Source organism: Quercus lobata, chromosome 9 (assembly GCF_001633185.2).
Source record: "Quercus lobata isolate SW786 chromosome 9, ValleyOak3.0 Primary Assembly, whole genome shotgun sequence".
NCBI classification, from domain to species: Eukaryota; Viridiplantae; Streptophyta; class Magnoliopsida; order Fagales; family Fagaceae; genus Quercus; species Quercus lobata.
Window position 1 is genome coordinate 54,843,869 of NC_044912.1, and position 72,089 is coordinate 54,915,957.

At 37.8% G+C, this 72,089-nt stretch overlaps 3 protein-coding genes across 3 annotated transcripts; 1 reads left to right on the top strand and 2 right to left on the bottom strand.

Moving 5' to 3' along the window:
• Positions 1 to 22,278: 22,278 nt before the first annotated feature.
• Positions 22,279 to 30,929, bottom strand: LOC115962039 (GDSL esterase/lipase EXL3-like). Its single transcript, XM_031080904.1, has 6 exons — positions 30,358 to 30,929; positions 26,818 to 27,035; positions 23,774 to 23,904; positions 23,306 to 23,539; positions 22,692 to 22,947; positions 22,279 to 22,575 (listed from the first exon to the last, which is right to left on the bottom strand). Exons 1-6 carry the CDS (start codon positions 30,927 to 30,929, stop codon positions 22,379 to 22,381), a joined length of 1,608 nt encoding a protein of 535 aa, XP_030936764.1. The 3' UTR covers positions 22,279 to 22,378.
• A 732-nt stretch (positions 30,930 to 31,661) lies between these two features.
• On the bottom strand, positions 31,662 to 32,240 carry LOC115962040. The gene has a single exon (XM_031080905.1). The coding sequence runs from the start codon at positions 32,238 to 32,240 to the stop codon at positions 31,662 to 31,664; it is 579 nt and encodes a 192-aa protein (XP_030936765.1).
• Positions 32,241 to 41,055: 8,815 nt separating this feature from the next.
• On the top strand, positions 41,056 to 45,989 carry LOC115960170 (GDSL esterase/lipase EXL3-like). Its single transcript, XM_031078926.1, has 5 exons — positions 41,056 to 41,412; positions 44,363 to 44,493; positions 44,735 to 44,968; positions 45,321 to 45,576; positions 45,693 to 45,989. Exons 1-5 carry the CDS (start codon positions 41,133 to 41,135, stop codon positions 45,887 to 45,889), a joined length of 1,098 nt encoding a protein of 365 aa, XP_030934786.1. The 5' UTR covers positions 41,056 to 41,132; the 3' UTR covers positions 45,890 to 45,989.
• The last annotated feature ends 26,100 nt before the right edge of the window (positions 45,990 to 72,089 follow it).

The window sequence follows — 72,089 nt, forward strand, 5'->3', positions numbered from 1 at the left end:
GGACCACAGGCTAGGGGGAAATTAACCACAATTCAGTTTTATCTAATTGTTAAACAGAACCCGAGTCTTGTCTGGCTCCTCAAATCACAGGCTAGGGGGAAATTAACTATTATGCGGTCCTATCTAAGTGTTAAACAGATCCCAAATCCTGTCTGGCTCCTCAAACCACAGGTTAGGGGGAAATTAACTACTACGCAGTTTTATCTAAGTGTTAAACAAAACCCAAATCTTGTCTGGCCCCTTGGACCACAGGCTAGGGGGAAATTAACCACGATTCAGTTTTATCTAAGTGTTAAACAGAACCCAAGTCCTGTCTGGCTCCTCAAACCACAGGCTAGGGGAAAATTAACTACTACGCAGTTTTATTTAAGTGTTAAACAGAACCCAAGTCCTGTGTAGCCCCCTGGACCACAGGCTTGGGGGAAATTAACCTCGATGCAGTTTTATCTAAGTGTTAAACAAAACCCAAATCCTCTCTGGCTCCTCGGACCACAGGCTAGGGGGAAATTAACTACTACGCAGTTTTATCTAAATGTTAAACAGAACCCAAATCTTGTCTGGCTCCTCAAACCATAGGCTAGGGGGAAATTAACTACTACATAGTTTTATCTAAGTGTTAAACAAAACCCAAATCTTGTCTGGCCCTTCGGACAACAAGCTAGGTGGAAATTAACCACGATTCAGTTTTATCTAAGTGTTAAACAGAACCCAAGTCCTGTCTGGCTCCTCGAGCCACAGGCTAGGGGAAAATTAACTATTTCGCAGTTTTATCTAACTGTTAAACAAAACCCAAGTCCTGTGTGGCCCCCTGGACCACAGGCTTGGGGGAAATTAACCCCGATGCAGTTTTATCTAAGTGTTAAACAGAACCCAAATCCTGTCTGGCTCCTCGGACCACAGGCTAAGGGCAAATTAACTACTACGCAGTTTTATCTAAGTATTAAACAGAACCCAAATCCTGTCTGGCACCTCAAACCACAGGCTAGGGGGAAATTAACTACTACGCAGTTTTATCTAAGTGTTAAACAGAACCCAAATCCTGTCTGGCCTCTCGGACCACAGGCTAGGGGGAAATTAACCACAATGCAGTTTTATCTAAGTGTTAAATAGAACCCAAGTCCTGTCTGGCTCCTCGTTCTACAGGTTTGGGGGAAATTAACTACTACGCAGTTTTATCTAAGTGTTAAACAGAACCCAAATCCTGTCTGGCTCCTCAAACCACAGGTTAGGGGGAAATTAACTACTATGCAGTTTTATCTAAGTGTTAAACAAAACCTAAATCTTGTCTGGCCTCTCGGACCACAGGCTAGGGGGAAATTAACCACAATTCAGTTTTATCTAATTGTTAAACAGAACCCAAGTCCTGTCTGGCTCCTCAAATCACAGGCTAGGGGGAAATTAACTATTATGCGGTCCTATCTAAGTGTTAAACAGAACCCAAATCTTGTCTGGCTCCTCAAACGACAGGCTAGGGGGAAATTAACTACTACGCAGTTTTATCTAAGTGTTAAACAAAACCCAAATCTTGTCTGGCCCCTCAGACCACAGGCTAGGGGGAAATTAACCACGATTCAATTTTATCTAAGTGTTAAATAGAACCCATGTCCTGTCTGGCTCCTCGGACTACAGGTTTGGGGGAAATTAACTACTACGCAGTTTTATCTAAGTGTTAAACAGATCCCAAATCCTGTCTGGCTCCTCAAACCACAGGTTAGGGGGAAATTAACTACTACGCAGTTTTATCTAAGTGTTAAACAAAACCCAAATCTTGTCTGGCCCCTTGGACCACAGGCTAGGGGGAAATTAACCACGATTCAGTTTTATCTAAGTGTTAAACAGAACCCAAGTCCTGTCTGGCTCCTCAAACCACAGGCTAGGGGAAAATTAACTACTACGCAGTTTTATTTAAGTGTTAAACAGAACCCAAATCCTGTCTGGCTCCTCAGACCACAGGCTAATGGGAAATTAATTACTACACAGTTTTATCTAAGTATTAAATAGAACCCAAATCCTGTCTAGCTCCTCAAACCACAGGCTAGGGGGAAATTAAATACTATGCAGTTTTATCTAAGTGTTAAACAGAACCCAAATCCTATCTGGCCCCTCAGACCACAAGCTAGGGGGAAATTAACCACAATGCAGTTTTATCTAAGTGTTAAATAGAACCCAAGTCCTGTCTGGCTTGTCGGACTACAGGTTTGGGGGAAATTAACTACTACGCAGTTTTATCTAAGTGTTAAACAGAACCCAAGTCCTGTGTGGCCCCTCGGACCACAGGCTTGGGGGAAATTAACCACGATGCAGTTCTATCTAAGTGTTGGACAGAACCCGAGCCCTGTGTGGCCCCTCGGACCACAGGCTTGTGAGAAATTAATCTCGATGCAGATTTATCTAAGTGCTTACCCGTTTCCATCAAGCCCATATCAATCATTGCTTCTGACAAGCCAATCAAAGCGCTGATATTTTAGCTAGGATGAAGAGTGATTTTCTTATTTATTATAGTCCTCTTGTGGACATTTTAGATGTTTTTTAGGGTGACCTCAATGGGATGTATTTTAACAGGATATGTCTTGAACCTTGTTATGGTGCTTAGTTTTTTTTTTTTTTTTTTTTTTTTTTTTTTTTTTTTTTAATATTATCGCCTCATCATAAAAAAAAAAGAAAAAAACCATTATTATCTCTCTCTGTTTTTGCCATTATGTACTGTCATTCTTTTTTATTGCAAGTTATGTTTTGGGGGAAAATATGGTAAAGCTTTTTTTTTTTTTTTTTAAGAAGGAAAGATATAGGAAAGCTACTGTCTGAATGTGTGGTAAAAAAGAAAGTAGCTTTTTATGTGTTGTATAGCACTTCAAAAATGTGGCGGAAGGTGAATTGATGTTTGTGTATTTGTTTATAATATATTATTATGTTATATGTAAAAATGGTATGGTTGAGTTTGTAACTTAAATTATATATATGTAATAATATAGTGTTGCTAAAGGCCTTGTAGCTGAATTGGCACCTTCCCATGTACAAAGTGCTTGGGGGTCTAGGGGAGAAAGGGTTCGAGCTGCAGGGTTAGCAACTTGTTGTAATTATTTCTCAAAAAAAGAAGAGAAAGAAAGTAATAATATAGTGTTGTATATATTGAGTGATGTATTTATATTTTGTATTATTATCTTGCTTCAAACTTTATTTGGTTTTGTTTGGTTGACATCTCTTGATGTGTCCATGACATCTGGAGCGCGAATCTTTCTTCTCCCATTCTAACTATTAAAATTATCAACAAAAAAAAAAAAAAAAATTGAATGACTTGTTTATAATTGATAAATGAGTGGTTTTTAATTTTTATGACATAAATTACTTGTTCGGGATCTTCCATTAAAAATTAAAAAAAAAAAATTTAAAGAATTTTGTTACAATATAAACATTATTTTCTTAGTTATTACAATTTACTACTTATTCGTTCAGGTACGTTAAGATTCAAGATAGTGATCATAATATCTTATATTAATGGGTAAAAGATGGTTGGCTTATAACGAGAACGCCATATGATCTGATTCAATTCCACCTTCATCGGTGGCCTAAGCAAATTAATTCATGTCGAACAAATTGTTATGACATGAAATGACGAGTTGGTTGGACATGTGATGTGAGTTAATTAGACCATTGTTTTGGAAGTATTTAATTCTCAACTGTCTGATAGCAAAAATTTGTTTAAATTTTAAATTTTGTTTTCTAACCATTTGACACAATTCAATCTTTGAGATTGCCCTAAATAGGAATCCAGCTACCAACTTTAGGAAGAACTCTATTATGTTTCCGGTGCATGTTACTTCTCCCCTCACATGAGGGTGGACCTCACAAGTGTGAGGTCAAAGTAACATGCACCAGAAACATAATATAACTTCTCTAACTTTAGAGTTTAGAGTGAACATATAAAGCATTGCAGTTTGTATGGAAGCAATATTGAAGACCAACAAGTCATTTCATTTCCTTCTATTCTTTCATTTTAAATTCGAAATTATTGAAAGAATCCCAAGAAGAGAATTCTAGAGCAATGCTTCAATTAAAAATGGAACATTTTTCTTTATCAACCAAGTTCTTCTTTCTTTCTTTTGTTTTTGCTGTTTTGTGTAGATCAGAAGCGGTTATTCAGATACCAAATAATGAGACAGTTCCAGCAGTCATTATGTTTGGAGACTCCATCGTTGATACGAGCAACAACAATGGTCTTACATCAGCGATGAAGTGTGATTTTCCTCCTTATGGGAGAGATTTTAATGGAGGAATGCCAACGGGAAGATTTTCAAATGGAAAGGTTCCCTCAGACTTCTTAGGTTGTTTGAAAACTCTCTCTCTCTCTCTCACCATTCATGGTCTTGAAGTATATGTTGTCTTGCTTTCTAATTTGAATCCATAACTTAAATATTACATTCTTGCCCACCTATAAGTACAAATAATAACTTACTATTTAGAATTTGTTGTGAAAATATTGTGAATATAACATTTCTCATATATTTAATGGCAATAAAAAAATATTATATATATATAAAATGAGAGAAAGACAACAACAACCTAAGAAGATGACTTGATAATTTATGCTTTTCCGTTCATATATTAGACACGCACCCATTGAGTCCCACAATCTTATTTTTCCTACCCTATAACTCATTTTGGACGTGGATTTCGGAAGTTAACATGTACTTTCCTCACTTTTTGGAGTTAAAGATGCATTAATTATCATTTCATTGATTCCATGTGAAATCTCAAAGAGTTTATAGAGAATCTTAGATTTAGTAATTAGTGAAAAAGTTTATATGTATATATTAAGTGGAAAGAGAAGATTTAAACCCTAATATTTCTATTGAAACCAAAAAAAAACCTACAAAAATGGTTTGACATAGAATAGTCACAAAGCTAAATATGAAGTTTCAAAGTATACTTTTAAATCTTTATCTCGTCAAACCATGTCACCATGACCTAAAAAATGGTAGTGAAATAGCTTTAGAAAAGAGAGAAAAAAAAGTGTTAGTAACACTGTGCGTGTGTCAAGAGTCAAGACCATGAATATTGACGTGTGTATGTGTTCTAGAAAAGAGAAAGAAAAAAGTGTTAGCAAGCAGCAAGACAACATATACTTCAAGACCATGAATGGTGTGTGTGTGTGTGTGTGTGAGAGAGAGAGAGAGAGAGAGAGAGAGAGAGAGAGAGAGTTTTCAAACAACCTAAGAAGTCTGAGGGAACCTTTCCATTTGAAAATCTTCCCGTTGGCATTCCTCCATTAAAATCTCTCCCATAAGGAGGAAAATCACACTTCATCGCTGATGTAAGACCATTGTTGTTGCCCGTATCAACGATGGAGTCTCCAAACATAATGACTGCTGGAACTGTCTCATTCTTTGGTATCTAAATAACCGCTTCTGATCTACACAAAACAGCAAAAACAAAAGAAAGAAAGAAGAACTTGGTTGATAAAGAAAAATGTTCCATTTTTAATTGAAGCATTGCTCTAGAATTCTCTTCTTGGGATTCTTTCAATAATTTCGAATTTAAAATGAAAGAATAGAAGGAAATGAAATGACTTGTTGGTCTTCAACATTGCTTCCATACAAACTGCAATGCTTTATATGTACACTCTAAACTCTAAAGTTAGAGAAGTTATATTATGTTTCTGGTGCATGTTACTTTGACCTCACACTTGTGAGGTCCACCCTCATGTGAGGGGAGAAGTAACATGCACCGGAAACATAATAGAGTTCTTCCTAAAGTTGGTAGTTGGATTCCTATTTAGGGCAATCTCAAAGATTGAATTGTGTCAAATGGTTAGAAAACAAAATTGAAAATTTAACCAAATTTTTGCTATCAGACAGTTGAGAATTAAATACTTCCAAAACAATGGTCTAATTAACTCACATCACATGTCCAACCAACTCGTCATTTCATGTCATAACAATTTGTTCGACATGAGTTAATTTGCTTAGGCCACCGATGAAGGTGGAATTGAATCAGATCATATGGTGTTCTCGTTATAAGCCAACCATCTTTTACCCATTAATATAAGATATTATGATCACTATCTTGAATCTTAACGTACCTGAACAAATAAGTAGTAAATTGTAATAACTAAGAAAATAATGTTTATATTGTAACGAAATTCTTTAAATTCTTTTTTTAAATTTTTAATGGAAGATCCTGAACAAGTAATTTATGTCATAAAAATTAAAAGCCAGTCATTTATCAATTATAAACAAGTCATTCAAAATTTTTTTTTTTTTTTTGATAATTTTAATAGTTAGAATGGGAGAAGAAAGATTCGCGCTCCAGATGTCATGGACACATCAAGAGATGCCAACCAAACAAACCAAATAAAGTTTGAAGCAAGATAATAATACAAAATATAAATACATCACTCAATATATACAACACTATATTATTACTTTCTTTCTCTTCTTTTTTTGAAAAATAATTACAACATGCTGCTAACCCCACAGCTTGAACCCTTTTTCCCCTAAACCCCCAAGCACTTTGTACATGGGAAGGTGCCAATTCAGCTACAAGGCCTTTAGCAACACTATATTATTACATATATATAATTTAAGTTACAAACTCAACCGTACCATTTTTACATATAACATAATAATATATTATAAACAAATACACAAACATCAATTCACCTTCCGCCACATTTTTGAAGTGCTATACAACACATAAAAAGCTACTTTCTTTTTTACCACACATTCAGACAGTAGCTTTACTATATCTTTCCTTCATAAAAAAAAAAAAAAAAAAAAAAAAAAAAAAAAAAAAAAAGCTTTACCATATCTTCCCCCAAAACATAACTTGCAATAAAAAAGAATGACAGTACATAATGGCAAAAACAAAGAGAGATAATAATGGTTTTTTTTTATTTTTTTTTTTTTATTTTTAAGAAGAGGTGATAATATTAAAAAAAAAAAAAAAAAAAAAAAAACAAGGTTCAAACAAGGTTATCTTGACATATCATCCCATAAAATACATCACCCTAAACCTATCTAAAATGTCCACAAGGGGTTATGAAATATAGAAAATCGGTCTTCATCCTAAAGCTCATCCTAGCTAAACTATTAGCGCTTTGATTGGCTTGTCAGAAGCAATGATTGATATGGGCTTGATGGAAACGGGTAAGCACTTAGATAAATCTGCATCGAGATTAATTTCTCCCAAGCCTGTGGTCCGAGGGGCCACACAGGGCTTGGGTTCTGTCCAACACTTAGATAGAACTGCATTGTGGTTAATTTCCCCTAAGCCTGTGGTCCGAGGGGCCACACAGGACTTGGGTTCTGTTTAACACTTAGATAAAACTGCATAGTAGTTAATTTCCCCTAAACCTGTAGTCCGAAGAGCCAGACAGGGCTTGGGTTTTATTTAACACTTAGATAAAACTGCATTGTGGTTAATTTCCCCCTAGCCTGTGGTCCGAGGGGCCAGACAGGATTTGGGTTCTGCTTAACACTTAGATAAAACTGCAAAGTAGTTAATTTCCCCCTACCCTGTGGTTTGAGGAGCCAGACAGGATTTGGGTTCTGTTTAATACTTAGATAAAACTACGTAGTAATTAATTTCCCCTTAGCCTGTGGTCCGAGGAGTCAGACAAGATTTGGTTCTTTTTAACACTTAGATAAAACTGCATCGGGGTTAATTTCCCCCAAGCCTGTGGTCTAGGGGTCCATACAGGACTTGGGTTCTGTTTAACACTTAAATAAAACTGCGTAGTAGTTAATTTTCCCCTAGCCTGTGGTTTGAGGAGTCAGACAGGATTTGGATTCTGTTTAATACTTAGATAAAACTACTTAGTAGTTAATTTCCCCTTAGCCTGTGGTCCGATGAGCCAGACAGGATTTGGGCTCTGTATAACACTTAGATAGGACCGCGTAATAGTTAATTTCCCCCAAGCCTGTGGTTTGGGGAGCCAGACAGGACTTGGGTTCTGTTTAACACTTAGATAAAGCTGAATCGTGGTTCATTTCCCCCTAGCCTGTGGTCCGAGGGGCCAGACAGGATTTGGGTTCTGTTTAATACTTAGATAAAACTGCGTAGTAATTAATTTCCCCTTAGCCTGTGGTCCGAGGAGTCAGACAAGATTTGGGTCTTTTTAACACTTAGATAAAACTGCATCGGGGTTAATTTCCCCCAAGCCTGTGTTCCAGGGGTCCATACAGGACTTGGGTTCTGTTTAACACTTAAATAAAACTGCGTAGTAGTTAATTTTCCCCTAGCCTGTGGTTTGAGGAGCCAGACAGGATTTGGATTCTGTTTAATACTTAGATAAAACTACTTAGTAGTTAATTTCCCCTTAGCCTGTGGTCCGATGAGCCAGACAGGATTTGGGCTCTGTATAACACTTAGATAGGGCCGCGTAATAGTTAATTTCCCCCTAGCCTGTGGTTTGAGGAGCCAGACAGGACTTGGGTTCTGTTTAACACTTAGATAAAGCTGAATCGTGGTTCATTTCCCCCTAGCCTGTGGTCCGAGGGGCCAGACAAGATTTGGGTTTTGTTTAACCCTTAGATAAAACTGCGTAGTTGTTAATTTCCCCTTAACCTGTGGTTTGAGCAGCCAGATAGGATTTGGGTTCTGTTTAACACTTAGATAAAACTGCGTAGTAGTTAATTTCCCCTAAACCTGTAGTCCGAGGAGCCAGACAGGACTTGGGTTCTATTTAACACTTAGATAAAACTGAATCGTGGTTAATTTCCCCCTAGCCTGTGGTCCGAGGGGCCAGACAAGATTTGGGCTTTGTTTAACACTTAGATAAAACTGCGTAGTAGTTAATTTCCCCCTAGCCCGTGGTTTGAGGAGCTAGACAGGATTTGGGTTCTGTTTAACATTTGGATAGGACCGCGTAATAGTGAATTTCCCCCTAGCCTGTGGTTTGAGGAGCCAGACAGGACTTGGGTTCTGTTTAACACTTAGATAAAACTGAATCGTGGTTAATTTCCCCTTAGCCTGTGGTCCGAGGGGCCAGACAAGATTTGGGTATTGTTTAACACTTAGATAAAACTGCGTAGTAGTTAATTTCCCCCTAACTTGTGGTTTGAGGAGCCAGATAGGATTTGGGTTTTGTTTAACACTTAGATAAAACTGCATAGTAGTTAATTTCCCCAAAACCTGTAGTTCGAGGAGCCAGACAGGACTTGGGTTTTATTTAACACTTAGATAAAACTACATTGTGGTTAATTTCCCCCTAGCCTGTGGTCCGAGGGGCCAGACAGGATTTGGGTTCTGTTTAACACTTAGATAAAACTGCGTAGTAGTTAATTTCCCCTTAGCCTGTGCTTTGAGGAGCCAGACAGGATTTGGGTTCTGTTTAATACTTAGACAAAACTGCGTAGTAGTTAATTTCCCCTTAGCCTATGGTCCGAGGAGCCGGACAGGATTTGGGTTCTGTTTAACACTTAGATAAAACTGAATCGTGGTTAATTTCCCCCTAGCCTGTGGTCCGAGGGGCCAGACAAGATTTGGGTATTGTTTAACACTTAGATAAAACTGCGTAGTAGTTAATTTCCCCCTAACTTGTGGTTTGAGGAGCCAGATAGGATTTGGGTTTTGTTTAACACTTAGATAAAACTGCATAGTAGTTAATTTCCCCAAAACCTGTAGTTCGAGGAGCCAGACAGGACTTGGGTTTTATTTAACACTTAGATAAAACTACATTGTGGTTAATTTCCCCCTAGCCTGTGGTCCGAGGGGCCAGACAGGATTTGGGTTCTGTTTAACACTTAGATAAAACTGCGTAGTAGTTAATTTCCCCCTAGCCTGTGCTTTGAGGAGCCAGACAGGATTTGGGTTCTGTTTAATACTTAGACAAAACTGCGTAGTAGTTAATTTCCCCTTAGCCTGTGGTCCGAGGAGCCGGACAGGATTTGGGTTCTGTTTAACACTTAGATAAAACTGAATCGTGGTTAATTTCCCCCTAGCCTGTGGTCCGGGGGGCCAGACAAGATTTGGGCTATGTTTAACACTTAGATAAAACGGCGTAGTAGTTAATTTCCCCCTAGCCTGTGGTTTGAGGAGCCAGACAGGATTGGGTTCTGTTTAACATTTAGATAGGACCGCGTAATAGTTAATTTCCCCCTAGCCTGTGGTTTGAGGAGCCAGACAGGACTTGGGTTCTGTTTAACACTTAGATAAAACTGAATCGTGGTTAATTTCCCCTTAACTTGTGGTCCGAGGGGCCAGACAAGATTTGGGTATTGTTTAACACTTAGATAAAACTGCATAGTAGTTAATTTCCCCCAAACCTGTAGTTCGAGGAGCCAGACAGGACTTGGGTTCTACTTAACACTTAGATAAAACTGTATTGTGTTTAATTTCCCCCTAGCTTGTGGTCCGAGGGGCCAGACAGGATTTGGGTTCTGTTTAACACTTAGATAAAATTGCCTAGTAGTTAATTTCCCCCTAGCCTGTGCTTTGAGGAGCCAGACAGGATTTGGGTTCTGTTTAACACTTAGATAAAACTGCATCGGTGTTAATTTCCCCCAAGCCTGTGGTCCAGGGGGCCACACAGGACTTGGGTTCTGTTTAACACTTAGATAAAACTGCGTAGTAGTTAATTTTCCCCTAGCCTGTGGTTTGAGGAGCCAGATAGGATTTGGGTTATGTTTAACACTTAGATAGGACCGCGGAGTAGTTAATTTCCCCCTAGCCTATGGTTTGAGGAGCCATACAGGATTTGGGTTTTATTTAACACTTAGATAAAACTGCATAGTAGTTAATTTCCTCCTAGCCTGTGGTCCAAGGAGCCAGACAGGATTTTGGTTCTGTTTAACACTTAGATAGGACCGCGTAATTTTTAATTTCCCCCTAGCATGTGGTTTGAGGAGCCAGACAGGACTTGGGTTCTGTTTAACACTTAGATAAAACTGAATCGTGGTTAATTTCCCCCTAGCCTGTGGTCCGAGGGGCCAGACAAGATTTGGGTTTTGTTTAACACTTAGATAAAACTGTGTAATAGTTAATTTCCTCCTAGCCTATGGTTTGAGGAACCAGACAGGATTTGGATTCTGTTTAACGTTTAGATAAAACTGTGTAGTAGTTAATTTCCCCCTAACCTGTGGTCCGAGGAACCATACAGGATTTGGGTTCTGTTTAACACTTAAATAAAACTGCATCGAGGTTAATTTCCCCCAAGCCTGTGGTCCAGGGGGCCACACAGGACTTGGGTTCTGTTTAACACTTAGATAAAATTGTGTAGTAGTTAATTTCCCCTAGCCTGTGGTCCGAGGAGCCAGACAGGATTTAGGTTCTATTTAACACTTAGATAGGACCGTGTAGTAGTTAATTTCCCCCTGGCCTGTGGTTTGAGGAGCCATACAGGACTTGGGTTCTGTTTAACACTTAGATAAAACTGCGTAGTTGTTAATTTCCCCCTAACTTGTGGTCCGAGGAGCCAGACAGGATTTAGGTTCTGTTCAACGCTTAGATAAAACTGCACAGTGATATGGCGCCAAGAATTAAAAGCTTTCATTAATAATAGTACATTTTCAGGTTATTTACATTCCAAGGGCTTGGTACTACATGTTCGTCCAAATCTTCTAAAAAGTAGGCCCTTATGCCAGCCACCGAGGTGATACGATATGGACCTTTCCAATTTGGTCCGAGTTTTCCCCACGTGGGATTTCTTGCAGTGCCCAGGACCTTCCTCAATACCAGATCCCCAAGTTCTAGGGGTCTTAGCTTCACCCTCGCATCATAACCTTGCTTGAGCTTAGTGCTAGTCTTTAGTGTTTGGAAATTTGTCTCTAGAGGAATGACGACCTCAGCTCCATAGGTCATTGAAAAGGGGGTCTCCCCTGTGGACCTACCTGGCGTGGTGCGGTACGTCCACAAAACATGGGGCAATTCCTCTACCGACCTTCCTTTCGCATCATCTAATCTCTTCTTCAACCCATTTACTATGACTTTGTTGACGGCTTCGGCTTGCCCATTCCCCTGTGGGTAAGCCGGTGTGGAGTATCTATTCGCAATTCCCAACTCGCTGCAATACCTTTTGAAGGCTTTACTATCAAACTGAAGACCGTTGTCCGAGATTAGGGTGTGAGGGACTCCAAACCTGGTGACGATGTTCTTCTAAATAAATTTCTTAGCGTCAACGTCTCTAATGTTTGTTAGCGGCTCAGCTTCGACCCATTTTGTGAAATAATCCGTGCCGACAAGGAGAAACCTTTTGCTCCCCACTGCTCTGGGAAATGGTCCTAGGATGTCCAGGCCCCACTGCGCGAATGGCCAAGGGCAGGATAGCAGATTAAGGGTCCCGCCTGGTTGATGTATATTCGGGGCGAACCTTTGGCATTGATCGCATTTCTTCACATATTCCTGCGCCTCTTTCTGCATACTCGGCCACCAATAACCTTGCGTTATGGCCCTATGGGACAAGGACCTACCCCCCATATGGCTCCCACAAATTCCTTCGTGCAATTCCTCCAGGATAGCCTCAGTGGCATCTGGATGCACGTATAGCAAGTACGGTCCTGAAAATGAGCGCTTATACAGTTTGGAGTCCTTGGATAGCTAGAATCGAGAAGCCTTTCTTCTAATCTTGTCGGCCTCGTTCTTATCTTCAGGTAAGATGTCATTCTTTAAAAACAGTACTAGAGGATCCATCCAGCTTGGCCTTGACCTGACGCTGTGAACATGCTCCAACTCGGTTCTCACCATCAATGGCCTGTATAGATCTTCTACGAGAATGACCTGAGGGAGGGGTTGCTTTCGTGGATAAGCTTTCTTTCCTTCTAACGAAGGCAAGCCATTAGTCAAGAGGTTAGTTACCAGTTCTTCGTTCATAGGTACTCCCTTGCTCCACCTTTTCGGCCTAGTCACTCTCTTGCCTTATAGCTAGGAGTGTTTAATAAGAGTTGTGAGTGACTCTAAAAAGAGAACAAGCTGTCAAGAGTGAAGTCAACATAGTCAGTATCAACATCTAAAGTCAGCAATCACTCTCTGTCCAAAGTTAGGAGTTCCGTTACTAGTCATTAACTCAAAGAGTCGGGAAGGACAGTGTAACCATCCCTCGTTAAGAGGGAAACTTCTTCTAATGCTATTTAACTGGGCAATTTCATTACTTTAATTCAACGGTAAAATCTATCTTAAAGCGGAAAGATAGATCGCTTCACTTAAGCTCGGGCAAGGTAAGCAAAAGCGCGCGCTAAAGACGAATAGCCAAGCAAAGGGAGGTAGGGAAGGAACAGATTCGATACTAAAGAGCAATAGGGCACTCCTAAACGAAGAAGGCAGTGAGCTCGGTTCAGGAACTTGCCTGCATGAATTAATCTTTCGAGAAAGAACGGTGCTTTGTAAACCGTCTAACAAGTGTCTTGTGAAGTTAGCGACTATAGTTTCGTTTTCGGGATTGGATTACTTCCCTACGTTAGAGGGAGTTATGAGTGAGTAGCTACTATGGTAAAAGCCCCATATGCTATCAGATTCATAGAGTCTTTATTGCAGGAAAGTAGAATAGGTATATATATGGATTTGTAATTGGGAGTTCCTCTTTCAAGACAAGACAGAGTGCAGTTAGCGACTCAGTCCACAGATTCGGCTTAGTAACAGATTAACAGAGTCGGGTTAGCAGTCCTCGCTCCACAGATTTGGCTTAGTTCAAATATCCCTAGTTTGATAGCGGAGTTAAGTGGAGAAGTAGCTAGGAGAATCAAGACAAGCAATCCAATCAGGAACAAGGTAGCTAGGGTCTAATGCCATCATTTAGTGGTATAAACCTGTAGACAGGAAGAGCTTCCTATTGTTTACCCCCCTTTAGATAATGCATCCAATGGAAGAAGGCATAGACAATATTTTGTAAAAAAAATCTACGGGGACCCCATAAGGCATGGGTTTAATATCCTTTCAAAAGTAAGAATAGGTCGAGGAGCAGAAACTCTCCTTTTCAAGGTAAGAGAAGAGATCAACTTAGAGCAACGCAAGCTTGCGAAGCAACCGAGGCAAGAGCGTGAAGCAGCTTTTCCCGAACCAAAGGATCCAGGTTCTCTGGAAACAAAGTATCCCGATCCCTCAGCATCAAGCGATGTCTCAGTATCATCTGCATCCAAACCAGAATTTTACTCTGAAGAGGGACAACTCACTTTTCAAAAATCACCCAACAAGTCGAATCCATATCATCAGAATAGAGGGCATAGGACTCTTTGCCCTACTATAAACTAGGATCAGAAAAGGTTGGCTTATAACATAAACTCAAAGACGCCAGAAAAGCACACTTAGCGCGGTTCATCAGATTGTTCAGAGGCTCCTTCCTGTCTCGCCTACCGCCTGCTTCAACATATCAGTTGTCGTTAGAAACTTCTTTCTCTTAACGAGAAGCAAATGGCTTTTGTGTTTGTGGTCCTTAAAAGGCTTTCTAAACGCGCGTTAAAAGCTATTTTTTTCACCTGTATTGAGTAAGTTTGTCGCTTCTTTCGGAATGCACTAAAAAGCTCAACGCCCTCGTATCTGGGTCGAGGGTCATTTTTCTGTATAAGCAAGGCTCGGGATATGGGGATATGGATTCACCTTATGGGTAATAGGCTGCTGAAACAGCAACACAGGCAACCAAGCAAGACTTATGAAGTGCGTTCAGGCTCACTTTACACTAAAAAAATGGGAACCCTAGTTCAAAATATGAAATAAGTTTGCAACAAGAGAGTCAGCAAAGGGATCAATAGTCTTCCTTCAGTAAAGGCCCATCTAGGGTGTGTCTTCGCCCACCTCTTTACATATGCGATTGTTCGCTCGACCTGGCTGCCCAGTTACGAAATATATAGCAATAAAAAAAGCTAGAAATAGAATTCAACTTAGTTGCTTAGTCTCTAGGAATTCCTAAGCGTTATCGAAGAAAGAAGCCTACTTGAAGAAGGCTGCTAAGAGGAGTAAGCCTACATCGAGCAAGTTGACTCACTTTATGTTATGTAAAGAGTTCACTTTGCTATTACGGCCCAGTTCTTCCACGAGTGAAGGCCGTCAAATTGGTCTCAAAGAAACTCAAGGAAATCCAACCCCTTCCTCTCTCCTCCTTCTATCCAAAGAAACTTTCCCAGCTGTAGTAGCTGTTCTCTTCCTCCCTTCCATCAATTGAGCTTTCTCCCACTTAATTCAATAGGGCCTTAGTAGATCGGTTTTCATTCGGACAACTTGATCGCTTCTTCCTTTGCTGGAAATACCATCTTTGCTGCTCTCGGCTTCTGAATTCGTACCTTTCAATAGCCTCACAGTCTAGAAGCCCTAATGTTGTAAGACACGTGACTGCATTCCTAAATTCTATCTCTGGTTCCTTCACTGCTTCCCAAACTAACCTGCTTACACTGCACTGCTTCTTCCAACAATACTGGAAGTGGAGCTGCCCTATATGGTCAAGCCAAGCAAAAAGGGAGTTCCCTGTTTGTATCCTCTAGTCTCAAGAGTTTCTTTCATCTTCGATAGCCTGGAGATGGTGCATTAGCCTTCGTTGACCCTGAAGTTACATAAAAGATGATTATATTCGCTCCGTGCCTACACCTTCTTCCTTTATCCTTTAGCTGCTAATAGTTAATCAAGGAGTTATGTATGCTTTCGGGCAAAAAGAAAGATTTCTTATTTTCGTGCTTGTGCAAACAAGGGTTAATTTCCTTAATGAGTTACAGGAGTCTACTAAAAGAGTACTCCCTCGTGCCCAATACCCATTCCATTGGTCACTTCACTCACTTGAGAGAAGGTTAACAAGGTCTTAGTGAGCAGAGGAGAATCAGAGCTAGAGGGGGCCCGAGCGATATCCTCATTAAATGCTCTTTCAAATGGGAGTGAGTGACCGAATGACCCAATGTGTCTTGCCTCAAGGACTTATATGAAAGACTCCTTCTATTACTGACAGCCCTTTAAGACAGACTTGTATATACGAGAAAGAAGGAAGATTGTTGTCTTGCTCTTACTCTTCCTAGGACTCTAAGCAGAAGTCCTTGATCTACTATTAGCAGCTAAAGGAAGTATGCTTTAGTCCTATTGAGATAGTAGAGTTGGACTAATTAATATGGCTTAAAGGTATCTCTTTAGTTCCCCATCTTGCCATTCCTGACTTTAGGAAGGAAATTTTTATCATATATATAATATGAAATAAAAAAAAGAAAGAAGAGAAAAAACTGGGAGTTTGCGCCTGCTTGCTTGCTTACCAAGCCATCCTAGCAAACTCTTTCGGCTACATTAGTCAAAAATAGAAAAGTAGAGCCCGAGGAGAAGAACTACTTTCGCCCGGGGGAATGGTAATACTACATACATTCTTATTCTCAAGACACTATTCCTTTCACACTGCTTGAATCTCGTTCAATCCATAAACACATGCAATCTCACATCTTCAACTAAGACCACTCGACCAATTTCATCTATCCTGCGCGGTTCCACCCCTTAGCGGGAGCTGCTCTATTTGTCTCAAAAGAGAATCACGTTCTTGCTGAAGTTCATGAATCCGGTCTTGTAATCGCGGTCCGTCGATTTATAGGGTGAGAGAGATTCCGCGTCTTTATCCCAGGAAGGGATTGGGCGAGGTTTTGTTGCACCCCTAGATGTCTGCTCTTAACAAGACACCCAAGAAACCATTAGTTAACCTGCCCCAGACAAAGGCCTGAGTTGTTATTAACTTGAGACCACACACGATCTCACCCACAGGCCTCATCTCATGGTGAGGCCTAGGAGGGCACTTGGTAGATGCCAAGGCCTTACTATTCAAGGGATTGTCAACCCCTTGGATAATAAGTGTGGAAGTCTATGGTAAATCATCAACGACAACCACCAGAGGTGCCACAAAGGTAATCAAAACCCCTTAATGCTGACAACAAATCAACCACTAAGAGAATCTAATGCTAACTGGAGTTCTGTTCCATCCTTTGATAGAGTCACGCACCTATTTGAGTGAAATCGTTTGGGTGAAGCTTGTGAGCTGAACACCTATAAAAATTCAGCTTGTCGAGACAAATAATTGAATGAAGCTTGGAATGAATTAATTAATAAATGAAATTAAGACAATACGACAGAGCAAAATCTAGCAACTTTTTAATCTTTCTTGCCAAGCAGCATCATTCGGGTCCTCTAGTAAAGGGGGTAAGGTAGCGTCTATTAGCACAGGAAGTCGCTATCCAACCGCAGGTTGGTTTCAACGCACTTAGTCGTCCCGTAAGAAGCTGCTGCTTGGCTAACCCGCTCGCTGCTGCAGTGCTTAGTGCCAGTCATGTATCCTGTATGGGCTCAGTGTTCCCCCTCCTTTTTGGAGGGAGGTGCCCTCTAATCCCACTCGGGGTTTATTCCCTTCGCTTGCAGCCCACTTGAACAATCAACAGGTAGATTTCTCGTAGAATGAAGATCCAGCTTGACTCTAAGGACGAGGCAACTCAAAATGGGTGTTAGCGACTCCGATTTTTATGATCATATACGATTGACCAGGCCTTCGCTGCAGGCGGGTGCAAATTGTCGGGTATCATGTACGGCTGCCCACGAGAGCCTTGACAAAATCAAAGTATGTTTGATAAGGCGTTGGTTTAGTCGGTCGAGGTTGCTCTTCGCGAAAAAGAACGTAAGGTACGGACATTTAGCGTAGATAAGGAGTGCAGCGATCGGCAGTGAGGTGAGGCGAACGACAAAAAGCTAGTGAGTGGGTAAGACAAGGTGTAGCGCGGTCTGGTTAGCGCATCTGTTTAGGTTCGAATCCTTTCACCTTGGTGTGGCGAATTGTAAGAAAAATTTGGATTAGTTTCCTATGGAAGAGTTATTTAAAGTTGTGGAACCTTTTATTCAGGCAAGTTCTGATTTAAATAGTTCTTATTCCGGGTCCAAGATTATTTCCTCAACGGAGATGGTTCAAACATATGAAATCGGGCATTCTTCAGATGTCACAGCTTCTTAGGTATATAAAAAAAGTCCAGGCAAGGGTATCGTGCTATCTTCCGACAGCACATTTCAGATCACAGGATACAGCTGAAAAACGCTAGGAGCTAGTGCCAGTCTAGCTGCTCTAACAAGCCAGCAAGCTAGTGGCATTAGCGCCTTACCCTTAAGTGAGTAAGAGCTTCTTCCTTCGCTCCACTCGCCTTACAGTACTTTCAGAATTCGAAGGATGAAACCTTCAGAAAGATCAGGATGTCAGGCCATAACATGCTAAAGAGATATAGATATTTATTTCATATCTATGATGATACCTTTCTTATCATGATCTTATCATCTTATTGGGTCAACAAACAAATGTCGTAGTATATAAGTAGATGATCGACTCCCGCGAGTTCGAGTTCGGTCATACAGCATTCCTGCACTTCACCGGCCTTCTCCAACAAGCGTATGGAAAAGCAAGGAAGGAGAGTCTCACATGCCAACGTGAAACTTGGTAGTACGCCAAAGCGGATCTGTCATTGAGTAAATGGCTCAGTAAAGTAGGTACTGGATTGGTAGCTTCGTTTTTGCTGATTCGTGGGGGGTCATGGAAGATTTGGGTTCGAGTCCCAAGCCCCCCTTGTGATAGATGCATGGAATACCCGGCATCGCTTGATTTCTCATTAGTATCTAGCAAATACTCATGTTTTCTATTTTTTTTACTCTTCTTCATTCCTTATTTATATGGGCCTTAATCTTCATTTTCAAATATGTCTATCATAGAATGACAAATGAGCAGAGAAAAAAAAAAAAGACTTCTTCAGTTTCTTTATTTCATTATTTATTTTATAATAATGTTAAATCTCAAGGAGCTACGACATATCATTATTACTTGGGCTTTTTCATGGTTGGTCTTTACTTTGTTTTCCAAATCTCCCTTCATTTGGTCAGTTGGTTCAGAAGAATCATCGTTTTCTTCTACTATCAGAGCCCCGGCCAGATCGCCACGGGAGCGGGATATTGACGATGTGTTTTCGTTGGGAGGAAAGCACGACGCCCAAGCATCATCATCTCATCTGGCTCACGAGCAGACGGATGTCAGGCTTCCCGTGGCTGGTGAACCGGCCCCCTCCAACTCTTAACCCGCCCCCACGCACTCAACCGAACCCGAGGCCGCGCCGCCTCCCCTAAGGGTCTCACCTTATCCCTACGCCTTTGATCAGGTCATATAGGAGGAGGACATTGTTTGCTCCATACAAAGGCGCCTCTTGGGGGGCGAAAGAACTCCCTCCTACGAAGTATTACAGCGGTCCCTCTATCTCTATGAGGCACAGGGTTGCTTTGAGCTTAAGGTGGAGATTCTGAACAAGCTTTCAGAAGTTTAAAAAAGAAAATGTGGAAAAAGATTTCTATTTCTCTTTTGAATTACTCATATATATATCCTATGAATTTCATTTTGCATTGGAAACTATTCTAGGAGAAGTTCCAATCCGTTCCATTTGGATATTGATCGGTCTTGGTTTGACATGGTTTATGCGTTACTAGTTCCCGGAAGAGTTAATATCTCCATTGGCTAAACCCCTTCTTACCCTGCCTTTTGACTCGTATTTTGTTTGTACATAATCAACGGAGGCTTTCCCGACATATGTTGCAACGTCTTCAATAGCATGCTCTTACTTCGTCTTTCCCTTAATAAGTCATCAAATTTGGTGCTTTTTGATCCCCAGTTGCCATGGAGAACAAAGGACAAAATACAATAGATTCCTCTATTTAAGTGGTTCTCGCTTCTCCTTGTTCTTGTTCCTAACCCCTTCCCGGGTAGTTCCTAATGTTTGGTACTTTCTATACTTTGTGGGTGCAACATCAACAAATTCACTCATGATCAAGTTACAACCTAAGATCTATGACTATATTATGTTAACTGTTCGTATTTCGTTCATTCCATCGGTATGCTCCCAGGTACCTGTAATTGTGATCTGTTTGCCAGAACTAAGGGGTCTTTCTGTAGAAACCTTCAGAACAATTGTCATTTTTTGATGGTTTTTCCGCTTTTCACTGTTGCTCTTTCCACACCTCCAGAGATTTGGTGCCAAATCGTCGCCTGTTTCCTTATTTCTTCGATAATCGAGTTGGCTATCTTTGTGGCATCGATTGTACAAGTTCGTGAAGAGGGCTGGACGAGTGGGATGAGGGAAAGCGTCTCGATCAATAAAAAAGAAGATTAGCCCCCTTGGCAAAGTCATTATCAATGAATTCCCGAGCAATTCTCAACCAACATATGCGATTCATTCCCATAAAGATTATAACACACAGAAGACTCCTTACCTTAGAAGCGGGATGAGTGATACATCTGGCGAGCACCGGTGAAGAACGCAAGCAAAGCCAGAGCTTGGGTATTGTTATATTCCATCAAGAGAGAGGAGGTAGACTAGTAAGAAGGCCGACCACATAGGGGAGCGAACCGAAAAGCTCAGCTTTTCGAAGCGGACCAATCTTCCATACCGCCCCCTTACTCGCCCAAGCCCAGATGACGTGTAGGGTTTTATGTTTTGCTTCAAGTATTAAAGAAAAAACCCTAGCCACGTTTTAGAGGTTGTTGATATGCTGTGTGTGTGAATCTCTTGTGAGATCTAGAGGTGTTTACCTTCATACATACTTAGAGTTATCAAGATCAAGATTGATGTGAAGAGCTTGGTGATCTCTTCTGTTGCTATTTCAAGAGCTTAAAGAAAACACAAGTGGGAGTACTTATAGTTGCTGTGGATCAAGGAAAAAAGTAGTTCGTGGACTCGGAGCTATCATGTGGTTGTGGTAGTAAGTTTTCAGCTCGAGGTAGCAATAGGATGTTAGTGGTCTAAGTCTTATTGTAAAACTTCAATTCTTTCATAATGGATATGTTTTACCTTAAGGATAGCTAGGTTAAATCCTCCGCAGGTTTTTTACTGGTTTGGTTTTCCTGAGTTATCATATCATTGTGTTCTTTACTTTTTCGCACTATTCACATGATATGATTTACTTGTGTTTAACCTAGATCTTATTAATGAACTTGTTAATCAACTTGGCTAAATATTAGGTTAAACAACTTGTTTTAAGGGGTCTAAAAATGTACAGGGTTAAATCATGTCAGCATGTGGCTTCTTAAAAGGTGGACAAATGCATTGAAAGCTTTTGATGAAGGCATAGTTTTTCACACCGTAGCTAATCTACAAGTTGCCTAGACCCACTTTGCTTCCAACAACCTTTATGTTTTTGGCTTCCACAAACAAAAAAAAAAATATACGTTTATTTTTTACTTCAAATCAAAACCAAGTCACAAGCTAATCTGATTAAGCGCCACTCTTTTCTTAAGAAAAAGAGAAAAAAGTATAATCTTTCTAGTTCCCTTAAAATGAAATCTTCTCCTGTTGCTCAGATCATGACTTGGAAGAGTTTAAGTTTACACATACTTTTTATAGTAGTTGTTATATCAATTCCTTGTCCTGCTTGTTAATTTCTTTGTCATCGTTTTGTTTTGTTATTAACTTGCTGCTTCCTTTTATCATCGTTATCTTGTCGTATGATTTAGCTTTAGGCCACCATGCCATAAAATCAACTACTTGCTTGATTTGGTGTAATGAATTCGATTAATAATATTGTGCCCATTGAATGATTAATTGAACATCAAATAGTCCTTACTTATTTAGTAGAGACCCGTAGACATATTGGGCGTGCATTGGTGCCTCATACTTTCCCATGGCATAATTCGGCCCCCCAACTTATCCTTGGTGGACGTAGACCATTTTCCTTATTCATTTACACATACTTTTTATTGTAGTTGTTATATCAATTCCTTGGCCTGCTTATTAATTTCTTTGTCATCGTTTTGTTTTGTTATTAACTTGCTGCTTCTTTTTATCATCGTTATCATGTCTTATGATTTAGCTTTAGGCCTCCATGCCATAAAATCAACTACTTGCTTGATTTGGTGTAATGAATTCGATTAATAATATTGTGCCCATTGAACGATTAATTGAACATCAAATAGTACTTACTTATTTAGTAGAGACCGGTAGACATATCGGGCGTGCGTTGGTGCCTCATACTTTCCCATCGCATAATTCGACCCCCCAACTTATCCTTGGTGGACGTAGACCATTTTCCTTATTCATTGAGTCAATCAAATAAAAAAGAAAGGGTTTTTATTTCTTGTTTTGTTTTCCCTAAAAAAAAAAATAATAAAATAAGTGGCGACTCCTTAACTTTTTTTATGACTCATGATTTTTCTAATAAAAAAAATACTCCCAAAATCAAACCTTTCTTTCTCTTAAAAACCCTTTCCAAGAGGTGTCACATGGCCGTGTCCACAAATTGGCACTCCCAACTCAATACCTAATCCCTTTTATTTAGGTCAAGCTCAATGAAACTTTCAGAATTAATTAATTGTTACAACTTACAATAATATTTCATAAAGAAAATAGGGCGATCCCCATTTCAATAAGAGGAAAAAGAATTTGCAAAGTCTGGTTGATAATTAATTGAGAGTTGAGGAAAATCATCAATCTCAAACGAAGTTGTAGATATATTTTGTAATGAGCTGATTGACAATTATCTTGTAAGCTTTTTCTGTAGGATGATAACTGTCAAAAAACACGTACTTAGAGTCATCGGTACAAGTGTGATGATGGTCTAATTGGTTGCAAAGTATTGCTACCTCTACAGTTCTAGTGCCACAACACCCTTTATTTGCAATCTCAAAGCCTGAATTTTACAATATACCAAATATTAGATATCCTAAATAAGATAAAATTAGAAATTTAAAATAAAAAAAAATTAAAAAAAACTATTTAAAATTATAAAGGAGAAAGGAATAGTACCATATTTCTTTGGATTTGTTACGAGATCAAGTATGGGGTTGTAGACATCAATATAGACCACCTTTGCATTAGGCAAATTGTTGTTAAGGTAACCCAACTCCCTAGAAAGTTTATCATTGAACACTTGTGATGCTTGATTGGGTTGTTTTGCACACTTAGTTTCTGAGCCTCCAACCAAAAGTCGCTGTGATGGCACACATCCTAGTGGTGGTGCACTGAAAACACCAATCCTTCGTGCCCCCAATCCATATAGTTCCTTAATTTTTTATTAAAAAAAAAATCATTTATTCCACCTTGGTACCACTATATTATACCTTACCACCAAAGAATTAAGTAATATATTATATATATAGTATTTGAATATTTAATTTCCTGGTCATGGTCCAAGATATACAGTTCGCAAGTCCTACTTAGAAGGTGTTAATTGTTAATAAGGTAAGAATAAAAGTTAACTTGCAATAATTATCATCTATATTTGATACATGTATACATATCAAATTCATGAAATATCTTTTCGATAATTTGGGCCTATGTCACTAGTGAACTTGAACATCACCAATTATAAGGGGGGGGGGGGGGGGGAGGGGAATATAAGAAAAAGAAGATGAAGTTACCTTGATGAAATTAGAAGCTGAATTGAGTAAAAGATCAGCATAAGATGGAATATCATATTCGGCTTTCCTTATTCCAGTAAGAAAATAGGTATTGGCAATGTCATTGCTGCTCGCCACCACAAACACTGCACTTTTGGCTAATATGAAGTTTGTTCTCTCTTCTCCAACAATTCCTTTCAACTTCCCTATGTATTGCTTGAAATCTTGTAATTGCTCAGATAGTGGTATGACTGACTATATGTGCTCAAAAAATGAAAAATAAGTATAAGAAAAAACAATGAATAATATAAAAAATTATTATATAATGAAAATTAAAAAAAAAAAAAACTTTTTAAAATATAACAAAAGTTTTATAGTTCAACTGACACTTTTTGGTATTTATAACGAAGATGTTTAGAGTTTAAATCTTTCATCGGCATTATAACTAGCGAACTATAAGAGAAAAAGGAGAGTCTAAAATGTGCATACCACTATTTTAGGTGTCAAAGGATCGTATCCTGTGCCACCAGATGCAAAGCTTACACCTGTCAAGAGATCTTTGGGCTGCAAACTTGGATCCCTATAAGCTGGTAGGAGGTCTTTAATTCCCAATTCTTCCACTAAAAAAGGGGGAGGGGAAGAAGAAAAATTCTATTACATATTGAATTATTTTAATGATGGAAATAAAAAGAAAAACTCTAAGGAACACAATGACCAATTTAGGATTTTGAAACTTAGGAGTTTCGACTTGTTTGGTTCAACAATTTGAAATCACATGCTTCCGAATTACAATTTTAAAATTTTGATTTAATTATTCACACTTGACCTACAAATCCCAATGAATTTTTATTTGGAAACTTTATGCTATGAGAGGCCAACCATTGATTGGATTAGAGACCCGTAATGTTAGGCATATATATGTGTGTGTGTGATCGAAAGTCTCACATATAAAAAATAAATAAAAGAGTTAAAAAATTAATATGACATAATTAAGTCAAAACACATAATCTTGAAACTTTTTATTATTATTATTGTTTTGAAAGAGTTTGATAAAAATGAGAGAAAAGAAATGCACCAAGAGCTCTAGGAGATCGTTTTTGGGTTTTGTTAACCTATATGTAATATTTTTTTTAAAAAATTTATAGGAAAAAAATAAATTTTTTTACAATATTTTATTTTTCATATAAACATAATATCAAAATTTCTATAAAATAATCCATTAACAAATGTTTTAGAAATACCCGTTAACTAAAGCCAATATTTTAAAATTCTGAACCAAAGTCTTTACCAAAAGTGTCGTCTTCCCAACACGTGAACGGACACCGATCATTCAGTACTGAAACGTATAAATTTTGTAGGGAAGCACGTACAGGACAAAGTTTGTAATTTTCTTTTCGTAAGATAAAATGCTTTTGTACAATCATACACATTAAAAACGTTTGATGGGATCATAAATTCTTTTTTTTTAGCTGAATGGATCATAAATTCTTGGCCCAACGAAATCACAGTAAATAAACCTGGTCGTGTGTGTCAGCATGAATTGAGGTTAGATATGGCCTGAAGACTAAAGTCGCTAAACCTAGCCAGACAATTGTCATCGATGTCAGAAACTTTTTTTACATTTTTTTTTTGTTTTTTTTTTGTTTTTTTTTTCTTCCTGAATACATACCAAATAAATAAATAAAATAAAAAATGAATTATAAATAAAATAAATAAAAAATGAATTCAATTCATGAATTTCAGTATTTCACCTCCCAGCATATATATAGAGAAATTATAAGATTCACATGGTGGACAAATGATATTGTCTACCATTCCACTAAAAAACTTCCACTTGTTTAAAATTGTTAGTTAGAAAATTTTTTTAAACAGAAATTAATTATTGACTCAGCAATTTTAAACAAGTGAAAGTTTTTTAGTGGAATGTGAACAAATGACGTGGTCCACCAAGGGGACTTTATAATTTCTCCAGCATTTAAGTGAAATAAAGCCAGTTGGTTCAGTTTTTTAATGTCGAAGATTTTTACATTGATTCGGCTTGGATTTTGGTAGGGATGTGGGTCTCCACATGTAATAACTTTTTTAAAAAAAAAAAAAATTTTTCTTAGAATGAATAACTTTTAACGTTTATTTTTAGAAAAATAAACAATTAGATATTCCTTTTTTTTTAAATACAAGATAGAATTTCTACTCTAACCTAATTTAAGTATATATGTGTGTGAAATTTTCTCCTAGAGACTTGAACTCCAGCCCTTGTAACCCACACCCAACAAGCACTTATACTTGTGGAGTGACTATCGCACCAAGAGAACGCGGTGATTAGTTAAAAATTCTAGAATAGCATAAAAATATAGTTTCTTTGTTCAGCAAAAAAATATAGTTTCGTTACTTTCGTAACGAGTTAGGTCCGTTTGTGTGGAGACGGGGTATCGAGAGTCCTACCTCCATTTAAGTGTGAATTTTTTTGTATATATAGATTTTATTCTAAAAAATAATAATAATAAAAAACTGTATAGATTATGTGTTAATCGGAGTCTCACTATACAGCCTTTATATCTTGTGTTGTAATACATTTTAGGCCAATAAATCTCTTATTATAGGCCAATTTTTTTTTAGAAACAAAATTTATAGAAAGAGTTTATCTACAAGTTATATTTAGAGAAGTGTTATGTCAACAATATTTTCACAATAATTTTACAACAAATCATAAGTGGTAAGTTGTTATTGGTTCTAATTTGAATCCATAACTTAAATATTACATTTTTGCCCACATATAAGTACAAATAATAACTTACTATTTAGAATTTGTTGTGAAAATGTTGTGAATATAGCATTTCTCATATATTTAATGGCAATAAAAAAATATTATATATATATAAAAGAGAGAAAGACAACAACAACCTAAGAAGTTGACTTGATAATTTATGCTTTTCCGTTCATATATTAGACATGCACCCATTGAGTCCCACAATCTTATTTTTCCTACCCTATAACTCATTTGGACGTGGATTTCGGAAGCTAACATGTACTTTCCTCACTTTTTGGAGTTAAAGATGCATTAATTATCATTTCATTGATTCCATGTGAAATCTCAAAGAGTTTATAGAGAATCTTAGATTTAGTAATTAGTGAAAAAGTTTATATGTATATATTAAGTGGAAAGAGAAGATTTAAACCCTAATATTTCTATTGAAACCAAAAAAAAAAAAAAAAACTACAAAAATGGTTTGACATAGAATAGTCACAAAGCTAAATATGAAGTTTCAAAGTATACTTTTAAATCTTTATCTTGTCAAACCATGTCACCATGACCTAAAAAATGGTAGTGAAATAGCTTTAGAAAAGAGAGAAAAAAAAGTGTTAGTAACACTGTGCGTGTGTCAAGAGTCAAGACCATGAATATTAACGTGTGTATGTGTTCTAGAAAAGAGAAAGAAAAAAGTGTTAGCAAGCAGCAAGACAACATATACTTCATGACCATGAATGGTGTGTGTGTGTGTGTGAGAGAGAGAGAGAGAGAGTTTTCAAACAACCTAAGAAGTCTGAGGGAACCTTTCCATTTGAAAATCTTCCCGTTGGCATTCCTCCATTAAAATCTCTCCCATAAGGAGGAAAATCACACTTCATCGCTGATATAAGACCATTGTTGTTGCCCGTATCAACGATGGAGTCTCCAAACATAATGACTGCTGGAACTGTCTCATTATTTGGTATCTGAATAACCGCTTCTTGATCTACACAAAACAGCAAAAACAAAAGAAAGAAAGAAGAACTTGGTTGATAAAGAAAAATGTTCCATTTTTAATTGAAGCATTGCTCTAGAATTCTCTTCTTGGGATTCTTTCAATAATTTCGAATTTAAAATGAAAGAATAGAAGGAAATGAAATGACTTGTTGGTCTTCAATATTGCTTCCATACAAACTGCAATGCTTTATATGTACACTCTAAACTCTAAAGTTGGAGAAGTTATATTATGTTTCTGGTGCATGTTACTTCGACCTCACAAGTGTGAGGTCCACCCTCATGTGAGGGGAGAAGTAACATGCACCGGAAACATAATAGAGTTCTTCCTAAAGTTGGTAGCTGGATTCCTATTTAGGGCAATCTCAAAGATTGAATTGTGTCAAATGGTTAGAGTACAAAATTGAAAATTTAACCAAATTTTTGCTATCAGATAGTTGAGAATTAAATACTTCCAAAACAATGGTCTAATTAACTCACATCACATGTCCAACCAACTCGTCATTTCATGTCATAACAATTTGTTCGACATGAATTAATTTGCTTAGGCCATCGATGAAGGTGGAATTGAATCAGATCATATGGTGTTCTCGTTATAAGCCAACCATCTTTTACCCATTAATATAAGATATTATGATCACTATCTTGAATCTTAACGTACCTGAACGAATAAGTAGTAAGTTGTAATAACTAAGAAAATAATGTTTATAATGTAACAAAATTCTTTAAATTTTTAATGGAAGATCCCAAACATGTAATTTATGTCATAAAAATTAAAAGCCAATCATTTATAAATTATAAACAAGTCATTCAAAATTTTTTTTTTTGGTTGATAATTTTAATAGTTAGAATGGGAGAAGAAAGATTCACGCTCCAAATGTCATGGACACATCAAGAGATGCCAACCAAACAAAACCAAATAAAGTTTGAAGCAAGATAATAATACAAAATATAAATACATCACTCAATATATACAACACTATATTATTACTTTCTTTCTCTTCTTTTTTTGAGAAATAATTACAACATGCTGCTAACCCCGCAGCTCGAACCCTTTCTCCCCTAGACCCCCAAGCACTTTGAACATGGGGAGGTGCCAATTCAGCTACAAGGCCTTTGGCAACACTATATTATTACATATATATATAATTTAAGTTACAAACTCAACCGTACGATTTTTACATATAACATAATAATATATTATAAACAATTACACAAACATCAATTCACCTTCCACCACATTTTTGAAGTGCTATACAACACATAAAAAGCTACTTTCTTTTTTACCACACATTCAAACAGTAGCTTTACTATATCTTTCCTTCTTAAAAAAAAAAAAAGCTTTACCATATCTTCCCCCAAAACATACCTTGCAATAAAAAAGAATGACAGTACATAATGGCAAAAACAGAGAGAGATAATAATGGTTTTTTTTTTTAATTTTTTATGAAGAGGCAATAATATTAAAAGGAAAAAAAAAAAAAAAAAAACTAAGCACCATAACAAGGTTCAAGACATATCCTGTTAAAATACATCCCATTGAGGTCACCCTAAAAAACATCTAAAATGTCCACAAGAGGACTATCATAAATAAGAAAATCAGTCTTCATCCTAAAGCTCATCCTACCTAAACCATCAGCACGTTGATTGGCTTGTCAAAAACAATGATTGATATGGGCTTGATGGAAACGGGTAAGCACTTAGATAAATCTGCATCGAGATTAATTTCTCCCAAGCCTGTGGTCCGAGGGGCCACACAGGGCTCGGGTTCTGTCCAACACTTAGATATAACTGCATCGTGGTTAATTTCCCCCAAGCCGGTCCAAGGGGCCACACAGGACTTGGGTTCTGTTTAACACTTAGATAAAACTGCGTAGTAGTTAATTTCCCCCTAGCCTGTGGTCCGAGGAGCCAGACAGGATTCGGGTTCTGTTTAACACTTAGATAAAACTGCGTAGTAGTTAATTTCCCCCAAGCCTGTGGTCCGAGGAGCCAGACAGGACTTGGGTTCTGTTTAAAACTTAGATAAAATTGCATCGTGGTTAATTTCCCCCTAGCCTGTGGTCCGAGGGGCCAGACAAGATTTGGGTTCTGTTTAACACTTAGATAAAACTGCGTAGTAGTTAATTTCCCCTTAATCTATGGTTTGAGGAGCCAGACAGGATTTGGGTTTTGTTTAACACTTAGATAAAATTGCGTAGTAGTTAATTTCCCTTTAGCCTGTGGTCTGAGGAGCCAGACAGAATTTGAGTTCTGTTTAACACTTAGATAAAACTGCATAGTAGTTAATTTCCCCTTAGCCTATGGCCCTATGGGACAAAGACCTACCCCCCATATGGCTCCCACAAATTCCTTCGTGCAGTTCCTCTAGGATAGCCTTAGTGGCATCTGGATGCACGCATAGCAAGTACGGTCTTGAAAATGAGCGCTTATACAGTTTGGAGTCCTCGGATAGCCAGAATCAAGAAGCCTTTCTTCTAATCTTGTCAGCCTCATTCTTATCTTCGGGTAAGATGTCATTCTTTAAAAACAGTACTAGAGGATCCATCCAGCTTGGCCTTGCCCTGACGCTGTGAACATGCACCAACTCGGTTCTCACCATCGATGGCCTGTATAGATTTTCTACGTGTATGACCTGAGGGAGGGGTTGCGCCGAGGACGTGGCGAGCGTTGCAAGGGAGTCAGCGTGGGTGTTCCCGCTCCTGGATACGTGCATTAGGCTGAAATAGTTGAAATGCGCTTGCAAGCACTTGACTTGGACTAGGTACTTTTGCATTCTTTCATCCCTCGCGTCCAATTCCCCATTTACTTGTCCCACGACAAGTCTTGAGTCCAAGAAGATGCTTATAGATTTCCTGTCTAGTTTCTGGATCATAGACATTCCTTCCAACAAGGCCTCATACTTTGCCTCGTTATTTGTGGCGGAGAAGCCTAGCCTCAACGATTTTTCGATGGTAATCCCCTCGAGGAAAATCAGGACGAGCCCCACCCCTGAGCCCCTTTGGTTTGCCACGCCGTCTACGTATGCTTTCCAACAAGTGGGCTCTTGCTGAGAGACTGCACTGATCAGTTTTTCGTCTGAGTATAGTAGCCCTCCTCCTCCTCCTTCTTATGAGGGTTCGGCAAACTCAGCTACCAGATCTACGAGGACTTGGCCCTTCAGAGCGGTATGAGGTATGTACCGAATGTCGAAGGCGCCAAGAATCGTCCCCCACTTTGCTATTCTACCTGTGTAATCGGCGCTCCGGAGTATTAATTTGAACGGGAGTTGGGTTAGCACAACAACGGTATGTGCCTGGAAGTAGTGTGGGAGCTTCCGCGTGGCTTGTACGTTGCCAAGACAGCCTTTTCGAGGGGGAGGTAACGGATTTCTACTTTATGCAATGATTTGCTCACGTAGTAGATAGGCCGTTGTGTGCCGTTGTCTTCCCGGATTAGCACTAGGATGACTGCGTGAGGGGCCACAGCAATATAGGCGAATAAAACCTCGTCGGCTTCAAGACTGGACATGATTGGCGGTCGAGACAGATACTCCTTAAGCTGCTGGAAGGCTAAGGCGTATTCTTCAGTCCACACGAACCCCTTCCACTTGTTTAATAAGAGGAAGAAAGGCCTGCACCTGTTCGCCGAGCGGGAGATAAAACGGTTTAAGGCGGCAATAATGCCGGTGAGTTTTTGGACCTCTTTGGGGTTTCGAGGAAGCTGCAGGCTATGGATAGCTCTAATTTGGTCGGGGATGACTTCAATACCTCTATGGGTCACCATGTAACCTAAAAATTTCCCTGACCCCACTCCGAATGAACACTTGGACGCATTCAGGCGCAGCCTGTACTTTCTCAGAATTTCAAAGACATCGCCAAGGTCTCTGACGTGGTTGGACACTAACTTGCTCTTCAACACCATGTCGTCTATATAGACTTCAATGCTCTTACCCATATGTAGTTCAAACATCCTGGTCATCATTCTCTAGTAGGTCGACCCGGCATTCTTCAAGCCAAAGGGCATTACCTTATAGTGGTAGTTTTCAACGGGGGTGATAAAAGCAGTTTTTTCTTGGTCGTCGGTAGCTAGGGGTATTTGATGGTAGCCTTGGAAGGCATCCAAAAAGCTCATTCGAGGGTGTCCCACGGTCGAATCCACCAATCGGTCTAACCGAGGCATAGGGAAAGGATCCTTCGGGTAGGCCTTGTTCAGGTCTGTGAAGTCCACGCAGATCCGCCATTTCCCACTCTTCTTCTTCACCACAACGGTGTTGGCCAGCCACTCGGAGTAAAATACCTCTTTGATAGCCCCTGCTTTCTTCAATTTCATCACCTCCTCTCTCACTGCATCTGCATGCTATTTCGATGGTCGTCGAGGAGGTTGCTTATTAGGTGTCACGGTCGGGCTAACATTAAGGTGGTGGCAAATGAAATTTGGATCGACCCCTGGAGCCTCATAGGCGTTCCATGCAAACACGTCCACATTCTGTCTGAGAAAGTCAATTAGGGTTTCCTTCTCTTGGTGCAACAATTCTGAGCTGACTTGAAAAAATCTTTCCGGGTTGGAGCCTACAAGAACTTGTTCCAAATCCTCACAACTCGCCCCCTCAGCGGGTCCCCCAGTACCCGAGGCTAAGGCCGGGGTTGTTAATTGCTATAATCCATTCTCGGCTGAGGTGGAGGGCTCAGTACTCGGTCGTCGGGAGATGGCGGACACAATGCATTGCCGGGCCATGGCTTGGTCCCCTATTACTTCTTTTGCCCTACCTTCCGATGGGTACTTCACCTTTTGGTGTAAGGTTGATGACACAGCCCCTAGGGCGTGAAGCCACGATCTGGCTACAATGGTGGTGTAGGGCGAGTAAGCGTTTACCACTATGAAGTCCACCTCCACTATATCCGAGCCTGTCTGTATAGGCAGCCTAATCAGGCCTTTCGGAGTGACGGTTTTCCCTTCGAAACTCAACAAAGGGGAGTCGTATGCCGTTAGGTCCTCTGGTTTCAGCTTCAGCCCCTTGTACAAGTTGAGGTACATTACTTCCACGGCGCTGCCCTGATCGACTAGCACCCTCTTCGCGTCATATCCCCCAATCCTGAGCGTGACAACTAGAGCTTCGTCGTGGGGCTGGAGGGTTCCAAGTTTATCCTCATCCGAGAATCTGATTAGGGGCGTGGCCATCCCTTTAGCCCTCTTGGATTCCCTGTCGTCAGCTTCAATGAGGAGTCGGGCCATTGACATCACTCTGCAAGGATGGGAGTCGGTTCTTCTTGGTACAGCAAGAATGAAATTTATCGTGCCAATGGGCGGCCTCAATGTGCTTTGCCTTGTTTCGACGTTCGACTGCTCCTGCAGTCCAACAAGATGATGCAAGAGGTGTCTTAACTTTCCCTCTCGGACCAGCCGGTCCAAGTGGTTTTTTAGAACCCAAATCCTGTCTAACTCCTTGGACCACAGGCTAAGGCGAAATTAACTACTATGCAGTTTTATCTAAGTGTTAAACAAAACCCAAATCTTGTTTGGCTCCTCGGACCACAGGCTAAGGGGAAATTAACTACTACGTAGTTTTATCTAAGTGTTAAACAGAACCCAAATCCTATTTGGCTCCTCAAACCACAGGCTAGGGCGAAATTAACTACTATGCAGTTTTATCTAAGTGTTAAATTGAACCCAAACCCTGTCTGGCTCCTTGGACCACAGGTTAGGGGGAAATTAACTATTACGCAGTTTTATCTAAGTGTTAAACAGAACCTAAGTCCTATGTGGCCCCTTGGACCACAGGCTTGGGGGAAATTAACCACGATGCAGTTATATCTAAGTGTTGGACAGAACCCGAGCCCTGTGTGGCCGCTCGGACCACAGGCTTGGGAGAAATTAATCTCGATGCAGATTTATCTAAGTGCTTACCTATTTCCATCAAGCCCATATCAATCATTGCTTCTGACAAGCCAATCAATGTGCTGATGGTTTAGCTAGGATGAGCTTTTGGATGAAGACTGGTTTTCTTATTTATGGTAGTCCTCCTGTGGACATTTTAGATGTTTTTTAGGGTGACCTCAATGGGATGTATTTTAACAGGATATGTCTTGTGTTAGGTTCTAAATGTTTAGAACAATTGGCAAATCGTGAACACAAACTTGTCTAGATATAGATCTTAAAATCTATAGGTATTATTAGACAATGCTCAAGATGATTTAAGTCAAGATTCAAGAACATACAAGCTGCAGGAAGAAGATTTCATAATTTGTTTGGTTCGATCGATTGAAAGTCGTATCTGCAGAATTTTTAATTAAACCCAAACAACAGTTTAAGCCCATTTAGGATTAGGGTTTCTAATCTACTTCTCCCAGTATATAAAAGAAACCCTAAGCACGTTTTTATAAGGTTTTTCAGAGAGAAAATAGTGTGTCTCTTTTGTATTTAGGGTTTTGCTCCTAAAAAGCTCTCTTATGTCTTCTATCGGTGCTATTCCTTGAAGAATCTCAAGATCCGGTATTGTAGAAGTTGCTGCCTTCTTTAGTCATCAAAGGTGTTGATGATCTAAACCTTTAAGGGTGGTCTTGGAGTCACAAACAGGAGAGTTTGTGTTGCTAAACCTTTGAGTGGGATCTCAAAGTCACAAACGGGGGTGTTTGTGTTTTGCAAAGGCCAAAGAAAGAAGAAGTCTGTGGATTCGGAGTTTGCACGTGGTCGTGTCAGTAAGTTCTACTGGTGGGTAGCAATATGAAGTCGAGCGTGGGGGCTTGTATGTATGAACTTCAATTCTTTCTAGTGGATTTGCTTTTTACCTTGAGGATAGTTAGGTTAACCTTTTATCTTTGGCTGGCCGTAGAGTGCTCATTCAGTCATCATTGGCTGCTATCCCCTTGTACATTATGTAGTGCTCTTACCTTCTGGGAAGGGTATTGAATGGACTAGATAGAGTGAATAGGAACTTCCTTTGGGGGTCTATAGATTCAGCCAAGAAGAGTCATTAGGTTGGTTTGGAGAAGGTGACAAAATCCAAGGAGGTAGGTGGTTTGGGGTTGCAAACAGCCAAGGGTAGGAATGTGGCGCTCTTATCCAAACTTAATTGGAGATTTCATAAGGAGGGGGAGGCACCTTGGGTTAATGTGTTGAAGATGAAGTATTGCAACCATTAAAGAAGAGCAACCGCTAATGCAAATAATCTCCCTTGCTCCTTAATATGGGCAGCTATGAAGAAAGGGATGGGCACTTTTAACAAGGGTTGTAGATTGTTGTTGACAAAAAATAGCACTCTGAATATTTGGCATAACAATTGGACGAATGGGGGACCTCTTAGAAAGTTGATCCAAAGGCCTATTTCTCAAGAAGCCAATCTTTTGGAAATTAAAGATATTATGCTTGATATGGGCTGGGATTGGGAGAAAACAATCTTTGAGTTACCGGATGAAGTCTTGATTTGTGCAATTCCCATGTCGACCTTAGGAGGTGGCTCAGACAAATTGGCTTGGGCCGGATCATCCAATGGGTCCTTTGATGTCAAAGGCGCATATGGTTTTGTTATGGAGTCTTCCAATGAGATTGCTTTTACAACTAGTTGGATTTGGAAGGCAGATTTGCTTCCAAAGGTTAGAATGTTCCTTTGGTTGTGTGCTCACAATAGTATTGGTTTTAAGGTTTGTTTAGGAAGAAGAGGAGTGGTTCAACATGAAGTGTGCCTTGTTTGCTGCAATGGTGTTGAAACTATCTTACATGCCTTGAGAGATTGCTCTCACCTAAAACATATTTGGAACCAGCTAGGGGTCGCGGCTTCTAATTATGATTTCTGGCACGTGAATTTGTTCGATTGGTTGTCTCTTAATGTTAGAACTAATGATAAGCTGCATGTCACGGGTGCCCCTTGGAAACTTGTTTTCCCTTTGCTCTTTGGAGCATTTGGAAGAGTAGGAATGACATCGTTTTCAATAGGAAAGGTCGGAATCAAAATTTGGATTTGGATATTGTGTATCAAGCTATGGAGTATCTTTATTGTGTGGCTACTCCAAGGATTCAAGGCTGTAGAGAGAATTAGGTGGGAGCGCCTTGTGCAAGGGTGGAAGAAATTGAACACTGATGGTTCATGCAATGAGCTTCACGGCCTAGCTGGTTGTTAGGGAGTGGTGAGGGATGAAGATGGGCAGTGGGTAGCTGGGCTCAGTAGGTGGACTGGGGCCACCAACAGCTTTGCCGCTGAGTTGTAGGGGCTGCGTGAGGGCCTCAGGCTGTGCTGCAATTTGAATATTCATTGTCTTGTAATTGAGACGGATGCCAAGGCTATTGTTGATGTGTTACGGAATGCAGATTATGTTAACAACATTATATCACCCATTTTGGATGATTGCAGGCAGCTGCTTACCCGTTTCCATCAAGTCCATATTAATCATTACTTCTGACAAGCCAATCAATATGCTGATGGTTTAGCTAGGATGAGCTTTAGGATGAAGACTGATTTTCTTATTTATGATAGTCCGCCTGTGGACATTTTAGATGTTTTTTAGGGTGACCTCAATGGGATGTATTTTAACAGGATATGTCTTGAACCTTGTTATGGTGCTTAGTTTTTTTTTATTTTTTTTATTTTTTTTAATATTATCGCCTCTTCATAAAAAAAAAATAAATAAATAAAAAAAAAAAAAACCATTATTATCTCTCTTTGTTTTTGCCATTATGTACTGTCATTCTTTTTTATTGCAAGTTATGTTTTGGGGGAAGATATGGTAAAGCTCTTTTTTTTAAAGAAGGAAATATATAGTAAAGCTACTGTCTGAATGTGTGGTAAAAAAGAAAGTAGCTTTTTATGTGTTGTATAGCACTTCAAAAATGTGGCGGAAGGTGAATTGATGTTTGTGTATTTGTTTATAATATATTATTATGTTATATGTAAAAATGGTACGGTTGAGTTTGTAACTTAAATTATATATATGTAATAATATAGTGTTGCCAAAGGCCTTGCAGCTAAATTGGCACCTCCCCATGTACAAAGTGCTTGGGGGTCCAAGGGAGAAAGGGTTCGAGCTGCGGGGTTAGCAGCATGTTATAATTATTTCTCGAAAAAAAGAAAGAAAAAATGTAATAATATAGTGTTGTATATATTGAGTGATGTATTTATATTTTGTATTATTATCTTGCTTCAAACTTTATTTGGTTTTGTTTGGTTGGCATCTCTTGATGTGTTCATGACATCTGGAGCGCGAATTTTTCTTCTCCCATTCTAACTATTAAAATTATAAACAAAAAAAAAAAAAATTTGAATGACTTGTTTATAATTTATAAATGACTGGTTTTTAATTTTTATGACAAAAATTACTTGTTTGGGATCTTCCATTAAAAATTTAAAAAAAAAAAAAAAAACTTTAAAGAATTTTGTTACATTTAGCTTGGCCCCCCCTATAAAAAGTTTCTGACTCCACCACTAAATATATGCAAATTACTAACTTTTATCCAAAAAACAGAAGAGCCTTTGAGCATGCACGTGAGCGTGTGCTCAAAGGCTAATATTTAATTTAATTGTTTCATATTGTGGTTTATATTAGTGGAGAGAAAATCCATCTAGGTTTTAGAGTTTTTTTTTTTTTTTTTTTTTTTGGGAGAGTCTAATAATAGTGCCCTGTTTCATTATTAATTACTTTGTTATGTGTTGTGTAAGGAGTTCTACACCTAAAAAAAAAAAAAGGTGATGGCTGGAATGAATAATACAAGTTAAGGTTTATATTGTACTTGATACTTATCTTTTTGGACAACAATGATATTTCATGTCCTTTTATTAGACGAGCATCCTTGGCATGCCCTTGATGTGTTTGTGAGATTACCTGAATGTCTTTTAAAAAACAGAATGAGCTTTTTACGTTTCTCAATACTACAACTTAATAGCCAAAAACACTCTTTTATTTTACCTTGATTATTTGAAAATATCTCATGTCTCATTCTTTTAATGTGTTGTGGCTTATTAGAGAAGAGCTAGGAGAAGTTTGTTGATTCTATGTTTTGAAGAAAGCTAAGGTAATAAATTCCTTAATGATTGTCTTCTGCATAATTTGCCATACTGATTGGTTATCAATCGTATAGAGTTCAAATACCACCATCTGAATTGTCATTAGGTTTTCAGTTTCTAGGTTTTGTTTTATAGTTCTTAAGTTTCTTTTATAGCAAGAGGAAAAAGGTAGCTGAATATCAAAGATATTCTTGGTATTCTGACAAATTGATTGATTTTGATAGCAACCTAGATTCCAAAATCCTATATTTTTGGGTTCACGGCATCCACATGGAAGAGGCTATTGGTAGGAGGAGTGGTTCTCCTCCTTTGCTCTCTTTTATTTCACTCTTGTTTATTTTTGGTTTACTCTCTTTTATTTCACTCTTATGCTTTTTTTGGTTTGATTGTGTTTGGTTGTGTTAAATCATTTACAATTTATATATTTATGATCAGATCACATGTTACATATATCATATATATTTGGATCTAATTCCTTTGCTCTAAAAGACTTAAAATTTATCTAAAATTTGTACAGGCTTAAAAAGTAAACTAAAAAGCAAATGCATTAATCAATCACTACAAGAAAAGAGTCAACTAGCGAGGGTAAAATGCCCTCGCAAAAATTCAAATATCGTCGCAAAAGGTTATTAGCGAGGGCATATGGCCATCGAAGGCCGTCGTATTTGCTCTTGCTGCTAAAAGAGATTTTGTGACCATACCTTCGTAAATAGATAATTTACGAGGGCAATCCACTTTCGTTAGTAAACAAATCCGCCTTCACAAATATATTACCAAATGATGAGAACAGTCGATGACTTGTTTTTAGCGAGAGGAAGTAGTCGTCATTAACAACTATTTGTGAGGACATTTATACCCTCGTAATTAGTTATTTGCAAATTTCAAATTGACAACATACTTTTTAGAGACAAATAATGGCGTCGCTAAAATTTATTTGTAAGAGCATTTAACCCCTCGCAACATATTTTTAGCGAGGGGAAGTAGTTGTTGTTAAACAACTATTTGTGAGGACCTTTATACCCTCACAATTAGTTATTTGCAAATTTCAAATTAACGATGAGACAAATAATGACATCGCTAAAATTTATTTGTGAGGGATTTTAACCCCTCGCAATTAGTTAGGAATAATAGTGATGACATTAAGCTGTCACTTAAAACGTCTTTACAAGGGGTTAAGGGGCGTCGCTATTCTATAAATTGTGAGGGACTTTGTTGTCACTATAAAGTTATTTATGACCAAATTTTTATGTCATCAGTGATAATATTTTATATAATTTTTGAAATATTTTATTATTTATAATTTATTTTATTTCATTTTTCTTTAACTATCATATTACAATAGTACAATAATTACTAAAAAATGATCCATCGAAGGATAAAAATTCATATAAGTTCAAACTTTAAAAATATAGAATATACAAAGAAATCTTGAAATTAAACCTTGTTTTAAACTTAAACAACTAGAATTATGACAAGATCTATATTAGTCTTCCTCTGAGTCACCTTCCAAGCTGTTTTCGGCCTCCTTATTATTGTTTGAGTTGTCCTCTTCATCTCTGCTAATACCATCCTTAAAAGAAAAAAAAAAAGCATTAAACATGAGTTAAAATGAAATAATTAAAGTGAATTTGTATTTGTATCAATGCTTCAATAAATAAGTACACATATTACTATATCAAATCTCTAATCATATAATAATATATCATAAACAACAATAATAACTTTTTTTTTTAAATTTAACAACGATAATAACTTAATTTGATTACTTAAACCACTATCAAAATTAAATTTAAATTAAAATAATATTACAATTTCTAATTTATGTGCAACAGCCAACAAGGCTCTCCACACAATCCAAAGCTTGAAGTCAGGAAAAATTTATATTGGCCCTTGAAGTTAACAAAAGTGAAACTTCAAGTCCAAACCTAGCCACTAGTTACAACCGGTTCACCCATTGCAAACCTTGGCCAAAACTATTAATTATTGTCAACAGTAATTTTGCCCTAAAACTAAAAGATAGGATAGGCCAAACCATCAAACAAGGATGCTTCTATGATGGTCTTGCAAGAGAAAAAAAAACACCAAGGCACTTCATGAACATCAAGGAGAGACCCTTAACAGTGCATGAAGACAAGGGTTCAAAGTTGTGGTTTTACTGGTAGAAACAAAACAAGAAGCAATCAATGTAAACATATATGGTCCAGGCAAAACATGAGCTTCAATGAAACCATACATGGAAGAAATCACAATGTTTTGTTTGGCTCTTATGAATGTTAACTGTTTTGAACCTAGAAAACAAAAACAATTATTAGTACTGCACACATAATTTTTCCTAAACGGCAACCCACATACTTACAATAAGACTCAACCCCTAAATAAAAAAGACAATATGGTTTGCATGTTCCCAGAAATGTGACTATTGTTTTGCAACAAAAAAAACAAGAAGTACTTAAAGCAATAAAGCCAATAAACACGTATGAACACGTATGGACTACTTAGATGATGATGAAGATATTTTAGACTTCTCAGATTCAAGCAATGATGATTTCCAAAAATTCCTACTTACGATGATTAGACGTTGTTGTTAATGTCTAGATATTCTGTGTAAGACGTAATGTTATTGTCAATGTTTGACAATGATGATTATGTACGTTAAACTAAAGTATGGAATGCATTAATGCATGATATGTGAGTCTCACCACCTATGGACGCATATTAACAAATAATAGATAGGGAGACCAGCATACAATTTCGTCTATAGTAACCGCTTTTATTACTTTTCCATTGTTGATTTGTTAATAAAAGCCTTCTAGAGTTATCAACATGACCGTAAATGCTACTTATCATATTCCTATAATTATGTGTTATCATTCATTTCACTAACCATCTTATAACAATCTAAGAAAAATAAGGTATGTAGTTGATTACTTCTTGCTATGCGAAAGATTCTCATTCTCTTGTCATTAAAATTTACTACAACAAACAACCAAATCACACCAATGTACTCACATAACACTCATTGAACCAAAAAAAAAAAAAAAAATCAGTACAATATCAAATGAAATTACCATTGCCATAAAATTCTGGTATGGGTTTTTTACCTGAGGTGATAGAAATTTCAGTTCAATCTGGAAGCAGCCGTGGATCTGTGGAGCAGCAGTGAAATTCAGTTTAGACTGAAAGCAACACAATCTGAATGGGAGCAGATGTAATGGTATACCTCGATAATTCGATAATTCTATAGTCGGGTATATAACTAGATTTTACAGTAATCGAGTTATGTATGGATTAAAAAAATGAAAATGCCACGTTGGCGAGCCAGCTAGCATGGCAAACATCTCGTAAAAACTCGATTATAAGATAATCAAGTTTTACACAAAACTCAATTATGGTAATGTCGAGTTTTAAAACATGGGCATTTCCCTATATAGTTTGAGAAATGGGGCAAAATACTAGAAAGTTTTGTTGAAAGGGGTAAAACCCCATTTTGGCCTATTTCAGTCATTATAAACATTATTTTCTTAGTTATTACAATTTACTACTTATTCGTTCAGGTACGTTAAGATTCAAGATAGTGATCATAATATCTTATATTAATGGGTAAAAGATGGTTGGCTTATAACGAGAACACCATATGATCTGATTCAATTCCACCTTCATCGGTGGCCTAAGCAAATTAATTCATGTCGAACAAATTGTTATGACATGAAATGACGAGTTGGTTGGACATGTGATGTGAGTTAATTAGACCATTGTTTTGGAAGTATTTAATTCTCAACTGTCTGATAGCAAAAATTTGGTTAAATTTTCAATTTTCTTTTCTAACCATTTGACACAATTCAATCTTTGAGATTGCCCTAAATAGGAATCCAGCTACCAACTTTAGGAAGAACTCTATTATGTTTCCGGTGCATGTTACTTCTGAGGGTGGACCTCACAAGTGTGAGGTCGAAGTAACATGCACCAGAAACATAATATAACTTCTCCAACTTTAGAGTTTAGAGTGTACATATAAAGCATTGCAGTTTGTATGGAAGCAATGTTGAAGACCAACAAGTCATTTCATTTCCTTCTATTCTTTCATTTTAAATTCGAAATTATTGAAAGAATCCCAAGAAGAGAATTCTAGAGCAATGCTTCAATTAAAAATGGAACATTTTTCTTTATCAACCAAGTTCTTCTTTCTTTCTTTTGTTTTTGCTGTTCTGTGTAGCTCAGAAGCGGTTATTCAGATACCAAATAATGAGACAGTTCCAGCAGTCATTATGTTTGGAGACTCCATCGTTGATACGGGCAACAACAATGGTCTTACATCAGCGATGAAGTGTGATTTTCCTCCTTATGGGAGAGATTTTAATGGAGGAATGCCAACGGGAAGATTTTCAAATGGAAAGGTTCCCTCAGACTTCTTAGGTTGTTTGAAAACTCTCTCTCTCTCTCTCTCTCTCACACACACACACACACACACACACACCATTCATGGTCATGAAGTATATGTTGTCTTGCTGCTTGCTGACACTTTTTTCTTTCTCTTTTCTAGAACACATACACACGTCAATATTCATGGTCTTGACTCTCGACACACGCACAGTGTTACTAACACTTTTTTTTCTCTCTTTTCTAAAGCTATTTCACTACCATTTTTTAGGTCATGGTGACATGGTTTGACGAGATAAAGATTTAAAAGTATACTTTGAAACTTCATATTTAGCTTTGTGACTATTCTATGTCAAACCATTTTTGTAGGTTTTTTTTTGGTTTCAATAGAAATATTAGGGTTTAAATCTTCTCTTTCCACTTAATATATACATATAAACTTTTTCACTAATTACTAAATCTAAGATTCTCTATAAACTCTTTGAGATTTCACATGGAATCAATGAAATGATAATTAATGCATCTTTAACTCCAAAAAGTGAGGAAAGTACATGTTAACTTCCGAAATCCAATTCCAAAATGAGTTATAGGGTAGGAAAAATAAGATTGTGGGACTCAATGGGTGCATGTCTAATATATGAACGGAAAAGCATAAATTATCAAGTCATCTTCTTAGGTTGTTGATGTCTTTCTCTCTTTTTATATATATATATATATATAATATTTTTTTATTGCTATTAAATATATGAGAAATGTTATATTCACAACATTTTCACAACAAATTCTAAATAGTAAGTTATTATTTGTACTTATAGTTGGGCAAAAATGTAATATTTAAGTTATGGATTCAAATTAGAACCAATAACAACTTACCACTTATGATTTGTTGTAAAATTATTGTGAAAATATTGTTGGCATAACACTTCTCTAAATATAACTTGTAGATAAACTCTTTCTATAAATTTTGTTTCTAAAAAAAAATTGGCCTATAATAAGAGATTTATTGGCCTAAAATGTATTACAACACAAGATATAAAGGCTGTATAGTGAGACTCCAATTAACACATAATATATACAGTTTTTTTTTTTTTAGAATATAATCTATATATACAAAAAAATTCACACTTAAATGGAGGTAGGACTCTCGATACCCCGTCTCCACACAAACGGACCTAACTCGTTACGAAAGTAACGAAACTATATTTTTTTGTTGAACAAAGAAACTATATTTTTATGCTATTCTAGAATTTTTAACTAATCACCGCGTTCTCTTGGTGCGATAGTCACTCCACAAGTATAAGTGCTTGTTGGGTGTGGGTTACAAGGGCTGGGGTTCAAGTCTCTAGGAGAAAATTTCACACACATATATACTTAAATTAGGTTAGAGTAGAAATTCTATCTTGTATTAAAATATATATATATATATATATATATCTAATTGTTTATTTTTCTAAAAATAAACGTTAAAAGTTATTCATTCTAAGAAAAAAAAATTTTTTTTAAAAAAAAGTTATTACATGTGGAGACCCACATCCCTACCAAAATCCAAGCCGAATCAATGTAAAAGTCTTCGACATTAAAAAATCGAACCAACTGGCTTTATTTCACTTAAATGCTGGAGAAATTATAAAGTCCCCTGGTGGACCACGTCATTTGTTCACCATTCCACTAAAAAACTTTCACTTGTTTAAAATTGCTGAGTCAATAATTAATTTCTGTTTAAAAATTTTTTCTAACTAACAATTTTAAACAAGTGGAAGTTTTTTAGTGGAATGGTAGACCATATCATTTGTCCACCATGTGAATTTTATAATTTCTCTATATGCTAGGAGGTGAAATACTGAAATTCATGAATTGAATTCATTTTTTATTTATTTTATTTATAATTCATTTTTTATTTTATTTATTTATTTGGCATGTATTCAGGAAGAAAAAAAAAAAAACAAAAACAAAAACAAAAAAACAAAAAAAAAATGTAAAAAAAGTTTCTGACATCGATGACAATTATCTGGCTAGGTTTAGTGACTTTATTCTTCAGGCCATATCTAACCTCAATTCATGCTGACACACACGACCAGGTTTATTTACTGTGATTTCGTTGGGCCAAGAATTTATGATCCATTCAGCCAAAAAAAAAAAAAAAAGAATTTATGATCCCATCAAACGTTTTTAATGTGTATTATTGTACAAAAGCATTTTATCTTACGAAAAGAAAATTACAAACTTTGTCCTGTACGTGCTTCCCTACAAAATTTATACGTTTCAGTACTAAATGATCGGTGTCCGTTCACATGTTGGGAAGACGACACTTTTGGTAAAGACTTTGGTTCAGAATTTTAAAATATTGGCTTTAGTTAACGGGTATTTCTAAAACATTTGTTAATAGATTATTTTATAGAAATTTTGATATTATGTTTATATGAAAAATAAAATATTGTAAAAAATTTTATTTTTTTCCTATAAAATTTTTTAAAAAATATTTCATATAGGTTAACAAAACCCAAAAACAATCTCCTAGAGCTCTTGGTGCATTTCTTTTCTCTCATTTTTATCAAACTCTTTCAAAACAATAATAATAATAATAAAAAGTTTCAAGATTATGTGTTTTGAGTTAATTATGTCATATTAATTTTTTAACTCTTTTATTTATTTTTTATATGTGAGACTTTCGCTCACACACACACATATATATGCCTAACATTACGGGTCTCTAATCCAATCAATGGTTGGCCTCTCATAGCATAAAGTTTCCAAATATAAAAATTCATTGGGCTTTGTAGGTCAAGTGTGAATAATTAAATCAAAATTTTAAAATTGTAATTCGGAAGCATGTGATTTCAAATTGTTAAACCAAACAAGTCGAAACTCCTAAGTTTCAAAATCCTAAATTGGTCATTGTGTTCCTTAGAGTTTTTCTTTTTATTTCCATCATTAAAATAATTCAATATGTAATAGAATTTTTCTTCTTTCCCTCCCCCTTTTTTAGTGGAAGAATTGGGAATTAAAGACCTCCTACCAGCTTATAGGGATCCAAGTTTGCAGCCCAAAGATCTCTTGACAGGTGTAAGCTTTGCATCTGGTGGCACAGGATACGATCCTTTGACACCTAAAATAGTGGTATGCACATTTTAGACTCTCCTTTTTCTCTTATAGTTCGCTAGTTATAATGCCGATGAAAGATTTAAACTCTAAACATCTTCGTTATAAATACCAAAAAGTGTCAGTTGAACTATAAAACTTTTGTTACATTTTAAAAAGTTTTTTATTTATTTATTTATAATTTTCACTATATAATAATTTTTTTATATTATTCATTGTTTTTTCTTATACTTATTTTTCATTTTTTGAGCACATATAGTCAGTCATACCACTATCTGAGCAATTACAAGATTTCAAGCAATACATAGGGAAGTTGAAAGGAATTGTTGGAGAAGAGAGAACAAACTTCATATTAGCCAAAAGTGTAGTTTTTGTGGTGGCGAGCAGTAATGACATTGCCAATACCTATTTTCTTACTGGAATAAGGAAAGCTGAATATGATATTCCATCTTATGCTGATCTTTTACTCAATTCAGCTTCTAATTTCATCAAGGTAACTTCATCTTCTTTTTCTTATATTCCCCCCCCCCCCCTCTTATAATTGGTGATGTTCAAGTTCACTAGTGACATAGGCCCAAATTATGGAAAAGATATTTCATGAATTTGATATGTATACATGTATCAAATATAGATGATAATTATTGCAAGTTAACTTTTATTCTTACCTTATTAACAATTAACACCTTCTAAGTAGGACTCACGAACTGTATATCTTGGACCATGACCAGGAAATTAAATATTCAAACACTATATATAAAATATATTACTTAATTCTTTGGTGGTAAGGTATAATATAGTGGTACCAAGGTGGAATAAATGATTTTTTTTTTAAATAAAAAATTAAGGAACTACATGGACTGGGGGCACGAAGGATTGGTGTTTTCAGTGCACCACCACTAGGATGTGTGCCATCACAGCGACTTTTGGTTGGAGGCTCAGAAACTGAGTGTGCAAAGCAGCCCAATCAAGCATCACAAGTGTTCAATGATAAACTTTCTAGGGAGTTGGGTTACCTTAACAACAATTTGCCTAATGCAAAGGTGGTCTATATTGATGTCTACAACCCCATACTTGATCTTGTAACAAATCCAAAGAAATATGGTACTATTCCTTTCTCCTTTATAATTTTAAACAGTTTTTTTTACTGTTTTTTTATTTTAAATTTCTAATTTTATCTTATTTAGGATATCTAATATTTGGTATATTATAAAATTCAGGCTTTGAGATTGCAAATAAAGGGTGTTGTGGCACTGGAACTGTAGAGGTAGCAATACTGTGCAACCAATTAGACCATCATCACACTTGTACCGATGACTCTAAGTACGTGTTTTTTGACAGTTATCATCCTACAGAAAAAGCTTACAAGATAATTGTCAATCAGCTCATTACAAAATATATCTACAACTTCATTTGAGATTGATGATTTTCCTCAACTCTCAATTAATTATCAACCAGACTTTGCAAATTCTTTTTCCTCTTATTGAAATGGGGATCGCCCTATTTTCTTTATGAAATATTATTGTAAGTTGTAACAATTAATTAGTTTTGAAAGTTTCATTGAGCTTGACCCAAATAAAAGGGATTAGGTATTGAGTTGGGAGTGCCAATTTGTGGACACGGCCACGTGACACCTCTTGGAAAGGGTTTTTAAGAAAAAGAAAGGTTTGATTTTGGGAGTATTTTTTTATTAGAAAAATCATGAGTCATAAAAAAAGTTAAGGAGTCGCCACTTATTTTATTATTATTTTTTCTTTAGGGAAAACAAAGCAAGAAATAAAAACCCTTTCTTTTTTATTTGATTGACTCAATGAATAAGGAAAATGGTCTACGTCCACCAAGGATAAGTTGGGGGGTCGAATTATGCGATGGGAAAGTATGAGGCACCAACGCATGCCCGATATGTCTACCGGTCTCTACTAAATAAGTAAGGACTATTTGATGTTCAATTAATCGTTCAATGGGCACAATATTATTAATCGAATTCATTACACCAAATCAAGCAAGTAGTTGATTTTATGGCATGGAGGCCTAAAGCTAAATCATAAGACATGATAACGATGATAAAAAGAAGCAGCAAGTTAATAACAAAACAAAACGATGACAAAGAAATTAACAAGCAAGTCAAGGAATTGATATAACAACTACTATAAAAAGTATGTGTAAATGAATAAGGAAAATGGTCTACGTCCACCAAGGATAGGTTGGGGGGTCGAATTATGCGATGGGAAAGTATGAGGCACCAACGCATGCCCGATATGTCTACCGGTCTCTACTAAATAAGTAAGGACTATTTGATGTTCAATTAATCGTTCAATGGGCACAATATTATTAATCGAATTCATTACACCAAATCAAGCAAGTAGTTGATTTTATGGCATGGAGGCCTAAAGCTAAATCATAAGACATGATAACGATGATAAAAAGAAGCAGCAAGTTAATAACAAAACAAAACGATGACAAAGAAATTAACAAGCAAGTCAAGGAATTGATATAACAACTACTATAAAAAGTATGTGTAAATGAATAAGGAAAATGGTCTACGTCCACCAAGGATAGGTTGGGGGGTCGAATTATGCGATGGGAAAGTATGAGGCACCAACGCATGCCCGATATGTCTACCGGTCTCTACTAAATAAGTAAGGACTATTTGATGTTCAATTAATCGTTCAATGGGCACAATATTATTAATCGAATTCATTACACCAAATCAAGCAAGTAGTTGATTTTATGGCATGGAGGCCTAAAGCTAAATCATAAGACATGATAACGATGATAAAAAGAAGCAGCAAGTTAATAACAAAACAAAACGATGACAAAGAAATTAACAAGCAAGTCAAGGAATTGATATAACAACTACTATAAAAAGTATGTGTAAATGAATAAGGAAAATGGTCTACGTCCACCAAGGATAAGTTGGGGGGTCGAATTATGCCATGGGAAAGTATGAAGCACCAACGCACGCCCAATATGTCTACCGGTCTCTACGAAATAAGTAAGGACTATTTGATTTTCAATTAATCATTCAATGGGCACAATATTATTAATCGAATTCATTACACCAAATCAAGCAAGTAGTTGATTTTATGGCATGGTGGCCTAAAGCTAAATCATAAGACATGATAACGATGATAAAAAGAAGCAGCAAGTTAATAACAAAACAAAACGATGACAAAGAAATTAACAAGCAGGTCAAGGAATTGATATAACAACTACTATAAAAAGTATGTGTAAACTTAAACTCTTCCAAGTCATGATCTGAGCAACAAGAGAAGATTTCATTTTAAGGGAACTAGAAAGATTATACTTTTTTTCTTTTTCTTTTTTTTAAGAAAAGAGTGGCGCTTAATCAGATTAGCTTGTGACTTGGTTTTGATTTGAAGTAAAAAATAAAAAATAAAAAATAAAAGTATATATTTTTTTTGTTTGTGGAAGCCGAAAACATAAAGGTTGTTGGATGCAAAGTGGGTCTAGGCAACTTGTAGATTAGCTACGGTGTGAAAAACTATGTCTTCATCAAAAGCTTTCAATGCATTGGTCCACCTTTTAAGAAGCCACATGCTGACATGATTTAACCTTGTGCATTTTTAGACCCCTTAAAACAAGTTGTTTAACCTAATATTTAGCCAAGTTGATTAACAAGTTCATTAATAAGATCTAGGTTAAACACAAGTAAATCATATCATGTGAATAGTGCGAAAAAGTAAAGAACACAATGATATGATAACCCAGGAAAACCAAACCAGTAAAAAACCTGGGGAGGATTTAACCTAGCTATCCTTAAGGTAAAACAGATCCACTATGAAAGAATTGAAGTTTTACAATAAGACTTAGACCACTAACATCCTATTGCTACCTCGAGTTGAAAACTTACTACCACAACCACGTGATAGCTCCGAGTCCACGAACTACTTTTTTCCTTCATCCATAGCAACTATAAGTACTCCCACTTGTGTTTTCTTTAAGCTCTTGAAATAACAACAGAAGAGATCACCAAGCTCTTCACATCAATCTTGATCTTGATAACTCTAAGTATGTATGAAGGTAAACACCTCTAGATCTCACAAGAGACTCACACACACAGCATATCAACAACCTCTAAAACATGGCTAGGATTTTTCATTTAATTCTTGAAGCAAAACATAAAACCCTACACGTCATATGGGCTTGTGCGAGTAAGGGGGCGGTATGGAAGATTGGTCCGCTTCGTAAAGCTGAGCTTTTCGGTTCGCTCCCCTATGTGGTCGACCTTCTTACCAATCTGCCTCCTTTCTCTTGATGGAATATAACAATGCCCGAGCTCCGGCTTTGCTTGCGTTCTTCACCGGCGCTCGCCGGATGTATCACTCATCCCGCTCCTAAGGTAAGGAGTCTTCTGTGTGTTATATTCTTTATGGGAATGAATCGCATATGTTGGTTGAGAATTGCTCGAAAATTAATTGATAATGACTTCGCCAGGGGGGCTAATCTTCTTTTTTGTTGATCGAGCCGCTTTCCCTCATCCCACTCGTCCAGCCCTCTTCACGAACTTGTACAATCGATGCCACAAAGATAGCCAACTCGATTATCAAAGAAATAAGGAAACAGGCGACGATTTGGCTCCAGATCTCCGGAGGTGTGGAAAGAGCAACTGTGAAAGGCAGAAAAACCATAAAAAAACGACGATTGTTCGTGAAGGTTTCTACAGAAAGACCCCTTAGTTCTGGCAAACGGATCACAATTACAAGTACCTGGGAGCATACCGATGGAATGAACGAAATACGAATAGTTAAAATAATATAGTCATAGATCTTAGGTTATAACTCGATCATGAGCGAATTTGTTGATGTTGCACCCACGAAGTATAGAAAGTGCTAAACATTGGGAACTACCCGGGAAGGAGTTAGGAACAAGAATAAGGAGAAGCGAGAACCACTTAAATAGAGGAATCTATTGTATTTTGTCCTTTGTTCTCCATAGCAATTGGGGATCAAAAAGCACCAAATTTGATCACTTATTAAGGGAAAGATGAAGTAAGAGCATGCTATTGAAGACGTTGCAACATATGTCGGGAAAGCCTCCATTGATTGTGTACAAACAAAATTCGAGTCAAAAGGCAGGGTAAGAAGGGGTTTAGCCAATGGAGATATTAACTCTTCTGGGAACCAGTAACGCATAAACCATGTCAAACCAAGACCGATCAATATCCGAACGGAACGGATTGGAACTTCTCCTAGAATAGTTTCCAATGCAAAATGAAATTCATAGGATATATATATGAGTAATTCAAAAGAGAAATAGAAATCTCTTTTCACATTTTCTTTTTTAAAATTCTGAAAGCTTGTTCAGAATCTCCACCTTAAGCTCAAAGCAGTCCTGCGCCTCATAGAGATAGAGGGACCGCTGTAATACTTCGTAGGAGGGAGTTCTTTCGCCCCCCAAGAGGCGCCTTTGTATGGAGCAAACACTGTCCTCCTCCTATATAACCTGATCAAAGGCGTATGGACAAGGTGAGACCCTTGGGGAAGGCGGGGCGGCCTCGGGTTCGGTTGAGTGCGTGGGGGCGGGTTGAGAGTCAGAGGGGGCCGGTTCACCAGCCGCGGGAAGCCTGGCATCCGTCTACTCGTGAGCCAGATGAGATGATGATGCTTGGGCGTCGTGCTTTCCGCCCAATGAAAACACATCTTCGATATCCTGCCCCCGTGGCGGACTGGCCGGGGCTCTGATAGTAGAAGAAGACGATGATTCTTCCGAACCAACCAACCAAATGAAGGGAGATTTGGAAAACAAAGTAAAGCCCAACCATGAAAAAGCCCAAGTAATAATGATATGTCATAGCTCCTTGAGATATAACATTATTATAAAATAAATAATGAAATAAAGAAACTGAAGAAGTCTCTTTTTTTTATTTCTTTACTCGTTTGTCATTCTATGATAGACATATTTGAAAATGAAGATTAAGGCCCATATAATTAAGAAAATGAAGAAGAGTAAAAAAATAGAAAACATGAGCAAACACTGTCCTCCTCCTATATAACCTGATCAAAGGCATAGGGATAAGGTGAGACCCTTGGGGAAGGAGGTGCGGCCTCGGGTTCGGTTGAGTGCGTGGGGGGGGGGTTGAGAGTTGGAGGGGGCCGGTTCACCAGCCATGGGAAGCCTGACATCCGTTTGCTCGTGAGTCAGATGAGATGATGATGCTTGGGTGTCGTGCTTTCTGCCCAACGAAAACACATCGTCGATATCCCGCTCCCGTGGCGGACTAGCCGGGGCTCTAATAGTAGAAGAAGACGATGATTCTTCCGAACCAACCGACCAAATGAAGGGAGATTTGGAAAACAAAGTAAAGCCTAACCATGAAAAAGCCCAAGTAATAATGATATGTCGTAGCTCCTTGAGATATAACATTATTATAAAATAAATAATGAAATAAAGAAACTGAAGAAGTCTATTTTTTTTTTTTTTTTTATTTCTCTGCTCGTTTGTCATTCTATGATAGACATATCTGAAAATGAAGATTAAGGCCCATATAAATAAGAAAATGAAGAAGAGTAAAAAAAAAATAGAAAACATGAGTATTTCCTAGATACTAATGAGAAATCAAGCGATGCCAGGTATTCCGTGCATCTATCACAAGGGGGGCTTGGGACTCGAACCCAAATCTTCCATGACCCCCGACGAATCAGCAAAAACGAAGCTACCAATCCAGTACCTACTTTACTGAGCCATTTAGTCAATGACAGATCCGCTTTGGCATACTACCAAGTTTCACGTTGGCATGTGACACTCTCCTTCCTTGCTTTTCCATACGCTTGTTGGAGAAGGCCGGTGAAGTGTAGGAATGCTGTATGACCGAACTCGAACTCGCGGGAGTCGATCATCTACTTATATACTATGACATTTGTTTGTTGACCCAATAAGATGATAAGATCATGATAAGAAAGGTATCATCATAGATATGAAATAAATATCTATATCTCTTTAGCATGTTATGGCCTTACATCCTGATCTTTCTGAAGGTTTCATCCTTCGAATTCTGAAAGTTCTATAAGGCGAGTAGAGCGAAGGAAGAAGCTCTTACTCACTTAAGGGTAAGGCGCTAATGCCACTAGCTTGTTGGCTTGTTAGGGCAGCTAGACTGGCACTAGCTCCTAGCGTTTTTAAGCTGTATCCTGTGATCTAAAATGTGCTGTCGGAAGATAGCACGATACCCTTGCTTGGACTTTTTTTATATACCTAAGAAGCTGTGACATCTAAAGAATGCCCGATTTCATATGTTTGAACCATCTCCGTTGAGGAAATAATCTTGGACTCGGAATAAGAACTATTTAAATCAGAACATGCCTGAATAAAAAGGTTCCACAACTTTAAATAACTCTTCCATAGGAAACTAATCCAAAAATTCGCCACACCAAGGTGAAAGGATTCGAACCTAAACAGATGTGTTGACCAGACTACGCTACACCTTGTCTTACCCACTCACTAGCTTTTCGTCGTTCGCTTCACCTCACTGCCGATCGTTGCGCTCCTTATCTACACTAAATGTCCGTACCTTACGTTCTTTTTCATGAAGAGCGACCTCGACCGACCGAACCAACGCCTTATCAAACATACTTTGATTTTGTCAAGGCTCTCGCGGGTAGCCGTACATGATACCCGACAGTTTGCACCCGCCTGCGGCAAAGGCCTGGTCAATCGTATATGATCATAAAAATCGGAGTCGCTAACACCCATTTTGAGTTGCCTCGTCCTTAGAGTCAAGCTGGATCTTCATTCTACGAGAAATCTGCCTGCTGATTGTTCAAGTGGGTTGCAAATGAAGGGAATAAACCCCGAGCGGGATCAGAGGGCACCTCCCTCCAAAAAGGAGGGGGAAATCTAAGCCCATATAGGATACATGACCGACACTAAGCACTGCAGTAGCGAGCGGGTTAGCCAAGCAGCAGCTTCTTACGGGACGATTAAGTGCGTTGAAACCAACCTGCGGTTGGATAACGACTTCCTATGCTAGTAGACGCTACCTTAGCCCCCCTTACTGGAGAACCCGAATGAAGCCACTTGGCAAGAAAGATTAAAAAGTTGCTAGATTTTGCTCTGTTATATTGTCTTAATTTCATTTTTTAATTAATTCATTCCAAGCTTCATTCAATTATCTGTCTCGACATGCTGAATTTTTATTGGTGTTCAGCTCACAAGCTTCACCCAAATGATTTCACTCAAATAGGTGCGTGACTCTATCAAAGGATGGAACAGAACTCCAGTTAGCATTAGATTCTCCTAGTGGTTGATTTGTTGTCAGCATTAGGGGGTTTTGATTACCCTTGTGGCACCTGTGGTGGTTGTCGTTGATGATTTACCATAGACTTCCACACTTATTATCCAAGGGGCTGACAATCCCTTGAATAGTAAGGCCTTGGCATCTACCAAGTGCCCTTCTAGGCCTCACCATGAGATGAGGCCTATGGGTGAGATCGTGTGTGGTCTCAAGTTAATAACAACTCAGGCCTTTATCTGGGGTAGGTTAACTAATGGTTTCTTGGGTGTCTTGTTAAGAGCAGACATCCAGGGGTGCAACAGAACCTCGCCTAATCCCTTCCTGGGATAAAGAGGCGGAATCTCCCTCACCCTATATATCGACGGACCGCGATTACAAGACCGGATTCAAGAACTTCAGTAAGAACGCGGTTCTCTTTTGAGACAAATAGAGCAGCTCCTGCTAAGGAGTGGAACCGCGCAGGATAGATGAAATTGGTCGAGTGGTCTTAGTTGAAGATGTGAGATTGCATGTGTTTATGGATTGAACGAGATTCAAGCTGTGTGTGAAAATGGTTGAATTTGCCAGCAGTGTGAAAGGAATAGTGTCTTGAGAATAAGAATGTATGTAGTATTACCATTCCCCTGGGCGAAAGTAGTTCTTCTCCTCGGGCTCTACTTTTCTATTTTTGACTAATGTAGCCGGAAGAGTTTGCCAGGATGGCTTGGTAAGCAAGCAAGCAGGCGCAAACTCCCAGTTTTTTCTCTTTTTTTTTTTTTTTTTTTTTTTTTTTTTTTTAATTTCATATTATATATATTATAAAAATTTCCTTCCTAAAGTCAGGAATGGCAAGACGGGGAACTAAAGAGATACCTTTAAGCCATATTAATTAGTCCAACTCTACTATCTCAATAGGACTAAAGCATACTTCCTTTAGCTGCTAATAGTAGATCAAGGACTTGATATGCTATTTACAAGTTTTTGTGCAGAAATGCCGACATTATATTTTTGTCAAAATTGTCTTGCCACTTGTTTTTTTAAAAATAAAAAATAAAAAAAGACGTATGGGTTACAGTATTTTCACTTGTGTTTTTTGGAAAAAAAATATATTAAAAAAAAAAGTGTTATATGGGTTAGTCACCGTGTCTGTGTGTCTTGCCATTTGCATTTTTTGAAAATAAAAAATAAAAAAATAAGAAAAAATAAAACTCAGTCACCTCTAAGACTCAACTCAGTCACTTAACAGCCTGACCAAAGGTTAGGAGATAAGACTTTCTTTTTTTCTTAATTTGAAATGAGAAGTGCCCACATGATGCCTGACCAAAGTAAGGAGATAAAACTTTCCTTTTTAAATTTGAAATGAGATAAGACTCAGCGGAATGGGTGCTGTGGTGGTGAAAAAAACAATGATTTCATCTGTTTGTTATGAATTTTTATTGATGCGTAAAAAAATAATTTTAGTAGGAAGTTTAAATTAAAATTGTGTGGGGATTTTCCCGCACAAGCTGTTTGTCCGCTTTGGGGAGCCAAGCCCGCACAGTTTTGTTCTCGACCTCGAGTGTGGTCTTTGGGATTTTCACCTCAAGCACTTTGGCCGATATTGGCTTGACACCCTAGTCCCACATTGATTAGAGATGCGCCCCACGCATGTCTTATAAACTCTTGGGCAAAGGCATGGTGTACCACTACTCCGCATGCTCAGAAGAAAAACTGATCAGCGCAGTCTCTAGGCAAAAGCCCACTTGTTGGAAAGCAGACATTGATGGCGCGGCCAACCAAAGGGGCTCAAGGGTGGGGCTCGTCCTGATTTCCCTCGAGGGGATTACCATTGAAAAATCGTTAAGGCTGGGCTTCTCCGCCACGAATAACGAGGCAGAGTATGAGGCCTTGTTGGAAGGAATGTCTATGATCCAGAAACTAGGCGGGAAATCTATAAGCATCTTCTCGGACTCAAGACTTGTCATGGGACAAGTAAATGGGGAATTGGACGCAAGGTATGAAAGAATGCAAAAGTACCTAGTCCAAGTCAAGTGCTTGCAGGCGCGTTTCAACTATTTCATTCTAATGCACATATCCAGGAGTGGGAACACCCATGTCGACTCCCTTGCAACGCTTGCCACGTCCTCGGCGCAACCCTTCCCTCAGGTCATACTCGTAGAAGATCTATACATGCCATCGATGGTGAGAAGCGAGTTGGTGCATGTTCACAGCGTCAGGTCAAGGCGAAGCTGGATGGATCCTCTAGTACTGTTTTTAAAGAATGACATCTTACCTGAAGATGAGAACGAGGCCGACAAGATTAGAAGAAAGGCTTCTCGATTCTAGCTATCCAAGGACTCCAAACTGTATAAGCGCTCATTTTCAGGACCGTACTTGCTATGCGTGCATCCAGATGCCACTGAGGCTATCCTGGAGGAATTGCATGACAGAATTTGTGGGAGCCATATGGGGGGTAGGTCCTCGTCCCATAGAGCCATAACGCAAGGTTATTGGTGGCCGAGTATGCAGAAAGAGGCGCAGGAATATGTGAAGAAATGCGATCAATGCCAAAGGTTCGCCTCGAATATACATCAACCAGGCGGGACCCTTAATCTGCTATCCTCAAACCACAGGTTAGGGGGAAATTAACTACTACGCAGTTTTATCTAAGTGTTAAACAATACCCAAATCTTGTCTGGCCCCTTGGACCACAGGCTAGGGGGAAATTAACCACGATTCAGTTTTATCTAAGTATTAAACAGAACCCAAGTCCTGTCTGGCTCCTCAAACCACAGGCTAGGGGGAAATTAACTATTACGCGGTCCTATCTAAGTGTTATACAGAACCCAAATCCTGTCTAGCTCCTCGGACCACAGGCTAAGGGGAAATTAACTACTACGCAGTTTTATCTAAGTATTAAACAGAACCCAAATCCTGTCTGGCTCCTTAAACCATAGGCTAGGGGAAAATTAACTACTACGCAGTTTTATTTTAGTGTTAAACAGAACCCAAGTCTTGTGTGGCCCCCTGGACCATAGGCTTGGGGGAAATTAACCCCGATGCAGTTTTATCTAAGTGTTAAACAGAACCCAAATCCTGTCTGGCTCCTCAAACCACAAGCTAGGGGGAAATTAACTACAATGCAGTTTTATCTAAGTGTTAAACAGAACCCAAATCCTGTCTGGCCCCTCGGACCACAGGCTAGGGGGAAATTAACCACAATGCAGTTTTATCTAAGTGTTAAATAGAACCCAAGTCCTGTCTGGCTCTTCGGACTACAGGTTTGGGGGAAATTAACTGCTACGCAGTTTTATCTAAGTGTTAAACAGAACCCAAGTCCTGTGTGGGCCCTCGGACCACAGGCTTGGGGGAAATTAACCACGATGCAGTTCTATCTATATGTTGGACAGAACCCGAGCCCTGTGTGACCCCTCGGACCACAGGCTTGGGAGAAATTAATCTCGATGCAGATTTATCTAAGTGCTTACCCGTTTCCATCAAGCCCATATCAATCATTGCTTCTGACAAGCCAATCAAAGCGCTGATAGTTTAGCTAGGATGAGCTTTAGGATGAAGACTGATTTTCTTATTTATTATAGTCCTCTTGTGGACATTTTAGATGTTTTTTAGGGTGACCTCAATGGGATGTATTTTAACAGGATATGTCTTGAACCTTGTTATGGTGCTTAGTTTTTTTTTTTTTTTTTTTTTTTTTTATTTTTTTTTTTAATATTATCGCCTCTTCATAAAAAAAAAAGAAAAAAACCATTATTATCTCTCTCTGTTTTTGCCATTATGTACTGTCATTCTTTTTTATTGCAAGTTATGTTTTGGGGGAAATATGGTAAAGCTTTTTTTTTTTTTTTTTAAGAAGGAAAGATATAGGAAAGCTACTGTCTGAATGTGTGGTAAAAAAGAAAGTAGCTTTTTATGTGTTGTATAGCACTTCAAAAATGTGGCGGAAGGTGAATTGATGTTTGTGTATTTGTTTATAATATATTATTATGTTATATGTAAAAATGGTACGGTTGAGTTTGTAACTTAAATTTTATATATGTAATAATATAGTGTTGCTAAAGGCCCTGTAGCTGAATTGGCACCTTCCCATATACAAAGTGCTTGGGGGTTTAGGGGAAAAAGGGTTCGAGCTGTGGGGTTAGCAGCATGTTGTAATTATTTCTCAAAAAAAGAAGAGAAAGAAAGTAATAATATAGTGTTGTATATATTGAGTGATGTATTTATATTTTGTATTATTATCTTGCTTCAAACTTTATTTGGTTTTGTTTGGTTGGCATCTCTTGATGTGTCCATGACATCTGGAGCGCGAATCTTTCTTCTCCCATTCTAACTATTAAAATTATCAACAAAAAAAAAAAAAAAAAAAAAAAAATTGAATGACTTGTTTATAATTGATAAATGACTGGTTTTTAATTTTTATGACATAAATTACTTGTTCGGGATCTTCCATTAAAAATTTTAAAAAAAAAAATTTAAAGAATTTTGTTACAATATAAACATTATTTTCTTAGTTATTACAATTTACTACTTATTTGTTCAGGTACGTTAAGATTCAAGATAGTGATCATAATATCTTATATTAATGGGTAAAAGATGGTTGGCTTATAACGAGAACACCATATCATCTGATTCAATTCCACCTTCATCGGTGGCCTAAGCAAATTAATTCATGTCGAACAAATTGTTATGACATGAAATGACGAGTTGGTTGGACATGTGATGTGAGTTAGTTAGACCATTGTTTTGGAAGTATTTAATTCTCAACTGTCTGATAGCAAAAATTTGTTTAAATTTTCAATTTTGTTTTCTAACCATTTGACACAATTCAATCTTTGAGATTGCCCTAAATAGGAATCCAGCTACCAACTTTAGGAAGAACTCTATTATGTTTCCGATGCATGTTATTTCTCCCCTCACATGAGGGTGGACCTCACAAGTGTGAGGTCAAAGTAACATGCACCAGAAACATAATATAACTTCTCCAACTTTATAGTTTAGAGTGTACATATAAAGCATTGCAGTTTGTATGGAAGCAATATTGAAGTCCAACAAGTCATTTCATTTCCTTCTATTCTTTCATTTTAAATTCTAAATTATTGAAAGAATCCCAAGAAGAGAATTCTAGAGCAATGCTTCAATTAAAAATGGAACATTTTTCTTTATCAACCAAGTTCTTCTTCCTTTTTTTTGTTTTTGCTGTTTTGTGTAGATCAGAAGCGGTTATTCAGATACCAAATAATGAGACAGTTCCAGCGGTCATTATGTTTGGAGACTCCATCGTTGATACGGACAACAACAATGGTCTTACATCAGCGATGAAGTGTGATTTTCCTCCTTATGGGAGAGATTTTAACGGAGGAATGCCAACGGGAAGATTTTCAAATGGAAAGGTTCCCTCAGACTTCTTAGGTTGTTTGAAAACTCTCTCTCTCTCTCTCTCTCTCTCTCTCTCTCTCACCATTCATGGTCTTGAAGTATATGTTGTTTTGCTTTCTAATTTGAATCCATAACTTAAATATTACATTCTTGCCCACCTATATGTACAAATAATAACTTACTATTTAGAATTTGTTGTGAAAATATTGTGAATATAACATTTCTCATATATTTAATGGCATTAAAAAAATATTATATATATATAAAAAGAGAGAAAGACAACAACAACCTAAGAAGATGACTTTTCCGTTCATATATTAGACATGCACCCATTGAGTCCCACAATCTTATTTTTCCTACCCAATAACTCATTTTGGACGTGGATTTCGGAAGTTAACATGTACTTTCCTCACTTTTTGGAGTTAAAGATGCATTAATTAACATATACTTCAAGACCATGAATGGCGTGTGTGTGTGTGTGTGAGAGAGAGAGAGAGAGAGAGAGTTTTCAAACAACCTAAGAAGTCTGAGGGAACCTTTCCATTTGAAAATCTTCCCGTTGGAATTCCTCCATTAAAATCTCTCCCATAAGGAGGAAAATCACACTTCATCGCTGATGTAAGACCATTGTTGTTGCCCGTATCAACGATGGAGTCTCCAAACATAATGACCGCTGGAACTGTCTCATTATTTGGTATCTGAATAACCGCTTCTGATCTACACAAAACAGCAAAAACAAAAGAAAGGAAGAAGAACTTGGTTGATAAAGAAAAATGTTCCATTTTTAATTGAAGCATTGCTCTGGAATTCTCTTCTTGGGATTCTTTCAATAATTTCGAATTTAAAATGAAAGAATAGAAGGAAATGAAATGACTTGTTGGTCTTCAATATTGCTTCCATACAAACTGCAATGCTTTATATGTACACTCTAAACTCTAAAGTTGGAGAAGTTATATTATGTTTCTGGTGCATGTTACTTCGACCTCACACTTGTGAGGTCCACCCTCATGTGAGGGGAGAAGTAACATGCACCGGAAACATAATAGAGTTCTTCCTAAAGTTGGTAGCTGGATTCCTATTTAGGGCAATCTCAAAGATTGAATTGTGTCAAATGGTTAGAAAACAAAATTGAAAATTTAACCAAATTTTTGCTATCAGACAGTTGAGAATTAAATACTTCCAAAACAATGGTCTAATTAACTCACATCACATATCCAACCAACTCGTCATTTCATGTCATAACAATTTGTTCGACATGAATTAATTTGCTTAGGCCACCGATGAAGGTGGAATTGAATCAGATCATATGGTGTTCTCGTTATAAGCCAACCATCTTTTACCCATTAATATAAGATATTATGATCACTATCTTGAATCTTAACGTACTTGAACGAATAAGTAGTAAATTGTAATAACTAAGAAAATAATGTTTATAATGACTGAAAGAGGCCAAAATGGGGTTCTACCCCTTTCAGCAAAACTTTCTAGTATTTTGCCCCCTTTCTCAAACTATATAGGGAAATGCCCATGTTTTAAAACTCGACATTACCATAATCGAGTTTTACGTAAAACTCGATTATCTTATAATCGAGTTTTTACGAGATGTTTGCCATGCTAGCTGGCTCGCCAACATGGCATTTTCATTTTTTTAATCCCTACATAACTCGATTACTATAAAATCTAGTTATATACCCGACTATAGAATTATCGAGTTATAAAGCAAAATCAATATCTCTAAAATCAAGATATGCTTATGTTATACCATTACATTTGCTCCCATTCAGACTGTGTTGCTTTCAGTCTAAACTGAATTTTACTGCTGCTCCACAGATCCACGGCTGCTTCCAGATTGAACTGAAATTTCTATCACCTCAGGTAAAAAACCCATACCAGAATTTTATGGCAATGGTAATTTCATTTGATATTGTACTGATTTTTTTTTTTTTTTTTGGTTGAATGAGTGTTATGTGAGTACATTGGTGTGATTTGGTTGTTTGTTGTAGTAAATTTTAATGACAAGAGAATGAGAATCTTTAGCATAGCAAGAAGTAATCAACTACATACCTTATTTTTCTTAGATTGTTATAAGATGGTTAGTGAAATGAATGATAACACATAATTATAAGAATATGATAAGTAGCATTTACGGTCATGTTGATAACTCTAGAAGGCTTTTATTAACAAATCAACAATGGAAAAGTAATAAAAGTGGTTACTATAGACGAAATTGTATGCTGGTCTCCCTATCTATTATTTGCTAAGATGCGTCCATAGGTGGTGAGATTCATATATCATGCATTAATGCATTCCATACTTTAGTTGAACGTACATAATCATCATTGTCAAACATTGACAATAACATTACGTCTTACACAGAATGTCTAGACATTAACAACAACATCTAATCATCGTATGTAAGAATTTTTGGAAATCATCATTGCTTGAATCTGAGAAGTCTGAAATATCTTCATCATCATCTAAGTAGTCCATACGTGTTCATACGTGTTTATTGGCTGTATTGCTTTAAGTACTTCTTGTTTTTTTTTGTTGCAAAACAATAGTCACATTTCTGGGAACACGCAAACCATATTGTCTTTTTTATTTAGGGGTTGAGTCTTATTGTAAGTATGTGGGTTGCTGTTTAGGAAAAATTATGTGTGCAGTACTAATAATTGTTTTTGTTTTCTAGGTACAAAACAGTTAACATTTATAAGAGCCAAACAAAACTTTGTGATTTCTTCCATGTATGGTTTCATTAAGCTCATGTTTTGCTTGGATCATATATGTTTACATTGATTTCTTCTTGTTTTTTTTTCTACCAGTAAAACCACAACTTTGAACCCTTGTCTTCACGCACTGTTAAGGGTCTCTCCCTGATGTTCATGAAGTGCCTTGGTGTTTTTTTTTCTCTTGCAAGACCATCATAGAAGCATCCTTGTTTGATGGTTTGGCCTATCCTATCTTTTGGTTTTAGGGCAAAATTATTGTTGACAATAATTAATAGTATTGGCCAAGGTTTACAATGGGTGAACCTGTTGTAACTAGTGGCTAGGTTTGGACTTGAAGTTTCACTTTTGTTAACTTCAAGGGCCAATATAAATTTTTCCTGACTTCAAGCTTTGGATTGTGTGGAGAGCCATCTTGGCTGTTGCACATAAATTAGAAATTGTAATATTATTTTAATTTAAATTTAATTTTGATAGTGGTTTAAGTAATCTAATTAAGTTATTATCGTTGTTAAATTAAAAAAAAAAAGTTATTACTGTTGTTTATGATATATTATTATATGATTAGAGATTTGATATAGTAATATGTGTACTTATTTATTGAAGCATTGATACAAATACAAATTCACTTTAATTGTTTCATTTTAACTCATGTTTAATGCTTTTTTTTTTCTTTTAAGGATGGTATTAGCAGAGATGAAGAGGACAACTCAAACAATAATAAGGAGGCCGAAAACAGCTTGGAAGGTGACTCAGAGGAAGACTAATATAGATCTTGTCATAATTCTAGTTGTTTAAGTTTAAAACAAGGTTTAATTTCAGGATTTCTTTGTATATTCTATATTTTTAAAGTTTGAACTTATATGAATTTTTATCCTTCGATGGATCATTTTTTAGTAATTATTGTACTATTGTAATATGATAGTTAAAGGAAAAATGATATAAAATAAATTATAAATAAATAAATAATAAAATACTTCAAAAATTATATAAAATATTATCACTGATGACATAAAATTTTGGTCATAAATAATTTTATAGTGACAACAAAGTCCCTCACAATTTATAGAATAGCGACGCCCCTTAACCCCTTGTAAAAACGTTTTAAGTGACAGCTTAATGTCGTCACTATTATTCCTAACTAATTACGAGGGGTTAAATCCCTCACAAATAAATTTTAGCGACATCATTATTTGTCTCATCGTTAATTTGAAATTTGCAAATAACTAATTGCGAGGGTATAAAGGTCCTCACAAATAGTTCTTTAACGACTACTAATTCCCCTCGCTAAAAATATGTTGCGAGGGGTAAAAAGCTCTCACAAATAAATTTTAGCGACGCCATTATTTGTCTCTAAAAAGTATGTTGTCAATTTGAAATTCGCAAATAATTAATTACAAGGGTATGAAGGTCCTCACAAATAGTTGTTAATGATGACTACTTCCTCTCGCTAAAAACAAGTCATCGACTTTTCTCGTCATTTGGTAATATATTTGTGAAGGCGGATTTGTTTACTAACAATAGTTGATTGCCCTCGTAAATTATCTATTTATGAAGGTATGGTCACAAAATCTCTTTTAGCAGCAAGAGCAAATACGACGGCCTTCGAGGGCCATATGCCCTCGCTAATAACCTTTTGCGACGATATTTTCAAATAATCAAGGTAAAATAAAAGAGTGTTTTTGGCTATTAAGTTATAGTAGTATTGAGAAACGTAAAAAGCTCATTCTGTTTTTTAAAAGACATTCAGGTAATCTCACAAACACATCAAGGGCATGCCAAGGATGCTCGTCTAATAAAAGGACATGAAATATCATTGTTGTCCAAAAAGATAAGTATCAAGTACAATATAAACCTTAACTTGTATTATTCATTCCAACCATCACCTTTTTTTTTTAGGTGTAGAACTCCTTACACAACACATAACAAAGTTATTAATAATGAAACAGGGCACTATTATTAGACTCTCCCAAAAAAAGAAAAAAAAGAAAAAAAAAAACTCTAAAACCTAGATGGATTTTCTCTCCACTAATATAAACTGATGGTTTTTAGACCCCTTAAACAATTGATTTAACCTAGATAATTAGCCAAGTTGTTACTTAGTCCAATTAAACAAGTTTAGGTTATCACAATAATAAAGATCAAATCATGCAAAGTAGCGAAAAATAAATAACGCAAGATATGATCACCTACGAAACCAAACCGGTAAAAACCTGGGGAGGATTTGACCTAGCTATCTTCAAGGTAAACTTGAATCCACTATCTTGAAAGAATCAAAGTTCATACAATAAGACTTACAAGCCCCCACGCTCGACTTCTTATTGCTACCAACCAGCAGAACTTACTGACACGACCACGTGCAAGCTTTGAATCCACGGACTCCTTCTTTCTTTGATTCACCACCAGATACAAGCACACCCGCTTGTGTTTTCTTTAAACTTCAATGGCAGCAACTGAATTGATCATCAAGGCGTAGATAAATCTTCTCCTTGAAAACCCTAAGTTTGTGTAAAGGAAAGCTCCTCCAGATCTCACAAGAGATTTACACAAACTGCAATTATGAGCAACACTAAAACGTGGCTAGGGTTTGCCATTTATACTTAGGACAAATAAGAAACCCTAAAAACGTTTTAACACACTTAGGGCTGAGTTGGACAAATCTGTAGAAAAACATTCTGCCCGAGCTTCGATCGATCGAGCCTGTCTTTCGATCGATTGAGCCAGGCTGAAAGGCACAATGCTTCCTGCTTTAACTCGATTCCAACTTTACATAAAATCACAACTTTGAGCTAGACTAAAAACACTTCTAAAACATTGTTTTGATTATGGTTTGCCAACGAAACAAATTAGAGTTCTAAACACATAAAATCCTAAGACTTTAGAACCTAACATAAACCACAATATGAAACAATTAAATTAAATATTAGCCTCTGAGCACACGCTCACGCGCATGCTCAAAGGCTCTTCTATTTTTTGGATAAAAGTTAGTAATTTGCATATATTTAGTGGTGGAGTCAGAAACTTTTTATGGGGGGGGGGGGGGGGGGGCAAGCTAAATGTAACAAAATTCTTTAATTTTTTAATGGAAGATCCCAAACAAGTAATTTATGTCATAAAAATTAAAAACCAGTCATTTATAAATTATAAACAAGTCATTCAATTTTTTTTTTTTGTTGATAATTTTAATAGTTAGAATGGGAGAAGAAAGATTCGCGCTCCAGATGTCAAGGACACATCAAGAGATGCCAACCAAACAAAACCAAATAAAGTTTGAAGCAAGATAGTAATACAAAATAGAAATACATCACTCAATATATACAACACTATATTATTACTTTCTTTCTCTTCTTTTTTTGAGAAATAATTACAACATGCTGCTAACCCACAGCTCGAACCCTTTCTCCCCTAGACCCCCAAGTACTTTGTACATGGGGAGGTGCCAATTCAGCTACAAGGCCTTTGGCAACACTATATTATTACATATATATATAATTTAAGTTACAAACTCAACCGTACCATTTTTACATATAACATAATAATATATTATAAACAAATACACAAACATCAATTCACCTTCCACCACATTTTTGAAGTGCTATACAACACATAAAAAGCTACTTTCTTTTTTACCACACATTCAGACAGTAGCTTTACTATATCTTTCCTTCTTAAAAAAAAAAGCTTTACCATATCTTCCCCCAAAAACATACCTTGCAATAAAAAAGAATGACAGTACATAATGGCAAAAACAGAGAGAGATAATAATGGTTTTTATTTTTTATTTTATTTTTATTAAGAGGCGATAATATTAAAAAAAAAAAAAAAAAAAAAAAACTAAGCACCATAACAAGGTTCAAGACATATCCTGTTAAAATACATCCCATTGAGGTCACCCTAACAAACATCTAAAATGTCCACAGGAGGACTATCATAAATAAGAAAATCAGTCTTCATCCTAAAACTCATCCTAGCTAAACCATCAGCACATTGATTGGCTTGTCAGAAGCAATGATTGATATGGGCTTGATGGAAACGGGTAAGCAACTGCCTGCAATCATCCAAAATGGGTGATATAATGTTGTTAACATAATCTGCATTCCGTAACACATCAACAATAGCCTTGGCATCCATCTCAACTACAAGACAATGAATATTCAAATTGCAGCACAGCTTGAGGCCCTCACGCAGCCCCTACAACTCAGGGGCAAAGCTGTTGGTGTTAAGTGCTGAATTGATGAGGTGATAATAGCTAAATTCGAGGTTAGCTAAGCCTCCTGGGATGAATGAAAGAATGGAGAAGAAGAATAGAGTAACAGAAAGAAGAATAGAACAACAGAAGAATATTGAGCTTTACTGTCTTGATGCCCCTTATGGTTACATCCTCTCATCCTTATACCCCAATCCTCTTTGGTAAGTGACTGCACATGGCTGTGCTTACAGTTGTGTAACTAACTCACACTCCAGCTGTCCTAGCTGTCACAACTAACTTCATTAACCTTCACACCTGATTCGGGTACAAGCATCCCTATAGCCTTATTGTAGTTCCTATATACTCACCTTTGCTATTTTAGCTAATTAGGTACCTTAGCAGGCAGCCAAGCACTTAACCAATTAAAATAGCAATGGTCATTACATTTAGCAACCCTTCTAATTAAGACTCCTAACAATACCTCCCTCTTTAAAAGACCTTGCCCACAAGGTGAGGGAACCTTTGCTGCATCACATATAAGTTCTCCCAAGTGGCATCATCAACACCCTCTCCTTGCCACTGAACTAGGACTTGAGTGATGGTCCTATTTCGAAGCTGGTGTGACCTTTCCTGCAGCACAGCTACAGGCTCTGTGATGACTGCCCCTTCCATATCAGTAGGTGGTAGAGTGGGAATTGAAACCACATGTTGACCCAACTTAGCTTTCAAGCAAGATACATGGAAGGTGGGATGAATTTTAGAATTTGGAGGTAAATCCAACTTATATGACACCTCCCCAACCTTCTGCAAAATCTGGAATGGTCCATAGAACTTAGGAGCTAATTTCTTCAACTGATGGTGCTTAAGGGACTTCTGTTTGTAAGGTTGGAGCCTCAGGAACACCCAATCCCCCACAGAGAAGCTTCTCTCAGTCCTCTGCTTGTCAGAATATAGCTTCATTCTGTTTAGTGCTGCTACTAAATTCTGCCTTAGTAAGGAAGTCAATTGCTGTCTAGTCCTCAAATGAGCATCCACTCCTTCAATTTTTGTTGTACCAGCAATGTAGTCCATCAATCGTGGAGGAGGGTAGCCATACACTGCTTCAAAAGGAGTGAGCTTGAGTGAGGTGTGGAAGTTGGTATTAAACCAATACTCAGCAAGTGGCAACCACTCCACCCAAGTGGCTGGTCTGTCAGCTGCAAAAGCTCTCAGATAGTGTTCAAGGCTCTTGTTCACAACCTCTGTTTGGCCATCTGTCTGGGGATGATATGCTGAGGACATTGCCAATTGAATGCCCTAAAGTTTCATCAGTTCTTGCCAAAAGTGAGAAGTGAAAACAGGGTTCCTGTCACTCACAATTGAAGTAGGCATCCCATGCAATTTAAACACATGTTGCAGATACAAGTTTGCCACTTTAGAAGCAGTGTAGGGATGTGACAAGGCTATGAAGTGAACAAACTTTGTGAACCTGTCCACCACTACCATCACTACTTCCTTCATCTGAGATTTTGGCAAGCCTTCAACAAAATCCATGCTCATAGCCACCCAAGGTCTCTCTGGAATAGGCAAGGGCTGTAGTAGACCTGCTGGATGACATGTTTCATGCTTGAGTCTTTGACAAGTGTCACACTCCCTAACATATTTCCTCACATCTGACTTCAATCCGGGCCAATAGAAGTCCCTTTGAACCCTGTGCAAAGTTTTAAGGACCCCAGAATGTCCCCCCCATGGCCCATCATGTACTTGCTGCAGAATAGCTGTTTTTAAGGCTTCACATGATCCCACATACATCCTGCCCTTGTACAACAGCAGCCCATTGTGCATACTAAATCCCTTAGGACCCTCCTTACCTGATTGAAAAGCTTCCAAAATACTCTTAACATGGGCATCAGTAGCATAACTGGACTTAAGTTGAGCTAACCAGTCAGGAGTAGGGAAAGAAATCATACACAAAACCCCATTTTGAGATGAGATTTCATCACTAGGGACCTGTCTGGACAAAGCATCAGCTACTACATTTTCTTTACCCTTCTTATATTCCACAATAAAGGCATACCCTAGCAGCTTGGTGATCCACTTTTGTTGGGCTGGTGTACCAATTTTCTGTTCCAGAATATACTTGAGGCTCTACTGGTCTATCCTTACCAGAAAGGAGTTTCCAACCAGGTATGGCCTCCACCTTTGCACAGCAGTGACCAAGGCTAGCAGTTCCTTTTCATAAGTTGATAAAGCTAAACTCCTGCCTTTAAGAGCTTGGCTGTGAAATGCTGTAGCTCTCCCTTCCTGCAATAACACAGCTCCCAACCCAACACCTGAAGCATCACACTCCACCACAAATAGTTTATCAAAGTTTGGAAGAGCTAAGACAGGTGGATTGGACATAGCAGACTTGAGATTCTAGAATGCCATCTCAGCTTCTTCAGTCCAAGCAAAAGAATCTTTTCTCAAAAGGGCTGTCAGTGGTGCTGCAATCTGCCCATACCCTCTCACAAACTTCCTGTAATACCCTGTGAGACCTAGGAATCCCCTCAAGGCCTTAACATCCTTTGGCGTAGGCCATTGTTGCATTGCCATTGTTTTCCTAGGATCTGTCCTTACTCCCTCACCAGAAATCAAGTGGCCCAAGTACTCCACCTCTTCACAAGCAAAGACACACTTGGATTTCTTTGCAAATAACTTCTCCTTGGTTAACACCTCCAATACAGTTTTGAGATGAGAAATATGTTCAACCAGGGACTTGCTGTACACCAGAATGTCATCAAAAAACACAAGAACAAACCTTCTAAGGTAGGGTCGAAACACTTGATTCATTAGGGACTGGAATGTTGAAGGGGCATTAGTGAGTCCAAAGGGCATAACCAGAAATTCATAATGCCCTTCATGAGTCCTAAAGGCTGTCTTAGGAATGTCTTCCTCACTCATCCTAATCTGATGATAGCCCGACCTTAAGTCAAGTTTAGAAAAAATGCAAGCACCATTCAGCTCATCAAGCAATTCATCAATAACAGGTATTGGAAACTTATCCTTAATGGTATTCAAGTTAAGCTGTCTATAATCAATGCACATACGCCAAGAACCATCTGCCTTCCTCACCAACAAAACAGGAGATGAAAAGGGGCTGCAACTATTCCTTATAGAACCAGCATTCAACAATTCCTTAACTATTTTTTCTATCTCATTCTTTTGATAAAAAGGATACCTGTATGGCTTCTGGCAGACTGGTTGAACTCCATCTTTAAGGGTAATATGGTGTTCATGACCCCTGAGAGGAGGCAGACCTACTGGAGTATCAAAAACATGAGAAAAATCTTGCAGTAGATCAGTTACTGCCATAGGTAATGCAGCCTGTTTCTCCAGTGATGAAGTGTTTGAAATATGAACCAACAGACCCTTTTTGATTGGGGTTTTAAGAAATTGGTCACCATCAATGAGATGTGAATCAATTTGCTTCAATCCTTGCAGCTTGATGTTGTGCCCTTGATGACAGAATTCCATAGTTAAGAATTGGAAATTCCATTGAATATCCCCCAATGTAGTTAGCCATTGTGTTCCTAGCACCACATCACAGCCTCCAAGTGGTAACACATGGAATTGAATAGAAAACTCCCTTCCCTGCAAGCAGATTGGTACTTGATCACAAAATCCCTTAGTCCTGATCAAGGCACCATTGGCTACCTTGACCTCCAGTGTCTGTGATTGGTCAACTGCTAATTTCAGTCCAGGGACTAAGGCTGCATCAATGAAGTTATGGGTGCTGCTTGTGTCAAGCAACACTACCATACTTACTCCATTGATTTTACCCCTAATCCTCATAGTACCAGGCGTGGGGTTGCCAATTAAAGCATATAAGGTTATCTCAACCTCCTCATGATTGGCATTAGTGTCTTCTTTCTCAGCCCTTGAACTTCCCAGGTCTTCTTCCAACTCAGTAATCTTGACACCCAACTGTGGATCAAGTCCCAAATCAATTCCCTCAAGCAGAAATATCTTGGCACTTTTACATTTATGACCAGGACTCCATTTATCATCACAATTATAACATAATCCTTTCTTTTTCCTATCTTCCATTTGAGTAGGAGAGATTCTTTTAATTGGAATTCTAGATTTGGCCTCTAAAAATGTGTTGACTCTAGGAGGACCCAAAATAGATGGCTTACCCGATTCTTGTTGGATTCTAGAACTCCTTTTGCAACTGATCCAATACTCCTCTTGAATCTTAGCCAAACCAAAGGCTGCATTCAATGATGGTGGATTTAACATTCTCAAAGGCAAACAGATTTCATCTCTCAAACCACTTAAGAAGCAACTCATCTTGTGTGTTGATGATAAGCCTTTGATTCGATTTGATAAGGCCTCAAATTCAGCTTTGTAAACAGCTACTGTTGAAGTCTGTTTCAACCTGGTAAGGGCCTCCATTGGATCATCATATGGTGTTGATCCAAATCTGACATACAAGGCTTGTACCATACCCTCCCAATTACAGAAAATTCCAGCATCCTCTGCGTCCTGGTACCACACCAGAGCTTCTTGGTCCATGTGAAAGGAAGCCACCAAAAGTTTCTCCATAGCTGGAGTTTGGTAATAGGCAAAATACTGATTAGCTTTATAAACCCAGCTAGCAGGATCATCACCTGAGAAGCGAGGAAAATCAAGCCTAACAGGTTTGCCAAGGGTCATTGTTGAAGAATTAGGAATTGTAGATGAAGGTTCCTGTGATCTATTGTCATCCGTGTTCAACTTCTGAAGAATTGAAATAAGATGTTGGTTCATCTCATTCATTGGTCTAGTATGAATCTCTTGAATCTTTTGCATTTCCTGGATGCTTTTGCCATGATGATCAGAAGTAGCTCGAAGAGAAGAAATAGCTTCATTAGTGGCTGCTATGGCAGCTGTTGATCGTGTCTCAGCCATTAGTCATAGAATCTCTGCTCTGATACCAATTGTTAAGTGCTGAATTGATGAGGTGATAATAGCTAAATTCGAGGTTAGCTAAGCCTCCTGGGATGAATGAAAGAATGGAGAAGAAGAATAGAGTAACAGAAAGAAGAATAGAACAACAGAAGAATATTGAGCTTTACTGTCTTGATGCCCCTTATGGTTACATCCTCTCATCCTTATACCCCAATTCTCTTTGGTAAGTGACTGCACATGGCTGTGCTTACAACTGTGTAACTAACTCACACTCCAGCTGTCCTAGCTGTCACAACTAACTTCACTAACCTTCACACCTGATTCGGGTACAAGCATCCCTATAGCCTTATTGTAGTTCCTATATACTCACCTTTGCTATTTTAGCTAATTAGGTACCTTAGCAGGCAGCCAAGCACTTAACCAATTAAAATAGCAATGGTCATTACATTTAGCAACCCTCCTAATTAAGACTCCTAACAGTTGGTGACCCCAGTCCGCTTACTGAACCCAGCTACCCACTACCTATCTTCATCCCTCACCACTCCCCCACAACTAGCCAGGCTGTGAAGCTCACTGCATGAACCATCAGTGTTCAATTTCTTCCACCCTTGCACAAGACGCTCCCACCTAATTCTCTCTACGGCCTTGCATCCTTGGAGCAGCCACACAATGAAGATACTCCATAGCTTGATACACAATATCCAAATCCAAATTTTGAGTCCGACCTTTCCTATTGAAAACGATGTCATTCCTACTCTTCCAAATGCTCCAAAGAGCAAAGGGAAAAACAAGTTTCCAAGGCGCACCCGTGACATGCAGCTTATCATTAGTTCCAACTTTAAGAGACAACCAATCGAACAAATTAACATGACAGAAATCATAATTAGAAGCCGTGACCCCTAGCTGGTTCCAAATATGTTTTAGGTGAGAGCAATCTCTCAAGACATGTAAGATAGTTTCAGCACCATTGCAGCAAACAAGGCACACTTCATCTTGAACCACTCCTCTTCTTCCTAAACAAACCTTAACACCAATACTATTGTGAGCACACAACCAAAGGAACATTCTAACCTTTGGAAGCAAATCTGCCTTCCAAATCCAGCTAGCTGTAAAAGCAATCTCATTGGAAGACTCCATAACAAAACCATATGCGCCTTTGACATCAAAGGACCCATTGGATGATCCGGCCCAAGCCAATTTGTCTGAGCCACCTCCTAAGGTCGATATGGGAATTGCATAAATCAAGACTTCATCTGGTAACTCAAAGATTGTTTTCTCCCAATCCCAGCCCATATCAAGCATAATATCTTTAATTTCCAAAAGATTGGCTTCTTGAGAAATAGGCCCTTGGATCAACTTTCTAAGGGGTCCCCCATTCGTCCAATTGTTATGCCAAATATTCAAAGTGCTGTTTTTTGTCACCAACAATCTACAACCCTTGTTAAAAGTGCCCATCCCTTTCTTCATAGCTGCCCAAATTAAGGAGCAAGGGAGACTATTTGCATTAGCGGTTGCTCTTCTTTGATGGTTGCAATACTTCATCTTCAACACATTAACCCAAGATGCCTCCCCCTCCTTATGAAATCTCCAATTAAGTTTGGATAAGAGCACCACATTCCTACCCTTGGCTGTTTGCAACCCCAAACCACCTTCCTCTTTGGATTTTGTCACCTTCTCCCAACCAACCCAATGAATCTTCTTGGCTGAATCTATAGACCCCCAAAGGAAGTTCGTATTCACTCTATCTAGTCCATTCAATACCCTTCCCGGAAGGTAAGAGCACTACATAATGTACAAGGGGATAGCAGCCAATGATGACTGAATGAGCACTCTATGGCCAGCCAAAGATAAATGGTTAGCCTTCCACCCGGAAAGTTTTTGCTTCACTCTATCCAAAATAAAGTCATAATCATATGAAGAAGAACCCGGATGTTTTAGCGAGAATCCAAGGTACTTACCAAGATACGGTGTTGACGCAAACCCCAAAATGTCAAAGGGACTCCCTAGTATCCCTATCAACATTTGGTGAGAAGTACACTCTTGACTTAGCTTCACTCACTGTTTGGCCAGAAATGCTACAAAATGGCCGCACAATTAACCTAATCAGCTTTGGTAAAAAGAATTAAATCATTTGCAAATAAAAGGTGGGAAGAAGCTGGACCACTCTGAGATGCCTTCACTGGAT

Coding starts and splice junctions, on each gene's coding strand:
- LOC115960170 (XM_031078926.1), top strand. CDS start 41,133: ATGCTTCAATTAAAAATGGAACATTTTTCTTTATCAACCAAGTTCTTC. Junction 44,969..45,320: donor CAGCTTCTAATTTCATCAAG/GTAACTTCATCT, acceptor TAAAAAATTAAG/GAACTACATGGACTGGGGGC. Junction 45,577..45,692: donor AACAAATCCAAAGAAATATG/GTACTATTCCTT, acceptor TATAAAATTCAG/GCTTTGAGATTGCAAATAAA.
- LOC115962040 (XM_031080905.1), bottom strand. CDS start 32,240: ATGGCCCGACTCCTCATTGAAGCTGACGACAGGGAATCCAAGAGGGCT.
- LOC115962039 (XM_031080904.1), bottom strand. CDS start 30,929: ATGGTGTTGAAGAGCAAGTTAGTGTCCAACCACGTCAGAGACCTTGGC. Junction 27,036..30,357: donor GAAAAGGCTGTCTTGGCAAC/GTACAAGCCACG, acceptor CTTTCTTTTGTT/TTTGCTGTTTTGTGTAGATC. Junction 23,905..26,817: donor GGTTCCCTCAGACTTCTTAG/GTTGTTTGAAAA, acceptor CCCCTTTTTTAG/TGGAAGAATTGGGAATTAAA.